General features: G+C 36.0%; 6 protein-coding genes across 11 annotated transcripts in view; 3 read left to right on the top strand and 3 right to left on the bottom strand.

Moving 5' to 3' along the window:
* Positions 1–6,364, bottom strand: part of LOC110691902 (E3 ubiquitin-protein ligase COP1-like) — a 9,462-nt gene extending 3,098 nt beyond the window's left edge. The window contains exons 1-10 of one of the 4 annotated variants that reach the window (XM_021868875.1): positions 5,835–6,364; positions 5,578–5,655; positions 4,373–4,528; positions 4,152–4,234; positions 3,884–4,049; positions 3,363–3,520; positions 3,162–3,227; positions 2,330–2,408; positions 1,156–1,311; positions 951–1,049 (exon numbers count right to left, since the gene is read on the bottom strand). In XM_021868875.1, the coding sequence (XP_021724567.1) occupies positions 951–1,049; positions 1,156–1,311; positions 2,330–2,408; positions 3,162–3,227; positions 3,363–3,520; positions 3,884–4,049; positions 4,152–4,234; positions 4,373–4,528; positions 5,578–5,655; positions 5,835–6,155 (1,362 nt within the window). In that variant the 5' untranslated portion in view covers positions 6,156–6,364. Of the gene's footprint in view, positions 1–950; positions 1,050–1,155; positions 1,312–2,329; positions 2,409–3,161; positions 3,228–3,362; positions 3,521–3,883; positions 4,235–4,372; positions 4,533–5,577; positions 5,696–5,834 lie in introns of all 4 variants that reach the window. The other 3 variants (XM_021868874.1, XM_021868876.1, XM_021868877.1) reach the window with 3 other exon arrangements.
* Positions 6,365–17,560: 11,196 nt separating this feature from the next.
* Positions 17,561–27,397, top strand: LOC110691900 (protein argonaute 16-like). Of its 2 annotated transcripts, XM_021868872.1 has the most exons (24): positions 17,561–18,022; positions 19,125–19,434; positions 19,520–19,725; positions 19,807–20,001; positions 20,118–20,254; positions 20,348–20,445; positions 20,529–20,626; positions 20,710–20,878; positions 21,045–21,161; positions 21,238–21,345; positions 21,445–21,507; positions 21,622–21,735; positions 21,823–21,988; positions 22,095–22,207; positions 22,287–22,394; positions 22,474–22,608; positions 22,802–22,932; positions 23,086–23,151; positions 23,539–23,602; positions 25,644–25,755; positions 25,868–25,941; positions 26,515–26,609; positions 26,702–26,733; positions 26,857–27,397. In XM_021868872.1, exons 2-24 carry the CDS (start codon positions 19,126–19,128, stop codon positions 27,030–27,032), a joined length of 2,886 nt encoding a protein of 961 aa, XP_021724564.1. In that variant the 5' UTR covers positions 17,561–18,022; position 19,125; the 3' UTR covers positions 27,033–27,397. The 2 variants fall into 2 exon arrangements, with proteins under 2 accessions (XP_021724564.1, XP_021724565.1); XM_021868873.1 differs by lacking the exon at positions 22,287–22,394.
* A 2,099-nt stretch (positions 27,398–29,496) lies between these two features.
* LOC110691899 lies at positions 29,497–34,507 on the top strand. The gene is made up of 5 exons (XM_021868871.1): positions 29,497–29,775; positions 29,883–29,955; positions 31,618–31,682; positions 32,413–32,522; positions 34,149–34,507. The coding sequence occupies exons 1-5, from the start codon at positions 29,650–29,652 to the stop codon at positions 34,399–34,401; spliced, it is 627 nt and encodes a 208-aa protein (XP_021724563.1). The 5' UTR covers positions 29,497–29,649; the 3' UTR covers positions 34,402–34,507.
* A 320-nt stretch (positions 34,508–34,827) lies between these two features.
* Positions 34,828–38,200, top strand: LOC110691898 (triacylglycerol lipase 2-like). Its single transcript, XM_021868870.1, has 9 exons — positions 34,828–35,491; positions 35,594–35,707; positions 36,248–36,388; positions 36,514–36,627; positions 36,740–36,883; positions 36,967–37,007; positions 37,276–37,355; positions 37,436–37,531; positions 37,749–38,200. The coding sequence occupies exons 1-9, from the start codon at positions 35,309–35,311 to the stop codon at positions 38,075–38,077; spliced, it is 1,242 nt and encodes a 413-aa protein (XP_021724562.1). The 5' UTR covers positions 34,828–35,308; the 3' UTR covers positions 38,078–38,200.
* A 4,064-nt stretch (positions 38,201–42,264) lies between these two features.
* LOC110691897 (uncharacterized protein ycf45-like) lies at positions 42,265–46,617 on the bottom strand. The gene is made up of 9 exons (XM_021868869.1): positions 46,000–46,617; positions 45,350–45,564; positions 44,875–45,025; positions 44,580–44,771; positions 44,320–44,482; positions 43,992–44,227; positions 43,435–43,611; positions 43,191–43,352; positions 42,265–42,712 (listed from the first exon to the last, which is right to left on the bottom strand). The coding sequence occupies exons 1-9, from the start codon at positions 46,513–46,515 to the stop codon at positions 42,410–42,412; spliced, it is 2,115 nt and encodes a 704-aa protein (XP_021724561.1). The 5' UTR covers positions 46,516–46,617; the 3' UTR covers positions 42,265–42,409.
* A 14,675-nt stretch (positions 46,618–61,292) lies between these two features.
* LOC110691895 (ribosome biogenesis protein BRX1 homolog 1-like) lies at positions 61,293–66,470 on the bottom strand. 2 transcript variants are annotated; one of them, XM_021868867.1, is made up of 8 exons: positions 66,117–66,467; positions 65,865–66,006; positions 64,696–64,774; positions 64,385–64,509; positions 63,365–63,466; positions 62,120–62,188; positions 61,941–62,039; positions 61,293–61,774 (listed from the first exon to the last, which is right to left on the bottom strand). In XM_021868867.1, exons 1-8 carry the CDS (start codon positions 66,350–66,352, stop codon positions 61,643–61,645), a joined length of 984 nt encoding a protein of 327 aa, XP_021724559.1. In that variant the 5' UTR covers positions 66,353–66,467; the 3' UTR covers positions 61,293–61,642. The 2 variants fall into 2 exon arrangements, with proteins under 2 accessions (XP_021724559.1, XP_021724560.1); XM_021868868.1 differs by lacking the exon at positions 63,365–63,466 and having other exon boundaries at positions 66,117–66,470.
* Between the last annotated feature and the right edge of the window lie 4,285 nt (positions 66,471–70,755).

Genomic DNA, 70,755 nt, shown 5'->3' with positions numbered 1-70,755 from the left:
CCAAATCCATCAACTCTCATGTGCAACTATATTATCTACAGGTGAATTCTATTTCCATAAGAATAACAAGAACAGATCCCAAAAAGATTCTAACAGGACCTTGTGAAAGAAAGGATGACTAACCAGATTCTGAAGCGTCAGTTATAGGTTTACAACTGATAAAACTAGGGTCCTTTAAGTGAAAATGCAGAAAAGGATAAAAACAAGCACACCAAAGAGTTAAACTCCAAAGTATAAGGAAATGGAATAGGACATACACCTTTAAATTCATCCATAAATCGCAGAAAAGTGAGGCAATCCCTTCACTAGACTAGCTTCATTTAAATATAATGTTCTGTCCTTACATTAGAGGTTTCAATCAGCCAAAAATTTTAGGAACTTAACTTTTCTAATAATGATTCTCAATAACAAATACAAGTAAGAATTACCGAAAGAACAGAGAACTGAAATCAAAAGGGAAGGCTGTATTAAAATATCAACAGGTCATAAATTTGAACTATTATCTATTCAATAAATTGCCTATTTGATTTTTATTATATGAGAGAGAAGGGGTCTTCCAAGAATATCATTATCAAGGCGAAAAAAACCTACAGCCTATCCAGTATTTTGAAAGCTACCAATGAAAAGAAAGGTTGACCTTCTGGGAACAATTATGTTGACCTTCTGGAAAGGTTGACCTTAACCAAAAAGCTCAAAAACTGGCTTGTTACTTGACCATATATTACTCAACAATAATGCCACTCCTAACCAGCCTGAAGGCAATGATCTCAGCCTTATACCACTATTCCATCCACAGTACCCATGCACTGATGCACACAACAGAACATCAACTGTAATTACCAAAGAAAATCAATTTTGCTGCCTTATTGTACAAAAATGCGAATATCTCTCTAATGATTTCGGATGCAATACAAAGTAAACATAAAAAAGTTAACAACAAACTCAAATACCTTACAGTCATCACTGCCAGACACGAGCATTGAAGGTTCTGTGAATGAAAAATCAACACTCCATGCCCGCTTTTCATGTTCTTCATACTCCATCACACTCTACAGGAACAGGTGCACAAAATGGTGACGTGGAGAAAGATGTGTAAAAGAAAAGTAGGACAAAGCAATTGATATTAAATTTGAGAAGATGACTAATGTTTGTTACCTGACGTGTCGTCACATCCCATACAGTAACTATTCCCTCATAATCACTACTAGCTATTTGGTTCTTGGTAAACTTGTTCCAGCTCAAACAACTAAGTTTGGACATAGTTGTCATCTCAACAACAGGGCAATGTGAATCTGCAGGTTCATTCACAACCTGGAATGCAAAGGAAAAAACAACCACCTGTCAACAGTCTCAACACTTAATCTAAAAAGAGACAAATTGCATTGTCTAGCCAATATTCAGATCCATACAACCCAGGTGACTAAATGTCTGCACCAATGACACACATACAAGATAAAAACTGAAATAATACAATTCAGAAGTGACTAATAACAAAAAAAATAGAGCTACAAGATCACTCCAGTTTATACTAAACAAAGTAAAAACCTGATCCATTCTCAAATGACCAATAACAAATCCTAAATTGACTTGTGCAGCTGAAAAGGAAGAACTATTCATAAGTTTTAACAATTTTGATGATGTCACCGTGCTCGGTATACCTTCCACACCCCACCCCACCCCTCCCCCCCACCCCCAGGTTCAAACCTCTGACACCCCAGGAGAACATGGAAGCAGCAACCAGTGTTCAATCTTCTAACTTTCATCATTAGTATAGTTACAGCCTTACATAAGATGAGAGCTTGGAAAGTATAGCTCCTCCTTTACACCTTCCCCCAGTCACTCTACCACACAGTAAACCCGACTAAATATGCTTACTTATGCTAAATTGGTTCAAATTAATGGTTAAAAAAGATGGAGCTCTATCAACTAGGGGAACCATGCAGTCATATGAAAGAAAGACAAGAAAGAGAGGTTTCTCCTAGTTCAGACTCCCAGCTAAGGTTGTAATTCAACCACAAGGGTTGAGACAGAACCCAATTATAATAACTGACCACAGACATGTAATTATCATTTCTGTATCATCTCTGGAACCCCTCTCTTCCAACAAAAAAATCCACCCACTTGCACATCTTTAAAGCTTCAAGAAAAAAGTGAAGGTGAACTTTACTGCTATACCACTAAAACGGTTGGACAGCATTTCATCATATGAGAGTCCATAGAACACCCCAATGTGAAGACAAGATCTCTGAAATTGCTTTCATGAATGTATATAGGTTTGCTTATTTCTAAGCACATTGAAAGGAAGCTATAAAATTTAGAATCAGCTCACCGAGGAGAAGTCAAAGACTTTAATTCTTCGGGAAACTCCGGCTGTAGCAAACAGCTCATCATCACGGTCAAATTCTATGCTGTAATAAGAGAAACATTTTTTTGGATATATCAGTCAAGATTTCAGTCATGGGCCAAATTATTTAAAGGGAAACATGCAAAAGCCACCTAATCACAATGCTTTCTTCCTCTTTCCTCTCTCTTTCAGAATAGTTTTTTTGCAAGAAACCTCTAGGCTCTAGCCAATTTTTATATTAGGTGGTGACTAGGGGTTAATGTCAAGTTGTCAACTATGCTACATGGAAAGTGAAAACTTCTTTTCGCATCAAACATTCATGTCAGATACCCAGTGAACAGATATGACCAGAGCCACTTCAATTTAGCCCAAAAACCCAAAAAAAATAGTTGAAAATGATCAAGTGCCAGACTTGGGACAAATACACATGTTAAATTAAGCAAATACATGCAATATAGGACCGTGAGTTCTATTTCATCACCAAAAGACGGTGGCCAGTCGCCCATTTGCTATTAACTTATTAAGAATTGTATTGATTAGCAAACGTGAAAAGTTGGGTTACCTTGTTGAATCAATGTAATAAAGTAATACCAACAAGGTACCCCAACATTAGTATGCATTTAGCAGTGGCATGATTCTCTTCTTCTCACCACGCTTCCTAATGGGCCCCGAAAGCCAAAAATTAAAGGTAATACAGTTTGCTACAAACTGTCTTACTAGCATGAATAAAGCTTCTTCCCAAACCTTCCCGCTCGCAGTGGATTCCAAACGCAACAATGATATCACATAAAGAAGAAAATAACGGTCAGGTGTGCACCTTGATACGATATTGGCAGAATGAAAAGGGTCCCCGTGTCTGAGTTCAGCAATAACTCTCAAACGACTGTTTCGCATAAAACCATAAGTTCAAAATTTATGTCAGAAAGCGCTATAGTACAACATCAGGTTAATTATCCGAGAAAGTGAAAAAATAAAATAAAAAAAGAAGAAAGAAAGGGAGGGAAAAAAAAAATCGAACCTGTAACGAGTGAAGGTAGACAGTACAGATTGAAACTCAGCAAGACCTGCACTATAGCCTTCTCTCTGCGTAAAATTTGGATCCCTCTCATCCTGTCTGATGGGCTGGCCAGCCAATTGGCGTCGTTTTTGCAAGTAACACTCTTGCAGGTCATTAAACTGTAACCATGAGAACAGAAGATTTGTAAAAGTTACTTAATGATAACACTTTGTTAAAGAATGTAAAGCTTTCAATAAGCACCAAATTGGGAGTTCACAAACGGGGGAAGCTTATAGTCTGGGTTTTCACATGAGTGTACAAGTGTGAATAAGCTCTAGCATAAATGATGATGATACATATTGTACAACAAAATTATTGAAAAGCCAACAAAATATAACACACATAAAAGTGCCCACACCCACAGGCAATAGAAAAACTTTCTTGCTAACAGGAAGTTCTTAATATGGAGACCATTAAAATTATACTTCCTATTCTACAGATCATATCTTATACATCGAAATTAGACATGAATGACAACCAACCTGCACATGTATCCTTTTTTTCCTCATCACAGCCAAACCTGACTGGCTTATGTACTGTGAGTCCAAACCACTCAGAGCATCCTTTCTCTGAGTCCCATGGGAGCCTTGAGCCCTTGCATCCATCTTCTTGTTCTGGAAACTTCCTGTAGCCAACCCTCCTAATGAGCTACGAGAACCAGAGGAAACAACCCCACTACTCCTATCAGCTGTTGAAGGCCACAATTTTGGTGTAGAATCATCACCAAGCATTCGCAGTTTTACAGAGTACCTGTCCCTTGCTCGATATAACTCCACTCTGTGCTTCTCCACAGCACTGATGTCCTCTTTAATGTACTGAAGGTCATTTTGAATCTGGAAAGCAAGAAAATTTATTATATGATATTCCATGAATATAAGATACAGCATTAGTTTCTGCCACTCTGCTAAAGGCTAAAATCAGATTACTATTCAGCCAATCAACAAGGTTAAATCTTGGAAAGCAAGCCACACCTCACTGAGCTCGTCAACTTTCTGCTTCCTCAAGCAATGCAGGAAATCCAGCAAAATTTGCATGTTTCTCTCAGCTTCTTCTTGCTCCATCTTTCTCTTCTTCTCTGCAAGAAGTGACATAAGGGTATCCACCTCCTTGACTGACACTTCACAACCCTGACTACGAAACATAACCACATTTAAGATTCAAGTGGAAGAAGAACTTTAAACATATATGCTGAAAGAGTGTCAAGAACAGGACAAGGTCAGAAGAAAACTTGTCCAATAACATGACATTTGACATACAACAATTTCCCATAATTTTTAAGTTAATTGTCCCATTCCAAAATACAATCTTTGTTCCATCAAGTAACATAAGGCATACATGTTACTCACATAAATGTACTATTTATAGCAAGGTCTTATGTACTGTCATTAACTTAATCCTACTATCAACAAGCAATTTTAAAACTGCAAAGACACTTCCAATTATCAAGTACTTCGAATTTCCATAAACTGAAAGGCAGTGAGCATATACGAATAATACAAACTTCAAGGAGCCTTCCTCCAAAAATTTTACAGTTTCTTCTTATATTTGCTCATTCTATTCCTTCATGAATCATTGTCTGCAATTGACTCCCAATCATCTTATTAATTCATACAACTACCAGTCTGCCACTATTTTTATCACTGCAACAACTATTTTCTACCTTATACAAACAAACTTTGTACACGTCAAGGATAGTCCTACCACATTTAATTCTTCAGAATGGTTCGGATTAGTCTTATTGCAACAACATCACACATAAGGTGGCAATTTATATAGAATCGACCACTGAAATGCACGGTCATTTGAACTTTGTACCATTATCACAAGCTTCTTATCAATTCATACCACTACCACTATTTCTATCACTGCAATACCAACAAAAAAAAAAACCACTTTATCCTTGTGGCTCTTATGCAAAGAACCTTTGTATATGTCAAGGATATTAATGCCACAATTTGTTCTTCACAATGACCGGATCACTCGTACCAAAACAACATCACACACATAAAATGGCAACTTATACAGCATTAACAACTTCAATGTACGGTCATTGGAAAATTTGTGCATACATTTGAATTGCTTGCAGAACTTATACACTATCAACACAGAGAAGTTTACGCCGTCCGAAAATTCCACCACAAACCAAAGTATTCAAATACGCATAACAATAACTGACCTGCAATAACGCACGGCGAAATTGCTCAACCGGCGATGCATATTTCGACACTTGACGAACCGAAGCCTTCTTCAATAGCTACAAATGCGGCAATAAATCGTACATACACAACAATAAGCTGCAAATTTTCAAGTAACCACAAATAAAAACTTGACAATTACACTGTCATCATCATCTTCTTTACTTTAAACACTTACAATTCATCATCAACAACATTCTTCACTCAAAAATCAATCAAATTAGGAAGAAAAACTGACCTTATCAAGCAGAAAATTAGGGTAAAGCTGATTATTCGTAAGATGACGAACACAACAAGGACAATCACTCTTATTCCGAAGATGAGTGATGATACACATGTAGCAGAAACTATGTCCGCAAGCTGTAAGAAAAGCGTCCTTAATCATTTGCATACAAATCGGACACATCAAATCTTTGTCCAATTCCGTCGGAGAAACCTCCCATTCTTCGCCGGCGATGGCGGATTCCGGCGCCGGAGCTACCACCGTTAACGGCTTGACCGCCGGAACCAAAGCACCAGCAACTCCGGCGCCTCCAATGGAGCTTTCTCTCTCCTCCATTGATGATGATTTTCTCTCTCCTCTGGTTGTGATTGTGGTTCTGAAGCGGTGAAAGGAGAGCAGGAAGAAGGAAAAGAGGAGAAAGAGGTCGATTATTGATTATAGTATTAAGAGTATTTTTGTTTTGATTTATTGAGGAATTTTATCTATTTATGAGAACTATATTGGCCCACGTTTCTATCTATGATATCTAGACTATGTGTCCTTGTTTTCCTTCTTATGCAACGCTTTTACTTGCTCTTCTTCATATATACCACATTGTACCTAACTCATGGAGTATGTTTGAATAGGAGGATGTACTACGGTCTACGGAGTTGGCGGTTTAACTTTATACGGATAAAATCTATGTTTTGACTTTGCGTTATTTGATTAAAATGGAAAAGGTTTAATTATTGATTCTGACGTGTGAATTATATTGAGTGAGGGTTTTAATGTAATTGTTTTAGAAAATAACCAACCCTCACGTCTTTTTGGGTCTAGTACATACATGTCAGGCATTTGAAAGTGAGGGGAATAGGAAGGGTGAGGAATTTTCACATCCAAGTACCGCTTGGAAGATTTGACCTTGTGACCTCAACGTTACAAAGTGAACTATACTCCTCACAAACTACATCAAACCTTGCTTAGTACAATGTAGAGCGTTGTTACTTTGTGAAACTATGTAGCTCCACAAAATTGTTCACGATTTATGAGGGACGAGTTGACAGTTGAAGTTATTGAAAATGGGTTACATGCTACGTTGATTTGTTGAATTTTTTGTTTTCCTTTTTGAATCAATGGAATGACACTATTGTATTTGTAGCTTGTCATTGCGGGGGAGGGGAGTTAAGTTATACCTTGAGGAAATCACTTGGATGTTGTAAACTACATAACTTTAAGGGGAGAAAATTGCGAATGTTGATTGAATAACGTTTAATTTTGCGAAATGGTGAGATTGATGGTTGTAGCTTTTTTTTTAGGGAACGATGGTTATAGCTTTTTGCATGAAGTACATACAATTTTAAAAAAATGCAAAGAAACAAGACTTGTTTGAATTTTGAACGTCTTTCCACTTGGTGTTGCTCTCGTAATTAGTAATGGAAGACATAGAACAGATCACTAGGGATGACAAAGAGGTTGGGTGGGTGCAGTCGTACGGACTCTCATGCCCATATATACCCAACTAAAAATTTTATATTCACTTATCATGGTGGTTACACATCCAACATCCACATTTGCTTCACCGCCCAAGTGGATATCCACTACCATATATTATCTGTTATACCCACTTGGAATTTTTTTTGTAACAAAATCTGTAATCTTATATAATCTATGATCTATCTATAATAATATTATTAAAATCCAAAGGATTAACATGTTAACGACATGTGTCATTCTTATATCATCATGATATTTATGACATAGCGCCACATAGATGATGATATGATAACACATATTAATATTTGGATAAGATTTGAATCATTATTATATCCCTTGGAATTTTCAACTTTTCATTACCCTTATTATATTAAGTAGACAATTATTTCACTTTGATTTATCATGGATAAAATTCATTTTTACTCTACTGTATTTGTTGATTCTATTCCTTAATTAATGTCACTTTATTATTAAACTACCATTCATGAATTGTAACTTTTCATTGAGGATTCTAAAAGTGTTTAAGCATTATATGCAATTCTCTACTTAATTGTAAAACAAATACTACTACATCTCTTTCTATCCCCAGCTAATTTTACCATTTCTATTTTATTATTTAAACTTAAGGTAATGGTTCCAAGATATTATTTAAACTCAAGGTAATTTTTTCATTTTGTATTTAAACATAATCGAGGCATCACCCGAGCTCCAAAGTAGCTATAAATTAATTGTGATACAGGATGGGGATGGGGCAAACTAGCGAATATGGGGTGAATGCGTGGATATATATGTGGTGGGGTATGATTTCATATTCACTACTTACCCATCTATGACGGGTATGGCTTATGAATTTTGATATCCACAAAAATCATATTCATACTCACTCCAACTAGGACAAATAAAGTGTGGAATTCGCAAATGTACCCACCTAGTAACCCCACAATCACCATTTAAACCCCACCAAAGCTACAAAGTGATTTGTGGCTTTTTATTTGAAAAGTCGTAGCCTAGAAATGATGTAGTTTGGGAATATTATGTTGCAAAATGGCAACCTTTTGTTGTTTGCCATTGTCCATGCTCTAACGATAATATATTGTATATTCATATCACAAGTTACTAGACAATACACTAATTAAGTTGGTCCCATAAACGCAAAAATTATTAGTTACCTAATGACACTTTCAAAATTATTAATAGTATTTGTGAATTAGTATAGAGAGCTAGGCATGCATCAAACATTAATATTGGCATATTGCCCAACCAAACATCAACCCAACTTCATTATTTAGGCAATCACATATTGAATGAAGTTGTCAAAATTCGAAAACTCTCTCTTTCTCTTTTGTACCTTTTTTCTTATAAATTTTTATTCACACAAAACTTCAAAAATAACCTTGATTTCACTCCAAAAAGCTTAACTTTTTTTTTTTTTTTTGAAACATCCAAAAGGTTTAACTTTAACAAATCTATACTTTATTTTAGTATTTAAAAACTTAAAACGAGAAAAACACATACATGTCCTCATCCTATTACACTTCTCTATCTTCTTTTCCAATCCACTGTGCCACATGTCTTCTTACATTTTAAATTTTGGGTATTTATCAATGGTACACCCAAGGTTCGGGCCTTTCTCAATGGTACACCTACTCATTTATTCTTTATCAGTGGTACACCCAAGGTTTCACACAGTTATCAGCGGTACACTTACCGTACCCTTTCCGGTTAAAAAAACGTTAGTTTTGGCTTTTTTCGATTTTTTAACTTAAAAACTGACACATGGTGGCCTATGATTGGTTCAAAATAATAAAAATAAAATAAATTTTTTTTAAAAAAAAGTTAGATTAATAAAATAAGAAATTAAAATGAAAAAATTAAACTTTTTTTTTTCATTTCCCCTTCCCCTTTCCCTTTCCCTTCTTCCCTCCATAACCACCAGAGCAGAAACCACCACCAACATGACCCCCACAACCAACCCCACCACCAACATGACCTCTATAAGACTATAACCCACCACAAGCAACCACCGTTCCTCAACCTACCACAACCCACCACAAGCAACCACCCTCCCTCAACCCACCACCAGTAACTCCCCTTAACCCACCAGCAGCGGCGCCCCCTTCAACACACCACTAACATGACTAATAACCCACCCTCTAAAGAACTCTCCACCACCGCAACTCACACCAACAAAACCCTCCACCAACAGCGACCCACACCAATAAAACCGACCACTCCACCCCCTTCCTCTCCCAAATCCAACCACCCCACCCCCTTTCCCTCTCAAATCCGACAACCTCACCTTCTTCCCCTCTGAAATTCGACCACCCACCCCCTTCCCCTCCCAAATCAGACAACCCCACCCCCTTCCCCTCTGAAATCCGACCACCCCACCCCTTTTCCCTCTGAAATCTGAGCAATCCACCCCCTCCCTGCCGCCGTCGTCCACCGCAACCCTAAACCTTGAAAAAAATCCAGCAACCCCCTTCTCTTTCTCTCTCCTTGAGAAGAAGAGATCGAAAATGGTTTCGACCTTCGATTTCCCCTTCGACCTTCATCCTTGATGGTTTCATCGGAAATGGCGGTGGATTGAGGAATGAGGGGAGAGAAGAAGAAGAGATCGAAAATGGGGATTGATTTTTCTGGGAATTTGCAGAGAGAGAAGAAGAGAGAGAATGAAGGAGAAGGGGCTGGGGGTTCGTGGTGGCTGGGTTCGGGGTGGGGGATTTAGGGTGGTGGTTATGGTGGGGATGGAGCTGGGTTTCGGATGGGGGTTTGGGGTGGTGGTAATGGTAGGGGTGGCTGGGTTCTGGGTGGGGGTTTATTTTTTTAATTTTATTTTTGTTTTATTTTATTTTATTTTTATTTTTTTGAACCAATCACAGGCCGCCACGTGTCAATTTTTAAGTTAAAAAATCGTAAAAAGCCAAAACTAACGTTTTTTAAATGGAAAGGAACGGTAGGTGTACCTCTGATAACCTTGGGTGTACCACTGATAAAGAATAAATGAGTAGGTATACCATTGAGAAAGGCTCGAACCTTGGGTGTACCATTGATAATTTCCCTTAAATTTTTTATTACTATATCTTAACTCTTTCTTAAACTTATATTTTCATCTCCAACACACACTTCATCTTCATCTCCCCTCTTCAATTCAACCTTTTCTTTTTCTCTCTTTAATTTTAGTCCCAACCTTTTTTTAAAACCTCATTTTGAATTAAAGTCCCAAAAATTAAATTTCTTTAATCACGTTTTCGGTTACACATTACACCCATAATGATTTATTGATATTTCCTCACTATCTCTTAATACAATTTTCTACGAACAACATGTGCATTGCACGAGCCAAAAGGCTAGTTAATTAACCTTTATTTATTTAGGTACGGAGAAAATATGATTTTACTAGTAATGACGGAGGAAGTCAGATTATTTCCAACTTTATTCAACATGTGATGATTTTATTATTATAACCTGTGTTTAATTCATACTTCAATTCATTTGTTTTTTTTACTTAACCTAATTTGAAACTTTTTTTTTTGTTTACTTAACCTAGCATAACTTTAAAATTATCTTTGATTTTATGTTAAAGGCTAAATACATTGACACAAACTATTGGGTGCGAGAGTCCGCACCCAATTATTTGTGCGACATCTAGGTTTCATTCACTTGCAACTGCAATATAATCACAGCCTCATCACACCTCAGCTTCTCTCTCCTCATTTCAACTTCAATGGCAGACCTCTGATTCATAGAGAATTGGATGTCGGAATTCAACCACAGTGAAGGAGTATATTTATTAGTGAAAATATCAATCTCTAACTCGCCATTGCCAGAATAAATCTCCGATTCAAGCTTGGAGAAGTTCATTGCCGACGAACTTCATAATCTCCGATGGGTCGTGAAGGTGGCGCGGGTGGTGGTGGTGGAGAGGGAAGTGCGGCGGAGGAGAGGGCGGCGAGTGGTGGTGAAGTGGGTGGTGGTGAAGAGTGGGCGGAGTTGTCTTCCACATCAATCTGCATAAGTTAGACTATTTTTATTAAGTGTCCTAGTTAAAACCTTACAAGACTTATTTCGAAGAAGCAATTGTGAATCGAGAAATGATGTTTCTTACGCTAGAGCGGTCCAGTTGCTCTATTGTTGTTGCGCAGAGGATTTCGATTTGGGGTTATTGAGTTTGATTGAGGGAGTGAGTTGGTGGGTGGGTGTGGAGTGTGGGATTTTATTTGTTTGTTGTTAATGAGCAATAAACCCCATTCTCATTTGAAACAAAGAGAAAGAAAGAGAGGAAGAGGGGGAAAGAGGAGAAAGAAGGAAATAAAAATATATTGTATGTTGTTAATCATATTAGCCAACAAATAATGCATATCAGCCAATAAAAGGAACATATTAGCCAATTGATGTCTGATATCATTCAACGTTAGGGACATATCAGACATTAATAAAAACGTATCAGTCAACACAAGGAGCATATCAGTCAACAAAAGATACATATTAGCCTACAAAAGGAATATATCAGCCAACAAAAGGTATTTATGAGCCAACAGAAGGAACATATCAGCCAACAAAAGGATCATATCAGCCAACAAAAGGATGAAATCAGCAAACAAAAGCAACGGGTAAGCCAACAAAATGAAAAATATAAAGCCAACAATTAAAATATACATATTAGCCAACAAAATAAAGATATCAACCAACTAAATAAACATATCAGTCAATTGATGTCTTATAGCAGCCAACAAAAAGAACATATTAAAAATTAAAAAAAAAAAAACCATATCAGCCAACAAAAGAAATATATCAGCCAACACAAAAACCATATCAGCCAACAAGTGAAACATATCAGCCAAGCATGTTGCACGCAATCCGCACCCAATACCTTCTCTTTTGGTAAAATTCAAATACACAAATAGATTTACGCTTACTCTTGGCACTTACCATGACAAATTATTGCTTGATTAGTAGCTGTCGTTTTAATGGACGGAGAATGTAGATATAATAAAATTTTCTTTAATGAGAAGAAATAATACATGTATTATTTAAGTATCTTAAAACTTACGAAGTATTTCATTTCAAATAAAAGATCATACCACTTTTTATCCATCTAAATATCTTTAATTCAGTAGTTAAAAAAAATAAAAATAAAATAAAAAAATAAAAAATTAGATGAAGCCCGTACGATACACGGTTTGTTTATATTTTTTCAAACAAAATATTTTACTAAATATATATTTATTTGATAAACTTTGTGATATTCGCTTGTTTACTACTTGAATTTTTTATTATAAAATGAATTATTAATTTTGGTTTTCATATTTAGATAAAAATCCTAATATAAAAAGATAATATTTTATTTCACAAAGTTTCGTATGTGACTGGTCACACCGTGTGGTCGGGATTACTTGGTCAGGGGTTACTCAGTTGGTCAAGGGTTACTTAATCGATCAGGGGTTACTCGGTTAGTATTTTGGTGTGTCTCAGTTGGCCACGATATGGCCAGCCATACAGAAAATGCGCTGATTTTATTTTTATAATTAAATAAAAAATTTAGATCTAAATTAAATTGTAATTTTTTTTTTCATTGGCTAAAATATAACATTTTCCTATGTGACGCTCTAAAATATCTTGAAAAAACACTCCTTTATGTAATTTTGTAATAATTTATCATAATGTTGGTTCCATTAATCACCCAAATAAATCATTTAATTTTATTCATGATAATTTTTTAAAAATAATAATCTTATGTGTCGCTCTGATAATTTATATTTATTATTATATGCCTACATAACGCTTTAAAAAAAAAAAAATCTTACGTGGCATAATCCTATTGTAGCGTTTTAAAAATATTAATCCTACGTGGTGTTTTTTTTAGTTTTTTATTTTTATTTATTATAATCCTACGTAGCACTTAAAAAAAAAAAACTAATCTTACGTGGCATAATCCGATTGCAGTTTTTTAAAAATATTAATTCTATGTGGCGCTCTAATAATTTTTTAAAAGTTTAATAATTTTTTAAAAGTGCTCGAGAAAAAACTCTCCTTTATATATATATACTAGATGAAAGCTCATGCAATGCACAATTTCTCATACATATATCTCAAGAAAAGATATTTTCCTATATACTCTAAGTTTTTTTTTTTTTTTTTTTTTATAATTATTTGATTTAACAATTTAATAATTTCAGACAAAAAAAAAAACAAATAATAATTTAATTAAAATGATATTGCCAAAAGTATAATTTTTTGCGACTTAATTTATTGTTGTTTTGTATTATATTCGTTGTTGTTAGTTATATGACAATAATATGATATCTTTCAAAAAAAAAAAGTTGTAAATATGATATTTCATTGATTACATATTAGGATAAGATCTTTAATATGAAAATATAGTAATTTTTTATTTTTAAAATAATTTGAATCCTAAATTATTATTCGTTGCCTTTTAAACTTGAAACTAAACTCCCAAATCTGTATATCATTTTGTATATTTCTTGTGATCTCTTGATCTCTAACAAATTATTTGTCTTTTAAATTTTTTAGACATAAAATGTTTGAAGAAAGTAAAGTTTTTTATTGCGTTATAAGTTTTAAATTTTTTTTATGAAAAAAACATCTTATTAATCGGGTATTTAGATAAAACCATTAATTTCATATAGATAATTTTTATTTTTTTTAATAATTTAAATCCTAATATCCCACGGTTTTTTACACATAAAATCTCATAAAAATAATTTTTGTAATTAGATCATACTCATAATATTTTTGATTACTTTGCTATTGTTTGTTAAGGATAATTTTTTTATAAATTTATGTAATTTATTCCCCTAATAAATATTTTAATAAGAACATTAAAAATAATAGTTATTAGATGTAATAATTCGATGTAAAAAAAATTTGTATTAAAAAAAGTTTTAGATAGGATCACCAACTTTGTTCACACCCATATCTCTTCCATCTAATAAAAGTGGATAAATTGAACATGTTAGCAAAAATAAAATTTATATAAAATTAGTCTTTGTAGTCTTATAAAATAAACTAAAATATTTACCAGAAAGTGAATAATTATTGTGAAATTAATCTAAAAATTGTAATTATACAAAATTAAATCTATGCATTGGAAATTTTTCATCTTCCCCAATCGCCCAAACAATAGTATTTTGGAAAATTGAATCAATATTTTGTTGTTGCTGACAATGCGTGCGGTATTGCTTCTTATTTGTAACGACTGAAAAGTATCTAATGGAGTAAACTTTTCCTTCAATCAATTTTGAACAAAATTGTAGAACAAAGTTGACTTTAATTGAGGCATGAACGTAATCACCCTGTAATTAAAAAAAATAATTAAGTTAATTTTATGACTTAATTAAGCTACCTAAATCACAAAAAATTTGTTTTAATCATAAAATTAATTGATAAGAACTAAAAGGTTCATTAAAAGATTTAATAAATGTAAACGATTTATAAAGATATAATACCTCCTCATCCAATAGGATCATCAAACGAGAAACTCGTACTTTGATATTCCAAAGATTTTTGCTCGAATATAATTCTTTGATTAAATTAGATCTGCATGTAAAAACAAAATTCAGTAAACAAAACATAAACATATAATCATTAAGTATCCCAAATAAACACAATTTAAGCAATAATCACAAATATACATTTAAACATGGGTTTTAAAAATTAGGCTAAGAATTACCCAACCATTGATGACCTAATAAAACTGGCACAAATTTAATGACACAAAATTTGCTTGGTTTGGTTTTGTATTGATACGAAATTTTGTTGGTGTCATATGATGCGTCAATTTATAATGGTAAATATCACAAATTTTAATTTAATTATAAATAAGGAATAATTTTTATTTCTTATCATAAACACTATCAAAATTTATCTTATAATAATAGGTATATAAATCCTATATCTAAAGATGATTATTTGAAAAGATAATTTTTAGTTTTTTAAATAAATTAAATCCTAATAAATCAATATTCGTTGTTTTTACTTACGTTGCAAAATTCTTAAATCTCATTCGTCACTTTTGTTTAGGTGGCAAACGAATTTTTTAATTCCAAAATAAAATAAAAATCTAATTTTTAATTGGTCGAAAATATACCTTTGCTTATGTAGCGCGGCGAATGCTCTTGAAAAATCCCTACTTTATTATATATACTAGCTTTGTGCCTAGACGATGCACGGATTGTTGATAAAATTTTAGGATAAACTTTTTGGCTTGAAGGTTAAATACGGTCATATAATCCCTTTTGAAATGAAAAAAATTAGGCATATGATATCATATCGCTTATTTATATTGTACTTTTTGTAGTTTTATTTGTAAATAGATATCTACTCATGTTATTATTAACTTGAAATTATTTTTATGAACTTAAATTATATTTACTGAACTAAAAGTAATTTTACCAAACAAAATTATTTTTATTGATTAAAACTTATTTTTATTGATTTTTTATTACTGCGTATTCGTATTTTATGATGGAAATAGAATCGAGTTATAGGATATTGATTAAAAGTTATGATTAATTTTGTATATATGAAAAATTAGAACTTTAGAAGTATATCAATAATAAAACTCTATACTATATATTTATCTTGAAAAATTCTATCCAAAATTCGCTTACTTATCATCATATATAAAGGGGAGTTTTTTCCCAAAGATTTTAAATAGCCAACTAGGATTTTTATTTTTAAAAAATTATTAGAGCACCATGTAGGATTAGTATTTTTAGAGCGTTACTTATAGGATTATGCCACGTACGATTGTTATTTTAAAGCACCACGTAAGATTAAAAATTAAAATTAAAATTTATTATAAGAATAAAATACTATCTTTTTGAATTGAAAATTTTATCTAAGAGAAAAGATGCAATTTATTTTATTTCGTATATATAAACAAATACTATTAAACTTAAAAAAATGAAATTCACGTTCAATTAATATTTTAAAAAAAATTGGATTAGATAAAAAAAATAATGAAAATATGACAAGTGATTATAATAAAATATTTTACAAAAATATACTAATAAAAAAAATGAAATCACGTTAAATTTTATAAAGGGGAGTTGTTGCAAAAAAAAAAAAAAAAAAAAGGGAGTTTTTTCCCAAGATTTTAGAGAGCCACCTAGAATTTTGATTTTTTAAAAAATTATTAGAGTGCTATGTAAGATTAGTATTTTTAGAACGTTACGTATAGGATTATGCCACGTAGAATTGTTATTTTAAAGCACCACGTAAGATTAAAATTAAAAATTTAAATTTATTATAAAAATAAAATACTATCTTTTTAAATTGGAAATTTTATCTAAGAGAAAAGAACAACTTATTTTATTTCGTATATATAAAAAAATACTATTAAACTTAAAAAAAAAATTGAAATTTACCTTCAATTGATATTTTAAAAAAATTGGTTTATATAAAAAAATAATGAAAATTTGACAAGTAATTATAATAAAATATTTTATAAAAATATACTGATAAAAAAAAAATCACGTTTAATTAAAAAATATATCAGTTTTCTCTCTAAAAAAAAAGTTATAAATTAAATACAAAAAATAAGAAAATTCCATTGAAATTAAAAATATATTCTTTCTCTTTTTCTAGCAAAAAAAATGTTCAGCATTTATCATTTATTCGTATTAAAGATTAAGTTCTACGTTAACAAAATAAAATTGGCGAATGAAATTTTAAAGTTTAAATTAATAAATTTAAAATATTATTTTTTGATATTAGGAATTTCATCTAAATATATATAACGAATGAGAGAAAATTCAATATTTATTTTAAAATAAATAAAATAAAAATATTAAATAATAATATGATACATTATATACAACGAATAAATAAAGTAACAAATTTTATCATAAACATAGGAAAAAAAATACAAACAAACCATGCATCGCACGGGCTTCATCTAGTAATATATATTTGTCGTCTACGTGACTTGACACTTGGCGAAAAACTGGAATGTCAAGTGTCACTGTCTCGTGGCCTGACTGCAAGATCAACTTTATTTATTGGTGATATGATATGATATGATATAATATATTAGATAGATTATGTAAATTAAATATTTGAAATATACTCATTCAATTGCATAATAATCGCAACACTTTGACTGTCAAATATGCCAATGCACAACTTTGACCATTAATATTTGTAATTATATATTATTAAGAAATAGATTATAAAAAGTTTATATAATAATAAAAATATAGTAGTACATAAAGACTAATCCAATTTTTTTTTTTATAGCAACATATATTTTTATATATTGGTAAAATGTACAGTAAAATAAACATATGAATAGAGAAAAAGTCAATCTATTACATTTATACGAAATAATAATACCCATTTGATATATACCTAAATACTACATAACCTAATTGAATAAAAAAAAAATAAGTTCACATCAGATTAACAAAAATACGGAGTAAATTAAACCAATACTGCGTTTCAAACGTTTTTCCAATGTTCTCTCTCTTTTTCTCTTCCCCCTCTCTCTCTCCCCAATGAAAGTGTGCAGAGTAATTTAGGCTCTCTTCATCTCTACATTTTTTCTTTATGCTATTATTTGGGAGTGTACTCAGTAGGAATATACAACACATGCATTAAAACCTACTAGTACAGTCCTACATTACTCTTCATTTCATCCATTTCAATTTTCGATCATATTCATTCCAACAATTTCTCAGAAATTGCTTGTTCTTGCCTCTTCTCAGGTGAATTTTCGTCTTAATTTTTGCTTCTAATCTTTGCTGTTTTCTATCTATGGTGCTCAATCTTTGAACTAGGGTTTTTAACCAAAAAAAATTCAAAATTGGGGGTTTAGATGAACCCTCATTTGCTTTAAATTCACATGCATGAATCCCTGCTATAAATGTACAAGTAATAATATTTTGTCTATGGTTTTGAATCCCATTTTTTTTTTTTTTTTTGGTATGTTGAGTGTGACAATTATTTAAATTCATTGTTTGATTTATTTTGTGTTCGTTGTAACGGGTTCATTTCTGTATGAATTTAGTTCAAAGGGTTGAAACATCAAATGTACAATTTTGTCTATGGTTTTGAATTTCGTTTTGTATGTTAAGTGTGACAGTTGGTTAAATTCATTATTTGATTTATTTCGTATTCGTTTTAGTGGGTTCATTTTTGATGAATTTAAGTCTAAGGGTTGAAAGACTGGAAACATCAAATGTATATGAAGTATATATGAATTTCTTGTATAGAGCACAATGCAAATGGAAATTGAAAGGGTTTCGCAGTGTTGGAAGTACGAACAAGGTGCTAAATGCACGATACTAGACTTTAGGAATAGAGAAGAGGGATATCATTGTTATAGCCCGGTGAACTCATAAACCTGGAAGCCATAATTTATTTATCTTAATAGCTTCAGTGACAGGAATGATTTATGCTTTACCTCAAGTTAACCTTAGTGTTTCCATTGTATTAACCTATGGTGTTGGAAAGTTTTTATTTTTTAGACTTTAGTCTTGTTGGAATGTTGAGCACATGGTTCAATTTGAAATCTTTTCTTACTGCTGTCCAATAACAAGACTCTAGTTTGATGGGAATGTCAAGACAGTTTGATCGGCGTAATATGTGAGGATGTTTACTTGCTGTTCATAATAAGACTTTGTCCATCTTTAGTTGTAGATGCATTTTACAGATTTGAGGAAAAAAAAGTTTTCAAAATCTTAGCAGCCTCTGAATCTGATAATGCCATTTTTTTTAATGAGCTCAGTATACTTGATTTCATTGGTCTATATTCTTAATCCTTTTTATAGTTGGTGTTTGGTACTGAAATATGCGTTGATTTACTAGCATGATTGAGGGACAGAATTTAGAGTCAGATCATTTGCAACTTTCACCTCCTTCACATCTTCCACCCTTTGTAAGCTTTGATGGGATGGAGATGGAGACAGAGATAGAGGCAGAGATAGAGGCAGAGATAGAGACCGAGACCGAGACAGAGACAGAGATAGAGATAGAGACGAAGACAGAGACGGACTCTCTGAAGCACCAGATTATGCGCAGGCCAGGTTTTGGGAGTGCTGGCCGTCACATATCCCTGCTCGTGAATCATTTGAAAGTTTCTATTGAATCTCCAGATGTGGCATTTTATCAGTATTCGGTAAACATGTTGCTTGGACTCTATTGTGCCATCATGGACTTTAAATGTGCATTGGAAAATTTACAGTCTCGTGCTGCCTTTGCAGGTTAAGATAACTTCTGAAGATTGTAAACCAATTGAAAGCAAGGCGATTTGTGTAAAAATTATCGATAAGCTTTTCCAGATACACTCATCTAAACTAGATGCCAAAAAATTTGCATTTGATGGAAAGGAGAATTTGTATACTGTTGGTCCTCTACCTCAGAAAACCTCTGACTTTACCTTGACTTATGAAGAGTCGATTGGACTGAGGTAATTACTTGTTTCTTTTCATTCACTCTGAAATACGGCTTGAAGAAAATGTCACTAACACGAATGTATGCTTATTTGTAGTGCTGATAACCCCATTGAACCTACAAAGAAATCTAAACATTCTTTGGCACCAAAGCTTTTTAAAGTGGAGCTCAACTATTGTCGTGAAATTTGTGTGCAACCAGTTGCTGTAAATAATGAAGAGCATAACCTATGTGAAACTGAGGATGCATTAAGGGTGATCAATACCATACTGAGGCAACGGGCTATCAATAAGTACTGTCTCTCTCTCTCATTTACTCTGTGTGTGTGTGTTTTTTTTTTTTTTTTTTTTTTTTTTGGTCATTGTTCAGTTAGCTACAGTTTTATTTTTTTTTGGCTATTATTTTCAGGGGTTGCCTTTTGGTTAGACAGTCGTTTTTCCATGATGACTCCAGGAACTTCTTTGAGATTGATGGAGGTTTAGTTGGTTTGCGTGGGCTTGATTCTAGTTTTCACATGACAAGTGCAGGATTGTCACTGAATTTAGGTACTAAAATTCTGTATGTTGCTCCTTTATTTCTTATGTTTCAGTTATTGTGCTTGTGTGTTTGTAACAGGCAGAAAAATAATTTGTATGCAGATGTTGCTATGACATTAATTCTGAAACCTGGACCTATTCTTGATTTTCTATTAACTAACCAAAATGTGCTAGAGCCTCGCTACATTGACTGGGAAAAGGTAACATTGCTTTTCATTCTCTGATTCATTTTGTTGTTTTTGATTTTGTGGTTTTTGTATTTTGATGGTATGGATCTTTGCAGGCCAAAAGAATGTTGAAAAACTTGAGAATCAAGACAAGTCATACCAACAAGATATACAAAATTATAGGGTTGAGTGATAAGCCATGCTACAAGCTAAGGTACACCCATATTTGATGGTTGTCATACTCCAATGTATATTTCCTGAATTTTGACCTCTAAATTTCCTTTATCTTTTGGTAAGTTTTCAACATAAAGCAAAAAAGGATAGTGGTTCCAATGAAGATCAATTCCAGGAGATGACTGTGTTCGAATATTTCCGGAATCATTGTGGTGTGGTGCTAACTTTTTCAAAATACACGCCTTGCCTTGATGTTGGCAAGCCAGATAAACCAATCTATCTACCAATTGAGGTGCGTTAAAGTGTTTTTTTTTTTCTCAAACAGTCACTTGTTTCTTTCTTCTCTCTCTCTCTCTCTCTTTTTTTTCCCCTTTGCCTATGTAAATTCTATGTTCAAATTGAAACAATTTAATTGATCAGCTTATTAATTTTATTGTGTTTTCTTTTAAATATTCCAGGTCTGTTCACTGATCTCTCTTCAACGCTATCGAAAATTGCTGTCTCCAACTCAGCGTATTACTTTATTGGAAAAAACCAAACTAAAGCCCCATGACCGAATGAAATCTCTGATAGATGTAAGTTTCATCTAGCTTGACCAAGGTAGCATCCATATTTTTCTAGTTTGTATCTGATTGTCACATAGATTAGCAGGCTGTGAAGAACAACCAGTATGAAAATGACCCATTGCTGGTTGCTTGTGGTATTTCGATTGAGAAGCAGTTTATGCAAATTGCTGGCCGTGTCCTTGAACCACCTAAGGTATTTGGTTCATGATTCCTTACTACAGGCTTGTAGACTTTGGACTCTCTAAATATCACTGGAGGCAGTTTTATCATTATTTTTCTGCATACTGTGCAGCTAAAGGTCGGCAGAGGTCAAGATTGCATGCCTGAAGATGGCCGATGGAACTTTAAGAATAAAGTAGGGCCTTTATTGATGATGCTTATTCTTGTTGTTTTTCTTAATGCTATTTTAGATTTATTTTTTTTTCATGTAGAAGGTCAATAGCTAATGTGGTTGTTGGCCATTTTGCAGCAATTTCTGGATCCTGTTAATATTAAGTGCTGGGCTATTGTAAACTTTTCTTCTAATTGTGATACAAGCTTTCTTTCTCGAGAACTCATCAATTGTGGACGGAGAAAGGGCATGGTAGGTTAATATCATTATGTTATTAAGCTTCTGGTTTTGTATATCTGGTAGTTTTCTCTCTCTGCCCTGATTTTACAAACATATCAGGATATTGAAAGACCATATGCATTGGTTGAAGAGAATCAGCAGATGAAGAAAGCCAGCCCTTTGGCAAGAGTTGATGCAATGTTTGAGAAATTACAGGATAAGCTCCCAGATCAACCAGAATTCATTCTGTGTGTATTGCCAGATCGTAAAGTTTCTAATTTATATGGTATGGTGTTGCTTTTCGTTAGATTCTTCTGAATATTTCTTTTATACCATTTTACTTCATGCATGATCTGGCTTGTAAATCCTTTGACACTTTCTGTTTAATGTAGGACCCTGGAAACTGAGAAGTTTGAGTAACTTTGGGCTTGTAACACAATGTGTTTGCCCTGTGAAAATAACTGAACGGTATCTCACAAATGTACTTATAAAAATCAATGCTAAGGTGAGTTTGTCATGAAATAATGGGCCAACATGTGTTTGCATATGTATAAGTCTCATTTTCCTTCCATGTCATTTTCTAGCTGGGAGGTATGAATTTGTGTAACTTTGGGCTTGTAACACAATGTGTTTGCCCTGTGAAAATAACTGAACGCTATCTCACAAATGTACTTATAAAAATCAATGCTAAGGTGAGTTTGTCATGAAATAATGGGCCAACATGCGTTTGCATATGTATAAGTCTCATTTTCCTTCCATGTCATTTTCTAGCTGGGAGGTATGAATTCTTTATTGGCTATAGAAGAGCCCTGTTATGTTCCCCATGTGAAGGATATTCCAACTATGATCGTTGGTATGGATGTCTCCCATGGCTCGCCAGGCAGTTCAGATCCTTCAATTGCTGCGGTATGTAACTGTTGGCTAAGAATAAATTATATGAGCATTCCAGTGCTATCCTTTCTCTGTGGCCATATCTGTTGCTGTATATCAAATTTGTTTTGTATCATGCTCTATCATGTCAAACATTTAAAAGTTTCTGGTAGACGTTAATCATGCTAGAGATTTTGATCCTTTATGCACACTTTCTGACAAATGACAGGTTGTTGGTTCTGTATCTTGGCCCCTTATATCAAGATATAGAGCAGCTGTAAGAGCTCAATCTCCAAGAACTGAGATAATAGATACACTGTTCAAACAACAAGATGGCGGAGAGGATACTGGTATCATGAGGTAACATTGTCACAATTCAGTGTCATTTCTATCTAGCAGTGTTTTGTGAGGAATTTTGGTTCTTTGGGACATTATTAGAAGAATAGTTCAATAATATCAGTTTCTGATGATGTTTATGTTGCATTGCTGAAGATCTTACCCATTGTGTTTCAGGGAGCTTTTAAAGGACTTCTTTGTTACAAGTGAGGGTCGAAAACCTAAACAGATCATAGTTTTCAGGTAGTGGTAATGTTGATGTAATAATTCCTTAATTCTCCTGTTGCTCCTTTATTTACCCTTGAGAAAGGATCTGGTCTTGAATATGTTTTCTTGGGACATCCAAAGTACTTATCTACTCTCTTACTTCTGATCAAATTAACAAAAACAACATGATACACCTCATATATCTGCTTTGGTCTTGTAAAATTTCAATTGTTTGGAAAAAAACAAAAAATTCCTTTGTTAATTTTAGTAAGGTGCTTATCTGCCTCGTGCACCTTTCTGCAAAGTTTGTCACCCACAGGCTTTTTGTATTTGGCAATATATCAGAATGTGCTATTAATTCCATTGAAGACCGTTAACTGTTACTGTTTTTAATGATTGCATGATTGTTTATTAACTTTGTAGGGATGGAGTAAGTGATTCACAATTCAGTCAAGTCCTTGACATTGAGCTGGAGCAGATTAAACAGGTTCCTTAACTTTGCAATAAATGTGTTGTTTTGTATTTATAAAATAGGTTGCACGTCTTTTAATTTGAGGCAATTTTAAGAAATGATTGTACTCTCTGACCCTGAATTTCATTTATGCTATTTTTTTTTTCTCTATCCACTTAAATTTTCTTTTACATTATAATTTTATTACTACTCTTAATCACCGTAGAGACAGATGGGATAACATGTAGTATAATATCTTAGAAATGAATGTTGCTGACATATTTCAAGAATATGCATGACAAGCTAGAAGCTGATAAAGTGTCGAGTGGATTTATCTTTATCCACATCATCTTCTAGAGTCTGAAAAGAAGATTGTAATATACTGCTCTATGTGCATTTGTTAGGTGCATTTCACTTGAACCATTGTGATTAGGCATATAAACAGTCAAGAGTAATACCAAGGGTTTCCAGCTTTATTAGAATCTTAATTAGTGGGTCACCTCTGACAATATGAAATAAACTTTTTTGCTGTTCCAAGTTCAGACTTCATCAAATTATTGAAGTTGATTGCAATCTTGATGCTCAAGGCAATTGAATGGAGCAATGGTGCACAAGTTTTCTATTTGTTTTGGGGAGTAGGGTGTTTGAGATTACTGAATATTATCTAAATCAATGTCTGATATGGGAGGAGAAATTTGGAATATTTATGATTTCATTTGTTATCTGCCTTTCAAGTTGTCAGATATATCAGAGGCAATTATTTGGGGTAATGATTAAGTAATGTTGTTTATACCAAATACTTGGAGTACAAACACCCATGCACTAGAAAACTCACAGTCTCACACAACTAGGATCAACGCATCTGGACTGACCTAGGAACTTAGGAAGTGCTATTGACCGAGGTTCATCATGTGGCAAGCCTACATTTTAATCTTCCGAATGTTCCAACTTTCTAGATGCTATCACATTAATTCTTACCTTTGTAGCTGTAACTGCTGCTGATGGCAATTTAGACTTAATTTGAAACTTAATTGATTTACTCTTAACAGATTTGTTTCTGAAGGGTATCTGGATCCTTGAACTGCTGTCAGAATCACAGCATTTAATTTTGACCCCACAGAATAGATTGATTCAAATTTACTGAATCTTATCACTCCCTCTCAATTGGTCTGAGACATTACAAATTCCCGCTGGCCATTGAACTTGTTGCTTCCAGCTCATGTAAAAATATTACTTTGTACTAGGTAGCTGTATGATCAGAATAACTGTTTCACATATGAAGAAAAACGCAAAGTTAAATGGTTAAAGGTTAAAAAAGCACTCTATAAATTTGGGCCTGTGTTGGCAATGAACCTTATTCATGAGGATCAAGAGTGTTGCTGAAGCTGCATTTCTAAATTATAATATTATTTTGTTTATGTTTGATCTAGTGATGCTCTAAATTTAAACATTTAGATGAAACTGTGATGTCTATAGTGCAAGAGAGAGATACTAAAATAAAAAACAAAAAAAACAAAAAAAAGTAAAAAAAAATCAACTTTCATTAAATAGTAAAACTGTAAAAGTTCACCACTAAAATGCCATCACATCACAAATCCCAGATTGCTATCATTTGCATAGTTAAAGGAAATCAATAATGTCAAAATTGGAAAAGAAAATCTAGCTGGTTACCTTCTTTCTCCTTTGGTAGCTGTTTCTTCATCCTCTAGGTTCCTTCCCACTGCTGACAGTCTGGCAATCTGCCATTGAAATCAGCTGAAATCTAGCCCTTTGAGTCACCTCTGTGCCAACTGGAAAAACACTAGCAAACCCCTATGCTTGTTTCTTTTCCTCGATCTAAAATCTAATTTGCATTCCAACCTAATGGCCCTTACCTTGTTGCTCAAAAGTTTTTAGATCATTAACAAAAAAACTCTTCACTTGTAATTCTTATTTGTGGCATTTTGAGATTGTTGGCTCCATTAGACAAGATAAGAGCATGTCGTTCTCTCAAGGACGAAAGTGATTGTTGACTCCATTGTTGATAGCTTTTAATTACCGATACCTCAGTAATTGGTGGTTTTTTTTTTCACTTCAGGCTTACCTGGGTCTTGGAGAGGCAGAAATTCCAAAATTCACAGTAATTGTTGCACAAAAGAGACACCGTACCCGACTATTCGAAGTGGGGGCTGCTGGCAATGTTACACCTGGTCTGATGTGTTTTGACATTTTGTTCTTTAAATATGCCTTATGCAACTGTGATGGATTTGTTATACTGTGCTAATAACATCACATTTTTCTATTACTGCTCTCCCTCCACAGGGACAGTTGTGGACACTGAAGTTGTGCATCCAAGGAAGTATGATTTCTACATGTGTGCTCATGGGGGGATGATTGTAAGCTCTTAGCTTTTCCTTTTCCTGTCATGTTATTCCATGGGGTGCCATTCCCATCAACCTAACATACAGCAGTTTTTTTTTCCTCCTTGTGTTTCCTTGTTTTGTGGATACATCAGGCTTAGGCAAGGTTTTTCTTTTTGAATAAATAAATAAAAACTCCAGTTTCATTATTGCCATCAACAATGACAAAAATAAATAATTTAGTAATTTGTGCATAACGTACAAATTCTTGTATGTTACTTCCCCATTTTTTCAAGAAGCAGCTCTACTTTAAAATGTAAACAATTATATAGATAACTATAAGAGGATTCATAATGATTACTTTGGGAAATTTAAAGTGTAAATTCATTTTTAAAGGGAATTTTTTCGTTTAGATTTGACGTTTGTTAGGGATTCCAAGTTAACACGTTCACAGTGAATGTGTGCACACACAGTTAACAAATTCTGTGTGCCACTTTGTTAACTGGTCAAGTGTGTGTTTTGGTACTTAGTAGGTTTCTGACCACTTTGTTTTCTTCTCCTTTATATGGTATAAAATTGAATGTTGGTTCCTCCTTGATTTCCATGAAGGGTACATTGCGGCCTGTTCACTATCATGTATTACTTGATGAGATCGGCTTCTCGCCAGATGAGCTTCAAAATTTCATTCACTCTTTATCCTATGTGTGAGTTACTAATACTGATTCATTTTCCTAATAATTTTAAACTTTATACATCAGTTTGGCTTCATATATACTGAAATTTTGTCCTCATTCAGGTATCAAAGGAGCTCTCATGCTACCTCAGTAGGTGAGTCAATGTTGTTTGTGTGTGTTCAGCTTTATCTTCTGCAGACCTGAAATCATGGCCTATTTCCCAACTATGCTAGCTTTTTATTTCATCCTTTTTTAATTTATTTTTTATTTTTTGTAGTGGCACCTATCTCTTACGCCCATCATGCCGCCCGACAAGTAGGACAGATTGTCAGATGTGATGAGCTTCCTGAGAACAGCACTGAGAACAATGGCTTCACATCCGCAGGAAGTATCCCTGTCCCAGAGCTGCCCAGATTACATGATAACGTCAAGGATACCATGTTTTTCTGCTAACTGGTCATGGTCTTCCTTAGTATATGAGGCAGACGTGTATATCCATTTGTGTATATATGCCCATGCATAGGGATTCTGTGACATTCTGATCTGATTGAGGAGGGTCTAACATGCTGGTGGCGTCGTGTAAATCTTGCAGGTTAAACTTTGGCTGTGTACAGATGGGTTAGGGATTTTTTTGCTTTGTAACGGTTCAAGTTATTAGGAAATTTTCTGATACATTGATGTGGGTAGAAAGTTTTGCCTTTAAAAACTATTTCAAACTGGTGCTTGTGTTATCTCCATGAGTTGCTGAAACTAGGAAAAACAAAAATTGCACTTTGTTCTCCCCCCTCTTGTTCAATTCTTCCCATTCTTACTTCTTAGCTCATGTATTATCTCTTTCGTCTAATTCCTGTTTGGGGGTCAAGATGTACTATCGGTTTTGGTCCGATGTAACTAAAAGTTCAATTACACTATTAAGGCCTAAAAACATTAACAAGCCTATGAGACTACTATAATTACCTCTTGGAAGCAAAAGTAGACGAGCCAATTCTCTTCCCCAAAGAGAAGATCTATTTTCAACACGGAATATGCGGCAAATGAGCCCCAAGACTTAAGTACTATGTGCAAATTAGTCCCCTTACTATTATTTGCAGCAAATTATACCCACTACTTTGAAAATTGTGCAATTTAATTACTGGTAATAGTTATTTAATCTAAATGAACAAATTCCACCGGAAAACAACCATCATTTTAATTAGCAATAAATAAATAATACACAAATAGATTATTATGTCTCTACATATCAAAGTAGACTTATTTTTGAGGGGAAACAACCATCATTTTAATTAGCAATAAATTTGCTTTGCTCTGCTCTGCCCTGTCCAGAAGCTCAAAAGAATAGGACCTAACTCTACATTTTTTTATTTTTTTATTTTTTAAAGATTTTGTAGAAGTATTAATTTGCCTAAGAACTTTATCATTTAATTATTTATTGTTAAAATGGATTTTTGAATTACATTTTTTAGATACTATATTTAAATTTCAATTACCATTAATTTTAAAAACTGAGCATGGCTCAGGAACTATCTAATATTGCTGTATGCTACTAGAAATAATCCATCTACTTCTTTAAAATAAAATATTCCATCAACCTTATGGTCTTCTCAATCTCACACCATTTAAAACAAGCTCAAATTAATGTTTAATAGAAGAATAAATCAAGTAGTAGACAGAGAGATTAAAGAAGAGGGGAAGAAACCCAATTGTGTTACTGTAATTATGAGGTATTCATCTTACACAAATTTAGAGGATGGAGATCTTAGACTATAATGATACTGCGACTGCTGCGTGGCTACTCTTGCAAATTTTTATTTTATGTCAATATAAATTGATTTGTATTCAATGATGTTCTTTTTATAATGAAGTTTACATGTATGTGCTAAGTATATAAATTCTTCGTAGTTCAAATGTATAAGAGTTGTATTGTATAGTGGTAAATATATAGTTGTATTCCGATAAAGTTGAAAACATATAATTGTAATCCGGTTGAATTAAAAATTACAGGTTAGATGTGGCCGGAAAAACGTCTATAGGTGTTGATTGGACATATTACAAAAGATATAAGTTTAATTTGCAATAATTAATAGTAAGGGAGTTAATTTGCACATGAGACTTAAATCTTGGGACTTATTTGCCACAAATGCCAAGACCTGGAATTACAACTTTCTAAGAATTTTTTTGATTACTATCTCTTCTTCTTTTTTATTTTTAATTTTTTAATTTTTTTTATTTTTAAATATATATATATATATATATATATATATATATATATATATATATATATATATATATATATATCCTAGGAATTAGGAAATGTTTTGATACCTTGTTTAGTAGACATGGAATTACAACTTTCTAAGATTTTTGAGTTCCCACATACCATGGGACATTAATTACCTATTTTTAGTCATTCACAATTCACAATTCACATGAAATGCATAAATCCTTATGTCTAAATAACTTAACCAAATTCTTAAAATGTACATAAATAGGAAGGTTCATTAAAACATAGCAAGACTAAGAATATTGGAAATTTTGACAATAAATAGGAAGTTACTTCATGTGAAATGTTACTTACCATCAAAAATTTGGAATTAAATTAGAAGCTAAAATTAGAAATAATGTAGAGTAAGAATTATTAAGCATTAGTACACCGATTTTGTCTTATATATGTTGAATAATTTATATCAAATAAATATGTTCAAACAAATTCAACAACTATGTCCAGTTGTCCACACACTATTCCTAAAACTCGACTCCCTCATATACTCATACCACACTCTCTATATTTAATTTTACACTATTCACATCATAATATGCTCGAGTTTGTGCTTTATACATAAGATTAAACATAGTTATATATTCCGAACAATAATTGCTCGTTACTTGTTAGAGTGAGTTAGAGTGGTGAAAAACAGAAGAATATGTGAGGATAGTTTCGTCCATTCATAACAAAACGGGTGTTACCCATGTTATTCAGGAGCTTCGTTGTTTTTGGAGGAGTAGTCTTCCATCCTTCGATTCCCTTCTCTTTTCTCTCTTCAAATTTCTGGTGTTGATCTTAAAAAGGTAAATGCAGAAATTGCAGAGACTTCGAACTTTAAAATCCTCAATTTGGAGGTCGGTTGGTATGCCGGAGTTAAAGAAACGAGCTTCAAATACTGTGTCTGCTGTTCAAGACACCTATTTTTCTACTAAGGTTTTTTTTTTTCATTCCCCATTAATTAATCATTAATTTTCAATTGGGTATTTCGATTTTGTTAATTTTATTTATATTTATTTATATTTTTTTTGATGGGTTTTTAGGATACATTTGAGAGGCACAAGGTGGTGTTTACAGTTGGTACTTCTATAGCATCAGTTGGTACTGCTTGGCTTGGTGAGTAACTTTTGCAATTGCAAATTTTCTTTAATTTTTAATTTTAATTTTAATTTTAATTTATTTGATATTTTTATGTCTGTAATAAGTTTTGAGGATTTCTGAGGAAAAAAAAATTAGGGAGGATGATTGCATAAATGACTGTAAATTGCTATAGTGTTTAGTTAATCACACAAATTTGTTTGTGGCATCATTTGGAACTGGGAAAAGGTTAAGAATTCTCTAGAACAATTCAAACACTTGAATTCTACAATGTTGATAAATGAGAAGTACATATCATCTTGACAGTACTCTTATAACGATTCGAGCATGTAGCTTCGAGTGGGTTTTGAGTATTCGTCGTCTTGTTTGTGCTTCATTGCTTATGTCTTTTTATTTAACCTGTTTCCACTGACTATTATATTCCAAATTAGCTATGCAGAAACATATCATGAATTCAAATATGCAGAACAAGAAGGAATGTTTACCTTAGATGATTGAGTTTCCTATTTTCAGCTTTCGAGTCTATATTTTTATTTGAATTGTTTCTAGATAATAGCTTTAAATAGGTTGCTATCCTTCTGATATCATTATCTATTAAGCTTGGATTCTCTATTGGGTAATCACTTATTTGAATCTTAGGCTAGAATGTGAGATACATAAATATCTCAGCCCTTAGGGTTATCTTATTCTTGTGGTAATTGGAGTAAAAGTTTAAATTCCTTAAGAGCTGGTTTAGTCTTGTTGTAAACAGTCTTGATGTTGCTATCCTATGGTTTTACACATCAATGATTCTGCTGCAAGATATAGGCGAAGTCCTCTAAGTGTTGACCTAGAGGTCATGTAAGCTGATTCGCTGAAATAGCGCCCTGCCATAGTAGTCTTTCATATGTGAAGGATAGAAGATCCTTAAGCTCTATGGAACTTTTTTTTGGATATAATATCTTGCTTGTCAGTTTGTTTTGTCAGATACTTTACATCACGAAGGTACTGGTTCAGCCTCTTAGTCGAGAATGGTAACTTGGCCTTCTTGTGTATGCATTAGGGAGTTCTCTTCTTTGATTACTCTCTGTCACACTCTTAGAATATGTTGTCCTTTACCCGTGTAGATGGTTAGTTGTGAGGATGTTTTACATCTATTCTTGTGCTGTTGTGCTATGAAATGGAATAATTATTTCGGAAGCATCTCTATGGTGTTTGGGGTGAGAGCTTATTGTGAAGTGCTGGTTGTGTCAATAGAGGTTATGGAGAACTTACAAAGAATTTATGTGGCCCTGAGGCGAAATAAGGAGAAGAGACATTAAGATTATGTGCTATTTTGGCTGTAATTTGTTGCCTTCGGCTGAAATGAAATTTCCATGTTTGTATAAGATGACAGGAGCAGGGTGGGGGTTGGGGGGGGGGGGGGTGGGGGGAGGGGTCGTTTTTCTTTCATATACAAGCTACATTATTGGCGTTCTATGGGTAAATGACGTAAATCTGTAAATGCCACAAGGACTTTTTGGGTCTTATTGTGATCTTGCTAAGTTGCTGGTGTAATTTGTAGCTAGTTTTTCTTAGAAATTATTTAACCTATTAATATTTCATATATTATTTCAATCATCACAAAAAAATTAAAAATTCTTTTTCGTTCTTTGAGGCATACGAAGTGTTTTTACCTGGAATTCTGTTGTGATGGTGCAGGATACACTTTTCGTCATGTTCATGATACAAGAGTTGATAGAAGACTTGATTCAATTGAACAAGCGGTATGTAATTTTATTTGTAGTTGACTTCAAAGAAAACATCATGCACCTAGAAAATTTATGAAAGATGATGATGTGTTCTATTGTCAATATGTCCATATATCGAACTTCAAATGAAATATTCATTGTAGTTAAAAGGCTCTGTTATGCTGTGTGCATCATTTTGACTCTGTCTTTCAAAAAGTATGGCAAACGGCAAATTATACCGAGAATAATTGTTTGAGCACTTTATAGGTTTTATCTTTTTTTATGTTTCGTAAAGAGAAAGACATCATTTTGCTCTTTAATTTAGGTGAGTTGACATGGATCTTTACAAGCTTCACTGGAGATATTGTTTTGTTGATATTGTCCTTCCTTTTCCTTGTATTATTGAGGCTGTTTTAGATTTTACTCTGTCTTCTAATGAACAATTACTTAAATAGTCTTTTGGACAAATATACTATAATAAATCTTAATGTACACGAATTGATAACCCCCGTCCCCCCCTTCTCTTTGCTAAAATCTAATGAAGCTCCTGAAAAGGTGTGAATTGTGTTTTGTCTCAATCAGTAAACTCCAAGAACAAAAGGTATCAAAACTAAAAGAAAAAAGGGTTTCCTGTTTGTTAGCAATAGAAATTTGTCGGCTGAACAACTCTATGATACTACTTGTGCTATATATGATGTGGAGTATATCCTACTCGTACGCTACATTTTTTGTCTAATAGTAAGACTATTCGATGTCCTTGTGGCAGATGAAAAGCACCTACCAATTTGAACGAGAAGAAATTAAGAAGATTGTAGGTTCAGGAAGTTATAGCACTGTGACTTGTGCTGCCACTGCTGGGACAACTCTAGTTATTGGGTACATTCTCTTATGCCTTCATTGGTGCAGTAGTCAGTAGTTATTTATTTTAAATCATTGTTTTGGTAATAATTTGGAAATATTGCTGCGGTTTTTGTTCCGTTATTTCTTATTGTCTTTTATTCTGTTGCTCATACTGACATGTATGCATATGCACACCAATAGCCCCGTGCCCCCAAAGAATTCATACTTAGAGAGTTGGTGACACAAATGTGGAAGGAGTGAGGGCTTGTAGTTTAGTAGGTAAAATGAGGGTTCATGGAAGATTCTGTTATATCTTAAAAGTTTATAATACAAACGGAGGCTTCTTCACTTCCGAGTTTGAAACCATTTCATGAAAATTATAATTCTTTGCAAGAGATGTTTTATTTTTTGGCCTTTGAGAGAAATTAGGACATTTCTAGTCTCCAGTGGTTAAGAAATTAAAACACCATTCATACATCTTTAAGCTGTAGTCCTTGACTGAAATATTGTTCTTATCTCCTAATTATTCCCCAATTCCCTCAAATCAAATATCTTTTAGGATATTCTACTATATTGCACTTGCCTTCTAAGTTCTCGGTGTTTGAAGCTGTGAATTATGGCTTCTTTAAGCTGCATATAAACAATCTGGATGAAACCTACTTCCTTACCACTGCGTATTTATTATCACTGCCACAAATTGCGTACATGCTCTCAAGATCTCCATCACATATACATGAAAAGCAGAATAACATGTAGATGCTTTAATGACAAAATTTTAAATCTATGAATAGACAAGCTGAAATGTGGGACTATGAACAGAAATATGATTCAGCAACTGTTCCGTCTACTTATATTCAATGATGAGATCACCAGAACCCAAAGTATATTTGAAAATTGCAACAATATAAGCACCTATCAACGTCTATTCAGTATAATATAACTGTCTAGTAGAATCTCCCTGGACCAGTCCCCACGCTTCCCTCCAGTTATAAGCTCCAGCCTCACATATATTTTTTGGAGTAGCGTTGCACATATCATAGATGTTTAGGCCATAACATTATCCTGTCATTCCGTGATTACTGTGTTGATATCCATGGGGAAGCCTCTGTGAAAGGAAAGACTCAGGTGAGATAGTAGCAATGACTGCTGTCTGCATTGCTGGCCTAACTGCTTATGATATGCTCAAGGCTGCTTTAATATATCATATGTGAGGTTGGAGCATACCTGGGGGGAAAGAGTGGGGACAGGTCGAGAGACAAGTGATGATATTCAACTAGGCCCTCAATTGTCTTTTAATTTGTACGCTAGCCTCTTTAAGGAGATGTGTGGCTTTTGAGCCTTGTAGGTCTATCCAATTAGAATTACTTTGATATTTCCCTTCAAAAAGTCAATAATGCTAAAGATTTTACGGTTGAGGTTTTTATTTATTATTTTTTTAATTTTTATTTATTTATCATTTAAGTATTTTGTTAGTCCCTTTAGAAGCTCCAACCTGCAGTATGCTTACTGCTTCCTCATCTCTCCCACATCAATTCATGTGTAGATATTTATATTTTGTATATTTCAACCGTCATTTTTGTATGTTTATAGTCAAATTATTAGTGTAAATTAGCTTTTCTTATTATCTATTGCAGGTTTCTTATGATTCTTTTGTTGATGCAGTTATGCCTTGGGATGGAGAGGTGGGAGATGGTACACAACTAGGAAATTCCGGAGGGAACAGATGAAGATGCTAGGACATGTCAAACCCAGAAGATGGAAATTGCATTTCTTAAAAAAGCCAAATCTCCAGTCCATTAGAATACCATTACTTAGAAACAAACCATCCAAAAGTTCAGTCAAAAGTTCGGAAGCATCACAAAAAGAATCAAAAGACAGAGCAGCTCCTAGTATAGAAGTACCAAACTCATGCTAAGAATTGTACGTAAACGTAGGTATCAATTACATGGGAGTTCATGTTGCCTATACAAAATTTGTAATCTCATTAACAAATAATGCATATATCAATATTTTTGTACCTATCTTTGCTCTTTGTTTCCACATCTTCATCTTGTTTTTTTATTCCCGCAGCCCCATTTTGGCCTTTAAGTTGCGTGTGTGTTGAGATTTTTTGGGAGTTTTTCCATTTACTAGTAGTAACTTTTCATAAATACTCTAGTAAAGTCAAGTCATCTTCACAAGTGAGTTCAAAGGTTTTGTAACATTATGAAATCAATTATTCATTTTTTCATTGATTTTGGAACCTCTCTCTTGAAGGATGTTGTGACGAGGATATCGGTCATGATTGTTAGGTTAATTATTCATGTAGATGTCTAGTAGGTTGGGGTGTTCACTGTACAAAAATGGACTAAGCCCTTGAAATGGTAGCTTAGTCAGGTAAAATAGGACATGATACAGGTAACTTTTCTGTCAAACCATTTTCCTATTATTTTTTCCGGGTTTCAGATGAAGAACGTTCGACACCTAAATTTCAGCCGTCTTCTGTTCAAGTTTGTGTTGGTGTTGGGCAACACTTTCTGGAGTTAGTATAATTGTATTTTTCATTATTTATCAGCAAACTTTATGTGAAACATGTATCAGTAAGAGAATAAAGTGGCGGGAGTGAAGTCCAAACTTCTCTTATACTGTGTGCTTTTATTTGGTTAAGAAACTTGGTCCACCATTTCACTTACAGACAAAAGTCTTTATTGTTTTATGTATCACATGCTGGATTCTCTTGATATACAGTTTTTATCTTTCTTACCAGCAGAAATACAAGAATATATGTTGGTTCTTTCAGAAGTGAACGAAATTAATGGTAATGTTCATTACATTTTAATAAAATGACTGGCATTCTAAGCTCACTAGCCTTAGTATTCTTCTTCTTTCAACAAATAATCGGAGTTAGAACAAGGCTAATTTCCAACGAGACTCATGGTCGACTTCTAGCGTTTGCACCATCTTCTGATGAGGGCATCTGTAAATTGCTGGTGGAGTCACGGGGCTATATCTGCGAGGAGCACACAGTTAATATGCATACTCTTTGTTCGTGGATTAAACTGTTTTCTTTTTTCCTTTATGCTTTTCATTGATCTTAGATCATTAATAATGTTGTTGGAGTGATTTAGGTGACAACAAAAGATGGTTATATTCTCAGCTTGCAAAGAATTCCAACCGGCTTGACTAATTACACAACTAGAGGCAACAGGCCACCAGTGCTTTTGCAGCATGGAGTTTTGATGGTTAGTGAAATAAGCCCCATGTCTGATGTTAATACTCAAATTATTTTCAAAAATCCGGAAAATATCACATTTCTCAATATGATGGTTTATAATTACATATCCCAGTATGCCAACACTACTTAAACAAATAAATCAACCATTATGATGAATTTTCTCATGAAATATCCTAAATAAAAAAAGTTTGGGATAATGTGACGACTTATTTTGGATAGAGGGGGCAGCTATCTCTTCTGCATTCAATATCTTCTGCATTCAATTCCTCCTGCCATTCTTGTGATTGTGTTTGTTGATTGCATTAGTTAGCTTGAATTTTCTGTGGTTAGTGAACTAATGCGTTCAACAGAAGTTTGAATATGGTTTACAATTATAATTACATATCCCAGTATGCTTGTAGTCTTTTCACTAAAATATGGTTAGTGAAAAGACCACATGCATTTTCGCCTGCTCAGACTTCTTTAACAGCAGGGTTTATGTTCTGCTTTTGTTCTTTCTGTGGCCTTATTTATTACTTTCAGAAATAACTTTATCATTTGGATTTAGGATGGAATCACATGGCTACTTAACCCTCCAGACCAATCCTTAGCATTCATTTTAGCAGATAATGATTTTGATGTTTGGGTTGCAAACTCTCGTGGCACCAAATATAGCCTCGGTCATATGACATTAAGCTCTAGTGACTCGGTAATCTCTTCTTCCTATTGACAAAAATATACAATCTTTCCGTCTCATATATGTATGGTTAACATTCAACCCTCCTCCCCTGGCTCTAATTTTTTAATGGTAGAAATCGTAGAAACCTTATGTAGGCATATTGGGATTGGTCATGGGATGAGCTGATGGCATATGATCTTCCAGCAATGGTCCAATATGTATATGATCATTCTGGTAAACAGAAGCTGCATTATGTTGGGCATTCACAGGTAAAAATACTGAATTGTACTGCTCTACTGTTGATCGCAATTCCTTCTTCCCAGTTTCCTTAGAGCTCTCAGGAGTATTACGAGTACTTAAGTAGTTTGAGTGTGGTTGCAGGGAACATTGATAGCCCTGACTGCCTTTTCCCAGCAGAAGTTGCTGAACATGGTGAAATCAGCCGGCTTGCTATGTCCAATTGCTTATCTAAGTCGAATGACTTCCCCACTTGCTAAAGATGCTGCTGAAAACTTCGTTACTGAAGTGAAGACATATATCCTTTACTTTTCCTTTTGTCTCAGTTATATACCAATACTTTACTGATAATTATTTTTCCTTGGCCACAGTTAATGTACTGGTCTGGACTACATGAATTCGTACCACGTGGGTGAGAATGCCATTTCTTCTCTGCTGTACTGAGCTTCAGATTAGCTCTGAATTTTCTCAATTCCCTATTTTTGGCACTCTGAATTACATTCCATATTGTTAGGTGTTATGTTAGCTAGCATGTAGCAACTAGAAATATCGACATATTCTGTAACTTTGTAAACCTCCTCATGACTTCATTGTGTAGGATAATTTAACACACATCGTCTAATCATCCTCGTGTTTTAAATATTATTGAAGTATTTTCTATTCTGCTTCTGATTGAGCAGACAGGCAGTAAAGAAGCTTCTAACAGATATATGCAGGAAGCAGGGAATTGACTGCACTGACTTTTTGACGTCTTTTACTGGTATTAAGCATGCAATTTATTCATGAGCTAATCGGTTTTCAAAGCATGATAAGCACTAACACAAATTTTGGATGATGTAGGTGTAAACTGTTGCCTGAGCACATCAACGGTTTCTACATTCCTGCAGCATGAACCTCAGCCGACAGCCACCAAAAACATGATCCATTTTTCCCAGAGTATGTGCTTATTGATAAACTTTATTGCATTCATTATACGACAGGGTAATATGACCAAGCTGAAGTTGTTCTTAGGCTAGTTTGCTTGACAGTTGACACAAAACTTGAACTTAACTTGAGTTTCAGACGAGTTTATACTGATTTGACCTGTAATCTCAGAGCTTTGTCGATCAATCTAGGATAAGATAGTAATCCTTGTCTATGAATATGCTAACAGTGGCAAGGGACGGAACAATAGCAAGATATGACTATCTAGACCCAGGTAAGAACATGGAACACTACGGGCAGACTAAGCCTCCGGAATATGACCTGACAAACATTTCCAACAACCTCCCAATGTTCATAGCTCACGGAGGAAGGGACGAGCTTGCTGATGTTGACGATGTTAAGTTCCTGCTGGATAAACTCAAAAATCATGAAAAAGACAAGCTGTTCCTTCAGTTTATTGAAGACTACGCGCATGCTGATTATGTCCTGGCTATGAATGCTAAGGAAATCGTTTATGATCTTCTCATTGATTTCTTCAAGAAACACAGTGAATCTTAGCTAGGAAAATGAATGTTATAGTGGATGTATTTGATCATTCTATACATTTTCTGGTTTGGTAATTTTCTTAGTACGAGATTGGTGGCATTTGGCATAGTGCCATAGTGGTTTTCTTACAAAACATGTGATATTCCCAATTGTAACTTGATGTTTAGTCATTAAATTTGTAGGAAAGCTGAAAATTTGACCTTAAATGGTGTTTAATGCTGGTAGAATTCCCTTAAATTGTGTTTACATAGGTTATTTTCAATAATTTTTAACGGTGTGCAACTTCGATATATATACTGTATGAAGCTTTGGGGACTACCAGGCTTAGAGTCACGGTTAGAGTGTTTTGACACCGGATCTGTGAAATAAGAAGAAAATAGACCCTGTTGATCTGATAAGCGGATAGCAAATGCCTTTTTTGTAATAAGTGGTGGGTTTGTGGAAGGAAAGGAACCATTTAATTAGGCGAACTTGAATAGTGAATACCAAAGTCATAAATGCACTTACTATGGTGTTCTATACTTTTTAGTGTACTGTGGTTTATATCAGATCAAATCTAGTGTATCATTTGCACGTCTTGGGTTGTGGTGGTAAATATTGCTTATTTCGTACTCCCTCCGTATCTATTTAAGTGCATTTCAAAGTTGTGTACAAAGTTTCATACAAATGAAATCGAGTGAATAGTTTAATATGTGAGTGGGTGAAGTTGGGGATTGAATATGAAGTATGTAGAGATGAGTGGGAGAATACTTTATTAGTATACTAGATTAATTTCGTGCGATAGCACGATTTGATCAAATACTTGTAAAATTTTCGAAATTTGTTTATTTTTTCATACCAAAACTAAAAATAAAAATATTCCCAAAACAAATAAAACATCAATTATTTATTTATTTATTTTTTTTATAAAAAAAATAGAGCTCATAGAAAAATTGAATGATGAAAAGGGTACTTGAGGAAGAAAAATTGAATTATTATTGTTAGAGAGAATATACCTTTTTTATAGTAATAATAATGTAGCTGACCAAAATTTTAATAAAATAAAATAAAATCACAAAATGATGATATCATTTATAGTTTTGGAGGGAAAATTTTTCATCACAACATGACATGTGTCTAATTTTAAAATAGAATGATGTTAACGGTTGCTACTTTAGTATTAGTTATAAATTCTTAAGAAATGATAAAAGAAATAACAACTGGGGTTAGTGGGAGGAAAGAGAAATAATAAAATATTGAGAGATATTTCATTATAAGAAAGTGATACACTTATCCAAATACGATTTTTTGTAAACTATACTATTTTTTTTGGTGTTCCACCCAATTCACCCTTTAGGTTAATCCGGATTTGGGGCTCAGTTTTGGGTGGTTAGGTTCCAATCCCCTCCCAATTGTTGTTGCGGGGAATCGAACACGCAGTTCTCCAAATGCAGTCCCAATCACCACTGCACCAACAATCAATTAGTTTTAAACTATACTATGAATTATATAACTACAATGACGCATTTTTAATATGGAAAGATTTTGAAGGGGTTAAGGAAAAGTCACATCCTCTAACCAAAATTGAATCCATTCTGCACCAATCAAACTAAACATACATAAATTGAAATATATAAGTATATCTACAACTAATTCCTTAGACCTATTAAAAGCATAATCAATAATAAGAATTATACTTCTAGTTTAGCATGTACAAAAATAGAGTATATCAACAAAATCCATTATTTAATGTAAAAAGCTTTAAAATATTACCTCAAAGATGTGTAGCAAATCAATTTTTAATCACAAACCCCCAATTTCGTAGAAATTCCCAAAACTAAACTCTATTCTCCAATTATAAAAAATATTCAAACCCAGCAAGCCTGGTAACATCTAGACTAAGAAATTATTCAGAGAAGATGAACAGTCATTTCTAATCATCAATGCCCCGATATTCATATGGCTGATGGAAGGGTTTTAAGTCACCGTTTGATGAAATAGGAGGGAACGAATTAATTAGAGGGTAGGTTAGCAGTATCACATTTTAGAGTTAATAAGTTAGCCATAATACTGAACTTAGCCCGATTTAAGTTATATTAGTGCATTAAATAGAGTTTTGCTTTTGCAGAAGTTTAGTGCCACTAGATATATGACCATGTAGGATTTCCCAATATAATATATATGTACGTAATTTCACGTAATTTGTTAATTTATCAATAACTTTTATATAATCTGTTCCATGTTGATTTAATTTGAATCACTTATAAATATGGATAGATTCACTTCTTTAATATCAACAAATTTCGGAAACAAGTAACATTCTTGAAACACCATAATGATCAGTAATTAACAAGTCATTTATTATCTCTTTCACCCTAATTTGTCAAGTTGGATTTAGAGTATGAAATCAATTATGTTTACGATTTTTGTGTTTTTATTTAATGTAAGAGTGTCTAGTATCAATGTAAGATTGTGGTAAATCCTTATGCACGCCCTATTCTACTTTCAAACTGCTAGGGATGTTTATTATTTCTCCTCTCTAAGGTTAGACTTTACAGGTGACAAGTTTTCAACTCTAAAAGCCTTGTGTGCCTTGTACACAATATACCGAATGAGCCTTTGGGAGAGTACCAGGCTTAGTGTCACGGTCCTAGTATTTTGACACCGAAACTGCAAAGTAAGAAGAAAATGGATTTTGTTGATAAGAAGATAGCATATATCTTATTTAAGAAGTAGTGGGTTTGTGGAAGGAAAGGAAACGTTTGGTTAGGCGGAACCTATATACCAAAGTCATAAATGCGGCGCTTAAATTACGGCGGTGTTCTATACACTATAGTGTAGTTTATATCAGATCAAATCTAGTGTATCATTTGTACGTCTTATGTGAATGTTGCTTACTTCATACTCCATTCCTATCTATTTAAGTGCATTATTAGGTTGTGTACAAAGTTTTATCCAAATGAAATAAATGGAGTATTTTAATGTGTGAGTGGATGAAGTTGAGAATTAAATACTTTGTATATAGATAAAAGATGAGTTGGAGAATACTTTATTATTAAAACAAATAATGATGAGAGTATGTGTAGGGACCATGAAAGAGAGAGAAATGATTAAAAAAAATAAAGTAGGGTTAGTGGGAGGAAAGAAAAATAAAATATAGAGAGATATTTCTATATAAAGAAGCGGAGCAATTTCCGTAGATAATGCTTAAAATGATAACAATTCCACAATTACGCCATATTTTCACAAAATTCCCTACATACCGTCCATATCAGCTAAATAAGTCGTTTTTTTTTTTTAACTTGAAAAGAATAAAACCATTAATTCAATTAGCGGTTAAAGTCTTCCACCTAAATCCTCCTATCATCTTGTTCCTATGTTATACAAATCTGCTAATTCAGTTAGCGGTTTACATAAACTGCTAATTCAATTAGCGGTTTTGTTTTGAATTGAGCAAAAAAAATTTATTTCATAATTACAAATGCTGGGAATTTGGTAAAAATAGGACGCATTTTACGGAATTATGGTCTTTATTAGCATTTTTTTATGGAAATCACTCTAAAATAAGTGATATATTTATTCGAATATGACCTTTTTAAGTAAATGTTGCACTTAATTAGCTAGATATGAAGGGGATATTAAACTGCATTACGAAGTATAGAACCACAACGGGCGCATTATTTTTAAGACCCGGGGATGATCATGCAATATGAAAAGATTTTGAAGAGGTTAAGGAAAATTTGCACCCCTTTAGCCTCCAAAAAAATTTTAAAACATATACGAGTACTTCGTTATTACAAAGGACTGTCTCTTAATTTTCTTTTATTGATGTACATCGTATATTATTTGAACTTGGTCACCAGCTAACCCAAATGTTACCCCGAGTCCCCGACAACCAATATGTAGTTTAATGGAGCCTCAATTCCTCAAAATCATGTAGCCTACTGATATAGCAATCGTAATAGTGATAGATCAATCAATTAAGATTATCAGAGTGGTTATTTTGCCCATTCCCTGTCGGCCTGTCCTTAAAAGTTCTCAATGGAAGTACAACAGATTTACAGATTAATGCTTGATAGTGCCATGTCTGAAGATACATGCGCGATGAAAAGAAACTGCTGTGTGAAATATATTAAATGCAGGGAACAGGCGATTGGTGGTGCAAGGATCACAAGTTTCTGCGGGTGGTTCTGGTCCTTCTTGACAAGACAGTATACACATTCACAACAATAGTTTATGGATAAAATAATTACAATTTTACTGATAATGAACTAATATGGAAAGATACAAGAGTGATTATTCATATTTACACTGTACAGGATACATAATAATACAGGTATTGTCCTACAGGAGTGTAAATATTTTCTATTCAGGCAGGAGGGGCAACCGCGCAACTGGGGTACCTACTTTGCCACCCTTTAGTGATACAGAGGTTATTTCATCATCAATTGATGAACCATGTTTGGCATGTTTTGAGGAAGTTGTCTTCTTTGATTTAATCGGAAGAATTTGTAATCGAGGGTTCTGTTCTGTACCTGAGTTCTCTGCAGCCAGCTGGTAACTTTCCACAAGCTTAAGTTGCCGGGCAATTATATCTGAACGCCGAGGAAGAAGTTCTACTGCCTCCCCACCCGGAATCACAATATATTCAATCGCAAGTCGAACTTCCTATTGACAAAATCAAAGGTTAGTAAAGTCGATTAGAAATGCCTAGAACTCGAAGCATTAAATGCCACAGTCATGCATATACCGGGGCAAAAACATTGATGAAATATGCAAATGAAATGACCCAACTACTTAAAGCATCCTCGAATCGATTCAATCAAAAGGTTAAAAAAACCTACTTTGGTAGGAAGTTCAATCAAAACAGAAGTCATTTGAGTAATAATTGGTCTATAACAAGGGGGTTTCATGACTTTCAGCATATCCCAGTACTATTACTTTGTCCTGATACTGATAGGTGAAGATACTGAAAACTATTTTCTGGAAAGATTGAATTCTTGAACATACTAGTACTGCCAAAGTACAAAACTACCACATCGGCACATCCTCCTCCTCCGAGACTCATTTGTTGCACTATCAAGTTGAAGTCCACATTCATCACCAGCTAACAATTGAGAAATGAATTTGAATGGAATGTCGTTACCTCTAAAGCATCAAGCTCTTCTAACGAAGGTTTCCGTTCAGGTGCATCATCTTCGATTTCAATGTCAAGCACATCTTTTGAAGGAAGCTTTGACATTGGGCCAAAAGCTTCCATCCCAAGAATCATGCGAATTGCCTTTACCATTTGTGCCATGGTATTTGACTGCAGTGTCATGATGAGAAGTTAAGAGATAATTGTTGTAGCACAACTTTTAAGATATTTATTGGTCAAATCAGAAAATTACCTTGATAACAAAGATAGGAACTTGGTGAAATTTAGCAACACCGCGGATCCATGGATTTTGCTTCATCTCTGAACTAGAGGCTAAGATTGCATGCGCTATTCCAATATCATCTGTAGCATCAATTACCTCCTCAAGCCCCATTACTTCTGCTACTTGTAGTAAATCAGCTTCCAATATCTAAAGCACATAAATTGATGCAAGTAGGGTGACTTAACATATTTTCCCTCTAAAATATACAGGCAATAATGGCATCTTCGCCATCATACTCAGATAGATATCATGATTATGGTCAAAAGACTCAGAACCCACATTTACTTCAATTGCTATCTTAAATTTTGCCAGATTTGTCCATCAAACATTATTTGTGACATGTTGATCAATTCTTTGGTAGCTAATGTAAATAAATTTGCATGAACAAAAAGCATGTTGTGGAACAGGATATTCTCATTTCCTTTCCTGAATGATAATCCCACTGAAATACTAATGCATTTGTTCAGTTTGCCAAAGGAATCCATAGTGCAAAGCAGATTGGCATATAAATATTCCATTCATCTTACCTTATAAGTGTACACAAAAATCGGTAAGCTGTTCTTTCTTGGACTTTTGGTGTTTCTCCTCTTGGAAAGATGAGGTACAGCCATGTCTTCATTTTCAGACTCTATTTCAGCGCTTCTCTTAGCAGGCTTAATGAACTCAGATTCTTCTTGCTGCTGCTTTTCAGGAACCTTGGCCAAATTATCAGAGCTTTTCACCTCAGGTTCCATGTGACGGATTTCAAATAGAGGGGATTTTCCTGTTACATCAAGAATAAACATAGGTAAGCACCTCAACTCCTGAAGCAAAGACTTTGATGTTAACCTATTTTAATAAATTTATATATGATACCAGCAAGTATAGCATCGACTGTTGCATCTAATCTGTGATGGACACGACATTCAGTTCTAGAAATCATTTCAACAGCACATGTAAATGTGGGAGGTCCCTTTCTCTCAAGAACTGTCTTCTGCACTTTTCTTCGCCTTGCTTCTTCATCACCCAAGGTAACACTCTACCAAATTCAAAAGCAACCAAACATCAGTTATTGTTCATTAAAATTTACGACCATGAAATGCAAAGCAATAGGGTTAAGAATTTTAGTGATGCACCTCTATACCACCAACCAGCAGCTGAAGAGAAGGATTTTTCATTATATTATCTATGGTCATGCCGTGAGCAGTCCCAACAAGTTGAACTCCCCTTTGAGCAATGGTACTGGCAGCCAAAGCTTCAAGCTCTGTTCCGATTTCGTCAATTATTATTGTCTCAGGCATGTGATTTTCAACAGCCTCAATCATCACCTACGTGATTTTATTAAGAGAGGAAATTAGAGACTAAGATTAAAAGTTACATCGATAAACTCTTGTTTATTAACTTTACAGTGAAGCAATGTGTAATACTCACGTTATGCTGCATATCGACATTAGGAACTTGCATCCTCCTTGCACGACCAATACCTGAATGTGGAACATCACCATCACCTCCAATTTCATTCGATGTGTCCACAATTACCACTCGTTTATTGTGCTCATCTGCTAGCATTCTTGCAATTTCTCTGGAAGAAAATCAACTTAATTTTCATTTCTTCTGGGTTTATTTTTTTACAGGAAGTAATTTGATGACTATAATGCAGTCAACCATTTTATTTGCAAATAAGTAAATTTTACATTTTCCTTTTCCTCACTTTATTTAGGCATAGAAAATGCATTCACATGACTACACATAGCAGGAAGGTATAATACTGACCACCCAAGAAAAGCAAAGCAGAGAAAGCCTTTAAAGTTTCTGAGCTTTTATGTCAAAAAAATGATGCTTGTATTGAACAATGGGTAATTTTGATAACAAGCTACTAAACATAGAAACATTTTAAAGGATCTACCTGATCAAGGTGGTTTTGCCAACTCCAGGCGGTCCTATAACCAAAATAGATCCTCCCCCCTCAATCAAATCATGGATGATCTCTGCACTCCCAGAAACCGCTCTACCCACCCGACAAGTAAGCCCAATTATTTGCATCTTACGATTCCGAATGGCACTTATACGATGCAGTGAACGATCAATTCCTGATCGATTGTCATCCGAAAAATCACCCACCTGAACAATGCAGCTAATTCATATAAAAAACAATCTAAATTCCACCACTTTCCACCACACCAAACACCCTGAGAAATTAAAAGCTTTAAAATCTAGCTGTTATCACAGAAAGACATACCAATAACAGCAAAGTTTCAAACACATTAATAGAACATAACCATACATCCTTGGTGGAATCATATTCCATAAAATTCCTTCTTCAAGTTCAATATACGAGTAGAATACCTTAATAATCTAACATTTAACTTCAACCGATTTGTTCGGATGAGTCGCACCTCATGTAAAGATCATTTGGAAGAAGCTCTTCTTTCATCATTTTATCAACAAACAGATCAAACACTCACTTCATGCTAACCAATAAGACAATCACATTTTACAGAATTGGAAATTAACCAACTACAAAACTATATGCATAAAATTCAATCAAACTACTACCTTAGAAATAGCATGCTGCAAATCCTCGAGCTTGACAGGATCCTGAGAAATGACCCAATCACCAGAAGGAAACCGCGCCAAAGGTTTCCTTCCAAAATCAAGAACAATTTCAATCAAATCCCCAATCTCATCATGACAAGACAAGAAGTTTCTCATCCTAAAAGGAACCAATTCAAGAAACAACTCCAGCTCTGAAGCTGATTCTTCCACTCTATGATTACTAAAATTAGAATTTGTTGTTGTTGGAGTTAGAACAAGGGAATTTGGGGTTAACAAATTTCCGGGAAACAGCCTGTCTGCCGGCCGTCGGATCTCCGGCGACCGGCTGGATGATACGGCGGATCTAGACGGAGCAATTCCTTTACGCCCACCACCTGTTCGACGAAATGCCGAAGAGACAGGGGATAGAAAGTTAGCATTGTTTAAGTAAGAAAAAGTTGATTTCTGGGTTTGATTTACTGATTGCCATGAAGTTTGAAGATCAACCAGCTCAAACCCATAATTTAATGCTTTCATATCTTTCTGGTTTTTTTTTTTTTTCAAAAAAAATTTGTTAGAAAATATTGAAAAAAAATTTGTTCTTTACTTGAGTTTTATGGTTTTTTTGGCAACCTAGAAATGAAATTTTGAGGAGAGAGAAAAAAAAAAAAAAAAAAAACTGGAAGATTCGTAAGAATCTCCTCTGTGATTGGAGAAGAAGTGGGGTCAACTGAAGTTGTCATCCAGAAGATAGTGAAGAACACTCTAAAGAGAAGACACGTGGAGGTTTGTTCCACACAAGCTCAAAAGTAGAAACTTAGTAATCCAAAAGACTAAAATCGGTATTTTCCTTAACTACCTGCCTAATTTGAAAAATATGAAAAGTTATTACGTACACTTAACTAATTTAATTATGTGAGTGTGATTCTCTTTACACTCAAACCTTTTGGATTCAAACATGAAGTTTTCATTCTCTTTCAAAAAAAAACATGAAGTTTTGGAGCACATATTGATGTTTTTGAAGAAGGCTCATTTTGATTAGGACAATTTAATCCGATAAGGTAAATTATCAATAGTGTTATATGTTTCGGAATTTTCTGTGTCCCTCGGGAGAGTTACGTCACTAAGTCTGGACTACGGGCGCCTATACCTGCAAAACAACGGAGACTCCAGTTGGGTGGAGTTCCGCCTCCGACGATCAAGTTAGAACGTGTACGGAAAATGTAAAAAGGTGCGGAAAGTAAAGTGAGATCTTCTCGGATTCCGAGATCAGATGTTTTTCTCTATTTTCAAGAGAATTCACTGTTTTCAATCATTGAATGTTTTTCCCAAAGTGGGGTAAATCTCCTTATTTATAGGGTCATTGGAATTTGTGCCTATGTCCTAGGTTGCGAAAACATAGGACTGATGAGTTACGCCGTTTTTGGGCTATCTTGGGGATTGGGCCTTGAAGGTCGCCAATTCCATATGGAGTATCTACCTGCCACGTGTCTAGCCCTGGTTGGTCCACGTGGCGGGGTAAAAAATACCCAAATCATTTGCCCCTCACAGGGGTGATGTGGCGTGCCACGTGACGCCTGTGACAAGTGTCACACATGCATGGGTGAACATAATTTTTACTGTTTACCTTCTAGAGTAAATGTCAGGGTTGCCCCTGAGATTTTTACCCCTTTATATATTTGTTTTTATCCCCTCATTTTCGCACATTCACGAGAAATTTTCAGACATAGAATCTTTGACTTTTGTGAGAATTTGTTTATTGCCGCTTGAGTTCGATCCGCCTGCATTACAGACATCCCAAGAGGTTCCTTCAGTACCTTCAATACAAGGTAACCGCCTGCTCCATCTCTTTCTTGTTCTTTAATTTTCCATATGTGTTTGTTATTCCTTGTTTTTCAAAATGGTTTCACAAACACACACGACACGACCTTGGGTAGCTATCAGCCGGTCACCAAGGACGGCTAAATCTAAGACTAGGAGTGCCGCCTGCACCCACTTGGACTCCCCTCTTCAAATATCCCCGAATCCGACCGTCTCTGTGTCTGTGCAGGACACTATGGTCAGATCTAAAAAGACGGCCCAGGGCCCCATAGATGATGAGGAAGGTGGCGACGCTATTAGGGTGCCAAGAGATGAGGTTTTTGATCACCCACCTGACACTCCAAGCACGCTGAATGACTCCATTCTGAACGAGTCAGATGATGGGGCTGATGACAGTGCATCCGGCTCTGAACAAGGATTATCCCAGTCGAATGTTGTTTCAGGCGGTTCCGAAGATAGAACTGAGTTGCCTGTATCTCACGAGGAGATAGAAAGCTTAGAGTCTCTGAGGAGGAAGCCGCCTCTCCTGAAAGAGGACAAGGGGAAGATTCTTCCTCTGCTCAAAAAGAATTCACCCCCTATTTCACCCATGTCTGGCTTATTCAAGGTTTCCACCAAAACCTTAGAGGGAGGGAATGAAAGGGAGATAATTCCCCATAGTTACATCCATAGGTTCGAGTGGCTTAGGGACCCCTTTTATTTAGCTGCCTGTGGTCTTAGCACAGAAGAAACAAAAGGTAGCTGGCCGGATGATACCGCCTATATATATATATATATATATATATATATATATATATATATATATATATATATATATATATATATATATATATATATATATATATATATATATAAAATTCCTTTTGTTATTTCTTACTGACGCTCATCCGGCCTTTTTTGCAGAAGAATCAATGTCGTAGCTATCTCCGAGTAAGAAACCCGCAAGCTCTGCTACCGCCTATCGCTAAATGATCCGACAGAAAAACCAGATCTTCAAAAAAGATCAGCTAGAACATGTAAGTATTCTACAATTGTCACAGTCAGGCGAACCTTATTGTCTTGAATTTGACAGCTTATCTTGATTTTCAGGAGGGATCAACGAGGCCGCATGCCTTTGGCGACAAGCCACTGAAGCGTCTATTTACAGAGGAGGATCAGATGCCCTCTAAATCGAGGAAATCTGTGGCGTAGAATAATCCATCTGCTGCCAAGACTGGGGATGATTCTCACCCCTCCACTGCCGGCAAGTCACTTGCTTCTCTTGGAGCCCTTAAAAAACCAGACGCCCCTCGGGCGTCAAAGAGTGGCAAGCCACTCGCCGCTACTGTTGGCTCAGCAGCAACAGGCGAGCCTGTCGAAGGCGGACGCAAAGACAGGCGTCCCAAGGACTTGAAGGTTGAGCTCCCAGGTATCAATGCCTTCAACCCATTACCTTACCCTACTAGGGTGAAGTCTTATCAGCAGCAGCCCAACAGCTCTGAAGACACCCGGTCTATAGGCCGAGCTTATGTCAACTTCTCACCAAGTGTTGAATGTGCAGATGCTACTCAAAGGCCGGATATACAGTAGTTCGCTAAGAACATGCTGAAGGCCGTCTCTACTGAGGAGTGGGATTCTGTGAGGGGGGTTGGCACCCTCAACTTTGATGCCATCTTGGCGCTGCTAGCTGAGGTAACCTGTTTTTAAGTTAGAAAATATTTCAACCCCTCTCATGTCGTCTGTATAGATGATCTTCTTTGCCGGATGCAGGCCATGCTACGTGTGAATGGGCTCAAGAAGCCATTCTCAGACAAATAGAAAGAGGTAAAGAGTGCCAAAGAAAGGGTCGCCTCTGCTTTAGATCAAGCCATGTTAGACATATGTAAAAATTAAGCACTGACTCATGATATCCTGCATTCTTAGGCGGAGGTCAACCTACCGGTAGGGGTGTTCAGGTCTAGGTACCTGAAAATCCGGGTACCCGGATCTTTGAGTAGTTGATAAGTCGGCCCGTGTCCCGTCCCGAATAATTCGGGTACCCGAATTATGCGGGACGGGACACGGGTACCCGGATTGAAATTAGTAGATCAATAATACTAGATAATACTACGTAATTTTTTTTTATAATACTAGATAATGCTATCAAATTAACCTGCCAAATTACAGATACGAGTAGCTTATTTTTTTACTCGTAAGTTTGTACTCGAGTTTACCCAGATCCACCACCGAAACCCCAAAACCATAACGAACCGACAACCCAACACCACCGATAGCCCTAACCCACAACCAATAATCGAAACCAACCCAACCAAACCCCACCCACACCAAACCGAAACCACCACCACCAGAATTTAACCAAAAATAATCAAATTTACCAAAACTAGCATGAAAATTACCAGAAATCATATCATATAAATGGATTTATTAAAAATTCAATATTTAAAAAAATAAAAGAAAATAAAAACAAGAAAGCATACCCTTTAAACCGAAAATGGCCTTGAATTTCTCCTCAAATTTGGTTTAAAACGGTCAAATTCGAGATCTAGAGTTTTCATGGTCAAATTTGACCATTAAAACCTTCGTTTTGACCAAATTTTGCGAATTTTAAAACTACAACCTTCGTTTTGACCATGAGAAAGAAAGAGGCGTGAGAAGAACAGAGGAAAGAGAAAGAAGGGAGGAGAGGAGAGAAAGAGGAACGAGAAAGAGGAGAGGAGACTAGGAGAGCGTGAGAAGGTTAGAAATGAGAAGGAGAGAGAAAGAGAGTAAGAAGGGGAAGAGAATGAGGATAAGAAAAGAAGATAGGGTGGGTAATGGGTATACTATCCGGGAAAGTTGAATTCTCCAAATTTCCTTTTTTTATTTTTTAAACGGGTATCCGGGTACCCAATAGTAGCAAAGTTTGTCCCATGTCTCGGCCCACGAAAATGCTATTTTAGCGGGACGGGTACCCGACTCGAAAAAAACAGAAAAATTTGTCAATTTCCCATCGGGTTTTTTGCGGGTCATCGGGAAATCGGGACGAGACAATCGGGTCGGGTTTTTTTAAACACCCCTACCTGCAGGTCAACAAGCATGAGGATTTCATTAGGGAAACAGACAGCCTCCGCCGCCAAACGAGAATTTGTAAAGAAAACTCGCCAACCAGGAGGAGCAGCTGAGGAAGAAGTTCTAAGCCAGGGTCGAGGAGGAAAAAAGGCAGCTGGTCGAGGAGAACAAAGCCAACTGTGCCATCCGGATGAGAATGGCTTCGAAGGCTTTGCATCTTGACGATGATTACTTCGTCTGGGAATATTGTTTTGAGCAAGCCACTGAAGAGCTTGAGGAGGAGCGGCTGTAGACGGAAAAAAAGGGCGGAGCTGATGATGATGAAGACATGGCTGAGAATGAGGACTTCGAGCATGATGAAGATCATCTGGCTGATGTTGGTGAAAAGCCGGATGAGAATGTAAAAGAGTCCTCCCCTCCAGATCAAATCTAAATCTTTTCTTTGGCCGAATGGCTTGATAATTACTTTTCTGGCCTACGTGCCGAGTATATATGTATCTTTACCGACTGAGGAGTCGGGTTTGATTAACAATTTTTCTCTTTATCACCGATTGTAAAATCGGTTAACAATTTCTTTTGGCCGACCACGGGGTCGATGTTATATGAAACAGCCGGCCATTGGTTCGGTTTTCCTTGCACACACACACACACACACAAACATATATATATATATATATATATATATATATATATATATATATATATTTCATCAACTCCGCTAAGTGCATAGATCATGCGGTATACCAGATGTACTTGCCCCTAGACGGATGTGCGCTTGATTTCAAAAGTGGGTTGAATATCCCAAATCAAGTGGACAGTTGTCCATTAAGCATCTGGATAGACTATCAGACGGTCATTGACCGTATCAATATTGCCAAAGGGCTTTTAATTTTTGAATCAATCACTCCTTACTAGGTTGAACAGGCGGACCAAACAATAGGGGACACTGATCTTGGACCATCTATATTGGAACAAGCGGCCGAAAGTGCTTTTGCCCTGTTGGGGGAATTTTCTTAGGTTACTCAATTATCATGAGATATTAATCTAAGTTGGAATGATGGCATGTTACTGGATGGTGTCAATGAGATATGCGGTTTTGGTTATGCCGTTTAGGTTCCATTTTAAATTATTTAGGTCAAATGGCTGTGAATTATCCCTTATTGGGTTAATCAGTCTTTGCCACTTGTATTTGAGTTTATAGAGCAATATACCACCCAGATGGGAGATGCTCCCTGCTACGATTCACCCGGATGGACGTCGCCAAATCTCTTGCTCTTGTTGGAGCAGACGGGTAAACGTTTAGTAGTAGACGACCATTGGCCATATCAAATCGTTTTAAACGAGCAATGTTTAGCTGCTAAGTTTTGGACTTAGCTTATATTTTCAAATTTAGCCGTCTGTATTTCCCCTGACCAATAACAAGCTACCGGTGTTATAGAACAGGCGGTAATCTCTAGCTATATAGGTCTCATTAGATAGTTCAATTCAAACAGCTGAGAGCTTATCTTAATCCAGAGAGTCGGTAAGGTCGTTTGCTTTTTAAATTTATAAAGCAATGTACCACCCGAATGGGAGATTTTCTCTGCGACGAATTCACCCGGATAGGTGTCGCCGGATGTCTACTCATGTTGGAGCAGACGGTTGGTTTAGATTTAGCCGTCTGCACATTGCACAGGCGGTGTTCCTATTGGGAGACATATCTAGTAAAGCATAAATAATCAAAATTGAAAACAAAAGGCAAATTTTCAATGATAGGCTTTTCGTTTACAAAAAATTACAATGTCTCAGAAGTAGTACTTTTTGAGGTTGTCTACATTCCAAGTTCTAGTTAGCTGCCTGCCGTCTGGAGTTTCAAGGCGGAAGGTGCCGCCGCTCACTTCTTCATAGATCCGGCAGGGGCCTTCCCAATTAGGAGTCAATTTTCCTTGCTTTTTGGCCCTACCGGTTGCCTCCATCTTTCGTAACACAAAGTCCTTTACTTTCAAGGGCCGTTTGTGCACTCTTTCGTTCTAGGCTCTTGTCATTCTCAGACGGTAAATCTCGTGACGCAAGGGGGAATTTCCCCTGCGCTCCGGGAGTGAGTCCAATGCTGGCCGTATGGCCTCCTAGTTAGCCTCTTCGTCATACAGCATGACTCGAAGAGTTGACTCATAGTGTTCAATGGGCAAGACGACTTCTGTGCCGTATGCCATGAGAAATAGGATGTCACTAGTTGCCCCTTTTGCTGTTGTTTTGATAGCCCATAGGACATGAGGCAACTCATCTGCCCATAGACCGCCAGCTCTTTCAATTTTCTTTTTAATGCCGTCTGAGATTAGTTTATTGAAGGCTTTAATCTGGCCGTTTGCTTGGGGACGGCCGACTGATGCAAAGCAATGAGAGATCCCTTGGTCTCCCAACCAATTTTTGAGGGTAGGCGTCTCAAACTGAAGGCCATTGTCAAAGACCATAGACATAGGAATCCCAAACCGGGTGATGATATTCTTCCAAATGAAAGAGACACATCCTTTTTCTTAATGCCCTTGACCGTCTCTGCTTTTACCCATTTGGTGAAGTAGTCCACAGCGACTAGAATATAGCGCCGTCTGCCTGGTGCAGGCGTATATGGACCCAGAATGTCCATTCCCATTTGGCGAATGGTACTGGGCTATGGATGGCCGTCTAATCAGTGGTCGTACGGTGTATGAGTTTGCCGAATCTTTGACACTTGTCACACTTCTTTACCATTTCTATGGCGTTTTCCTCAAGAGTGGGCCAAAAGTAGCCTTGCCGCCTAGCCCTACCCTCTAGTGCCCTGCCGCCTATGTGAGAGGCGCAGTAGCTTGAATGCAATTCCTCCAGAACTTCTTGCCCCTTTTCAGGGGTGATGCATTTGAAAAGAGGTTGCAGAAAACCCTTCTTGAAAAGCTCTCCATTATAAACCTCAAAGTTGGCCGCACGTTTTTTCATTGCAGCCATTTCTAGATATGTAGGCAAAGTGCCGTCTAGCAGGTAGACCCGGATGTCATCCATCCGGGTTGAACTCTGGTATAGTATTCCAATGGGATCTTCTTCAATATTTCGCTTTTCCATTACCTCCCAAAAGACCGACCGAGGTGTATCACAGGAGGCGGATTATGCCAGCTTAGAAAGAGCATCCGCATGATTGTTCTCTGATCTGGGCACTTGACTTTGATTAAATTCATCAAGTGTCCCAGCTTCAGCTTTAACCGACTGCAAATATTTGATCATAGTCGGATGGGTGGCCTCATAGTCACCATGATATTGGCTAACGATCAGTTGTGAATCAAAGCAGACGTCAATCTTTCTTGCCCCTACCGCCTTGCACATGCGGATGCTGACTAGCAGGGCTTCATATTCCGCCTCATTATTTGAGGCCTGAAACTTGAACCGTAGTGCATATTGGTACTTGTCCCCTTCAGAAGACTGACATATAATTCCTGCACCATAGTCGTTCATAGTAGAGCTCCCGTCTACATACACTTTCCAAACCTGGTCAAGATTCTTCTGCTCGGCTAGCCTTGTCATTTCGACAATGAAGTCAGCAAACGCCTGACCTTTCACTGCCTTCCTTGGTTAGAAAGAGATTTCAAGGCTTTGCATTTCAATAGCACATTTGAGCATCCTACCGGATGACTCCAAGGTTGTCATTAGCCGCCTGAGGGGTTGGTCTGTGTAAACCACAACCGGATGTGCCAAGAAGTAAGACTTCAACTTCTTGACTGCCATGTAAAGAGCAAGGCCAAATATTTCAACTGTTGGATAGTGTAGTTCAGCATTTCAAAGAACATGGCCGATGAAATAGACCGAGAGCTGGATACCGTCTCTCTCAGCAAAGAGAACAACACTGAGAGCATGGTCTGAGATGGCTAGTACATGTAAAGCGCCTCCTTTGGCAAAGGGCTAACAAGCCTTGGCAAAGAGTGCAAGTGTTCTTTTAATTTCTGAAAGGCCGCCTCAGCATCATCCCCCCATTCAAATCTAGTCTTCTTTTTGATAGCTTGGAAGAAATAGAGGCACTTGTCACCTGACCGGCTGAGGAATCTCCCCAATGTCGCTAGACAACCTGTTAACTTCAGAACATCTTTGACAGTGCCGGGTGACTTCATGTCAATGACCGCCTGTATCTTCTCTAGGTTGGCCTCTATCCCCCTTTGATTAATTAAAAATCCGAGAAACTTCCCAAACTCAACACCAAAGACACACTTCTTGGGATTGAGCATGCCCTTGTGCAGCCTGAGTGTGGTGAAGGTTTCTCGGAGGTCAGCAAGATGATCCATTTGTACGCCTCTACATTCCTCCAAATTTGATTAATGAGGACTATATTAATCATTCGTTGGAAAGTAGCAGGCGCATTTTTAAAACTAAACGGCATCACAGTATAGAAGAATAACCCCTGATCAGTGACGAATGTCATCTTCTCTTGATCTTTTTTCAACAAGGGTATCTGGTGAAAGCCTGAATAGGCGTCCATAAAGCTCATCAAAGCATGTCCGGCTGTAGAGTCAATGGCAGGCTAATGTTGTATCACCTAATCAAAAGAATTACCTAAGTCCTCTGACTAAAGTAGATAGGGAAGTAGGGTCGAATCCACAGGGAAACAAGTCTTTCTATTCCTAACTAATTAATATAATCTAAACTACTAAGTAGAAAATTATTTTTGTGAGAATTAAACTAAGGAAAATAAATAAACTAAAGCAAATTAAACTAAGGAGAAATCAATAAATCAAAGCCTAGGGTATAGGTTCACCAATAAATAATATTTCAGGGTAAAACACAATAATCAATCATCAATGCATCAATTAATCAGATCATAAAGGGCTCTACGTATTACAATCACAGAATTAATCTACGGGTATTAAATCGCATCTCTCGAATCTTGACTTAACCATTTATAAATTAACCTGCCTATTGAAACTAAGCCAAAACATCAATTATCATCTCTCGAATCCCGAATCAATATTGCATAACTCATACGATTAAACCAGGCCAAATCTAATTGCATAGCATTAAATCAATCAATAGAAAATCAATCAAGCATTGATAATCAACAATAATGAATTACCCCTTCATATTATTTATGGATCCCCACAATCCTAGAAATAAAACTACTCACACATATTTAAATCTAAACTAAGCAAAGCAAATAAACAAGACATAATTAATAAAAGCAATTAATTTCTGAAAATAAAAGGGGAAGAAATCGTTACCAAAATAAACAGAAATAATGAATTGCATAAACTAAAAGTGTAGATAGAGAACAATAGTAATAATCCAAAGCTTAAAGCTAGATCTGAGAAATTAACTGATGGAAGACGTAATCGTCACTTGCTTATAAAAGCGTATTTATACTTAAGCTAGAAATCCTAAACTTAAACGAAGATTAAAAGTCGCAAAACACCCCTCAAAAACACGCGCCCGATCAGGCGGATGCTCGCCCGGCCGTGCCCGCCTCCAGCTGACATCTTCCTCTTCTCGCACCCGGTCGGGCGTGCTTCAGGGCGAAGTGCTAATACATCCTATCTGCCTCGCCCGGCCGGGCGCGCCTTTGGGCAAGGCACTCCCCGGTTGGGCGAACAATCGGGCAACATGGACTTTCGATTTGGGATATTTTCTTTGCCCAAATTTGAATTTCCTCTTTGGTTCTTTAATACTCAGTCCAATGCCTCAAACTCTTCTTCTTCACCAAGCCCTTAATCACCGGTTTGATTGCTCCAACGTGACCTTGGGCTTCGGAATGTGGTCATATGAATGCGATCCTACTCCAATGCTCGTAGTGGCTTAAATAAGTCCGGGAAAATTCTCAAAATCCGCAATTTCCTATAAAACAATACCATAACTATGAAACACTAGAAAACGCATATTAGTAATAAAAGTGGCTCCAAAGAGTCAAAAATAGTTCTAAATATGACCAAGGGATGGGGGTAAACCACTATATAAAATGAACATATCAGTCGACCAGATTGTCGATCTTTGGGAGTAGATAACTATCCTTCGGACATGCCTTGTTCAAGTCAGTGTAATCAACACATGCGCCAGGTACCATTCGGCTTCTTTACAAGCACAACATTCGCAACCCATTCTGGGAAGTAACACTGCTGAATGAACCCGACGTCTAACAACTTTTTTACTTCGACGGCTGCCGCCTGAATTCTCTCCTCGCCATGGTTTCTTTTCTTTTGCCTAACCGGCTTGTTTTTGGGATCCACGGCGAGCTTGTGGACAACTAGATCCGGGCTGATTCCTGGAATCTCTTCCACTTCAAAGGCAAAGATACCTTTGAATTCCCTTAACGTATTGTGCAAGTCTGCACCCAATTTCGCAAAAGCAACCGTCCCCACATTAACAGTACGCTATGGACGTGTGTCGTCCAGAGCAATATCAACGTGTTCACCAGCCGGCTAGGGACGTAGTTCATCCGACCGTTCTCCAGTCAGTGATTGCTATTGCTTTTCCTTCTTCAAGGCCACTAGCTGGTCGGCCTTTCTCTTCTTGCCGGCTGTTGTTGGAGCAGGCTTGGTTTCCTTAACATCATCAAGGTCTATTGGCTCCTCACCCTGGCCAGATGCGGCCACTGTGGGCTTGACGTTTGAGAGGTAGCACTCTCTAGGCGTCTTCTGATCCCTGTTTAGGGAACCAACGAATCCATTATCCTTCTTAAATTTCAATAGCATGAGGGATGAAATAATGACGACCATGGATTCGTTTAGAGTCAGATGGCCCAATTTCAGATTATAGGCAGTCAGCTTCTCTACAATCAAGAACTGGACTACCATGTGGCGTCCCTCTCCTTTCTCCCCTAGCCAGATGGGTAGGTCAATCCGTCCGACTAGGTGCACAACCCCACCCCCAAAACCAAGCAAGGGGTGATAAACCTTGTGCATGCTGTCGGGCTTGTATTTCAGTTTGGACAAGCACTTGTGGCTGATGATGTCAGACGAGCTTATGGTGTCAATGAGGGTCCGACCGACCTACTAGTTGGCCACTTTGCACTCAATGACGATGGGATCATCATGCGGTCAGCGGACCTTGCCCTGTCCTTTTCAGTGACAATGACCTCAGGAAAGGTGTTTGTAGACGCCTGGCCCTCATCAACTGAAGTGACGTCCAGTCGTCTGACATGGTCCTTCGTGCCCTTGATGGTTGGGCCCTCTCCAGCAAAGCTGCCTGCTATTGTGTAGATCAGCTCTTTGTTAGTGTCTAAACTACTAGCAGGTTGGGCATCCTTTTTGGACGACTGCCCAGGGTTTGTCCTCAGAGTCATCTTAGACTTTAGGATGTAAAACTTTAACACCCCCTTATCACGGTCCAACAGCCGCTGGTGTCGTGGCAACTACCCAGATCTCTTTTCTCTTCTTACTCTATTCAACTTTCTTAGCCGGCTTAGCTTGCCGACTTTCTTTTTTGTCAGACTTCTTGGAGTCCGACTGCTTGCTGATGGAGCAGAGCTCGGTCACCTGTATATAGGCTTCCGCCTCCATCAGCGCCTCCTGGAGGGTGGAAACCCTCTTTCTGAGGAGGTCAAACTTAAAAGTCGACCTGTCCTTCAGTCCCTTAAAGAAGTCTGTATAAGCCACATCGTCAGACAACCCTTGAATCTGGATTTTCACCAGATTGAACCACCTGACGTATGATCGAAGTCCTTCTATATCCCCCTGCTGCACTGCACCCAAGTCAAGACTTGTTTTCTTAATAGGGATATTCATAGAGAATTTAGAAGCAAACAAGAACGCAAGCGTCTTGAAGCTGTTGATGCAGCTGGCTGGCAAGTTGCCGAACCATTGTTGGGCGATGCCCTTCAATGTAGCCGGGAAGCATCGGCACCAGGTGGCCTCATCCAACCTCTAAAAGTACATGAGGTTGGTGTAGGCCATGAGGTGGTCTTCAGGGTTGGAGGTACCATCATAAGTACGCACCATGACATTTTTAACCTTGGCTGGTTGTGTCGCCTCGGTTATCTCCTTGGAAAACGCAGAAGGTTATTCCCCAAATTTTAGCAGACGAAGCTGTCAGTCCAAAGGTTGGACGTTTTGTGCCGCCTGACCCCCAAAGAGGGCCGATTGCATGTAGGGTTGTCCATACGACATGTATGGTTGTTGAGGCACATACGGGACCGAATGGATCATCTTAGGGCCAGTGTGGACGGACAAGCCACCTGACTGACTCTCTTGTAGAGATTGAGAATTCCTCATTGAGGTATTCTAGAAGTTGTCTGGGTAGGTCGACGTTGAAGCCGACTCCCTGGTTTCTCTTCTGTTCGATTAGGAACTGGGCATCAGAGTATGTCTTCTTTTAGCCATCCGGCTGGACATGCCGGATGGCCTTCCTTTTCCTTGTCTCAGGAAATCGAATCTTGGTAAGATCAATCAAGGGCTGCTTCCCCTCATTTGATTTAGGATGCGGAATGGGCTCTCGGTCCCTGAACGGTTTGTTCTTCTCAAAGGGAGAAGGTTTCTTAGCCGACTGACCCCTGTTGGAGCCAGTCGTCCTCTTGTTGATCAGGTCCTTTATCTCCCCCTTAAAACTTGTCATGAAATTCATGAGTTCGTCTCGAGTTACTGGGGTTGTGCCTTCCGCCGCCTTGTTTTGTCCAGACGGCTGCCCGGGTGATTTACTAGGACCAGCTTGATCATCGCCCCGTTTCTTTCTTTCCTTGGGACAGGTGTGTTTGGATTTGAGTGACCCATCAGCGGCCACATACGTTTCGACTTCAAAGTCGTCATCACTATCATGGTCCGAATAGACCTCAACTTCGGCTGTAGGCCGTTTCTCATTAGGAGACGGATCAAACTCTCCCCCATAGACGGCGCCAAATGTTTCGGGGTTTTCTGTCTCCTTCAGGAGAGTTACGTCACTAAGTCTGGATTCCAGGCGCTTGTACTTGCAAAACAACGGAGACTCCGATTGGGTAGAGTTCCGCCTCCGACGATCAAGTTAGAACGTGTATGGAGAATGTAAAAAGGTGCGGAAAGTAAAGTGACATCTTCTCGAATTCCGAGATCAGGTGTTTTTCTCTATTTTCGAGAGAATTCAGTGTTTTCAATCATTGAATGTTGTTCCCAAAGTGGGGTAAATCTCCCTATTTATTGGGTCATTGGAATTTGTGCCTATGTCCTAGGTTACGGAAACCTAAGACTGATGAGTTGCGCTGTTTTTTGGCTATCTAGGGAATTGGGCCTTGAAGGCCGCCAATTCCATATGGAGTATCTGCCTGTCACGTGTCTAGCCCTGATTGATCCACTTTGGGCTCTCCATAGGGTGACACGTGTCACGCTCTGATTGGTCCACGTGGCGGGGTAAAAAATACCCAAATCATTATACGTTCTCCATTTTCATTTATTTGATCCATAACTTTAGGCACAATATTTAAGGAGATAAGAGAGGAATTGTAGTCGGTGCACATGGTTTACCTTATTCCCTCAAAATTGTCTCACAATGCACTTTATGAGGATAATTTAAGGAATTTGTTTATCATAATCTTATCAAATACAATATGGGTAAGGAAATATGATTATACCATAATGGAAATTGAATTGATTCAAATAGTGTATGTTGGTTCACATGAGAGGTTATTAACCATGAAGAAAAAAAACCGTTTAAATTACGGAGTGTACTTTTATCTTATAAAGATTACATGTGGAATATGATGAATTCTAGTTTAAACTGTATAAAGATATACGAAGTACAAGCAAAGCAAGCATTCTATGATGGCTTCCTTAAAAATCAAAACCCACTCAACTCACAATATTCAGAAAGAGTAAATTTTTCAAATACCTTTCATAATTTGATCAAAGACCTTTCAGAATTTGATCAAAGACCTTTCAGAATTCATACAGAGATATTCGGCCTGTACCAGAAATGCTTCTGGGCAACCATATGAGCAGCTATAAGTGAAATGGCATCTGCTTCAGTATCATTATATTTTACCATACTTTCGAAGAGATCATCACATCGAACAAAATCACTCGTGGACAGCACAACTGCTGGAGTTGCTTGATCATCAGATGATACTGGAGTTGCTCAAGTCATCATTTTTGTAAGCCTCTTCCTCACTTCATTAAATTTCACAACCATCTTCACTTCTTCATTGGGCTTCTGCACTATGCTCATACTTCATACTCGGTAGGACACAATGAACTGATGCTCATTCACTATTGGTACTCTCTTGGCAAAAGTGTTAACTAACACATTTTGAACAGAGCCTTCGCCCAATGCGAGTTCAGCTACCTTCCACACTATTTGTGACAGAGATAGAGAAAGAGGCCCAGATATCATGGGCTGTGTCACGACAAAGGTAAAGAGCTCGATAACTAACATATGAAGAACATCTAAATTATGCCTTCACTTGCTACTTGAAAAGTCGAAAACTATTTACGTGTGAAAATGAAGGAAGCCCAAATAGGGCGGAAGCCCAAATAAGGCAGATAACGGGATTTGTCATGATATTGGCAGTTTTGGCACAGATAGGATAGAAAAACTCTGAACATATATCAAACGAAAATATAATCTCACTTGCTAGAGTTGCTACACAAAAATTGAAATATTGTTACAAAACTGTAGTGATTTTGGTACACAGATGGCAGAAGCTAACTCAACAGCACGGCTCTGCGTTCTTTCCTCATTGATGTATCTGAAAAAACTCTCCCCATTCATCCTTCTAGAGGCAGTACAACACAATAAGGTTATGAGCTACCAACTATGTCAACATGCTCCAATGTCCCAGTAAAACGATGACAAGGGAAGAATTGCCATTTGCCTGTATTTAAGATGATTTTTGCTATCTAAGACCACATCAAAACTTATCTGCAGCAGATCGTCACTCTTTCCACATATCTGCCAGCTCATCACGCTCCATTGGGTTTGACAACTCATGCATTTTCCTCCTAGTCTTTGCTTTAACCTTCTTAACGTATTTGCCAGCCGTCTTTTTCTTCTGCAGAGACCGTATCTACAAGCACAAAAAACATCATCAAATCTCAGGAAAAACATGTGTAAATGGGAAGCACCCAAGAGTCTATTTATTTGCTTGATTTTGTAATGAATTGCAAGTATGGTTTACAAGAATAAATAAAAGATATCAAGGTCAAAAGAAATAGTGGCAATAAATCACCTACCTGATTCGGTGAAATATAGAAGGGATTCTCATACAAAGTTGGACCGCCAAAACTTCCACCAAATATTTTGATGGGATTCAAACAGAACCTTGGGCCAACCTACCAATTGACCAACCACAAATTAATCAGATAAACACGAAAAGAGAGTATCTAATAATAATGTAGTTCAGAATTTGAACCTCTGTAAGGGTCATCTTGTCCAAGCCACCTCTGTCCATTTTTGTTGGTTCATTATGTGGAACAGTAATCTGTTGAGAAAGAGGAAAATTTTGACAAAAAAAAAAAACATAGTTAAACCATCAATCCAAGACCAAAATTCTACAGTGGACTCTTGCACCAAATGACATTGAAAGCATACTTGGAGTTATTCAAGTGATTATCAAGGTAGAAATCAAATGTTAAGAATATCCGTCACCAGAAAGTATAGTCAAATTTTTCATTAAACTAAATTAGTCTAAAGATATTAATATATCCCAGTGCTTCATGATTTTATACCCTAGTCTTTTAGGCAGGCTGAAGGATATCACATCAGAAAAAACTATTCAGGGAAGGAAAAACAGCAAACAGTGAGCAATTTTTTTACTGGGAAAAGTTCTAAGGAACAGAGAGGAAAGTAAAATTGACAAAGATACGCTTCACATCATCCAGCCATAGAAGTTCACTAGAAAAACATTGACAGAGTATGCTATAAATTGATGCTTCACCCCTGGACCAAAGTCCTATTGTCTTGAGACTTAATTTTGCATGATATATTTCAACTAACAAATATAGGGTTCTCTTAAAGAGCAGTGTTGGAAGGTTGATCTCCTTCCTCACAGGTGTAAAACGTGTGACATTATGACATGTACTTTGCCTATATATCTTGTGTCAGATTCTGTTGAGATGAGATGCTTATTGGACGTATCTGGCTAATTGCTATCATAGATGCAGCCCATCAAAGGTGTTTATGGTATAGCATCTCCAGCTCTCTAAGTCAATGATGTCATCTAATAATGTGGGGGTGGGGGTGGGGGTGGGGGGGATCAGCATTTTATACAATTAGCTTTGACAACCCAAGTTTTCATCAATGAGATAACTAAATAGTAAACACTACTGGAAAACTAATCTTAACAAGACAAGCAATAGAGCTTTTGATGACCTGAAAGATTAGAGGGGGGCCCAAAAGCAAAATACCGATTAAAAAAAAGGAAAAATAAATAAGCACAAAAAATAACCATCCCTCAAGAAATGATCATCAATGCAGTAGAAGAGAAAGAACCCTATCGTTTTACTAAGTCACACAGATGCACCAGCTACAAATTCACAATAACTGTCACAATTGCTGGACCAAGTGACGAAGGTATCATTTGTGCTCTCATTATGATGATCCGTATCAAAGCATAAGATGTATGATAGTCATTCACAGATAATTATGTTATACGAACCTGGTAGTTTCTAAACCAGATATGGTCATCAACAATTGAAAAGGCAAAGACATGATCATGAAAAGGCTTTGATTTCCTGTGATCCTTTGGGATCTGGAATATCTGAAATGAAGGAAGAAATCATGCAAGTATGATTAACAAAGGCAATATAGTGATGAAGTACCCAAGGGTATACAAATGTAAGCACGCACATCATCATTAAACAGCAATTGCACAACAAACCAGCAGTAATATACAAGTATTGATTACTTCGCATTAGATTAGCAGACCAAAAGAATGCAAGAGACTAACGGTTTGTTAGGATAGCAAAGTGGAAGAGAAAAGGAAGGGAGGGAAGAAGAAGGAAGGGGGAGGAGTGGAAGGGGAGGGAGAAGGTAAGGTTACATTTTCCCTCCAAATCTTTCCAACATTGGAAGGATTTGGTTTATTAAAGAGGGAAGGAAAAATGAATCCTTCCATTTCCCTTACCTTCTTTCCTATCAAAAGGTATCCAAATCTCTTCCTTTTCCTCCAATTCTCTCAATCCAAACAATGTGTAATTGAACTAGATGTAGCATCCCTCTAGCTACAGAGACAGATACAAAATCACACACACATACATTAATACAATCACACCCTAGACTACAAGTCAAAGCAAGCACACAAATGATTTTTTATTAAAGAACGGTTTTCTGCCTTGTCTGTCTCAATTTAAGCATGCTAACAAAGGTCATATAGCCCATCTTAGAGCATGCTATAAACGGTCACATAACCACCTTTACAATTAGTAAAGCGACCCTACAAGACATTTTATTTGATAGAAATGAAAAGTAAAATCAAAGTGTTACTGGGGAGAATATCTGATACAAGGATGTCCTCATGAAATTAAGGACAAAAAATATCAAAGTATGTAGATAATATGAAACCAATAGTTCAAGTAAATATTCATAAATTTAACATTAATGTAAGACCTTTTTATAGCATCTTTACGGTACACACATTTACTAGAACCATATATATGGGAGGAACAAATCAAGGTACCTGCAACATCAACTCCTTCAAAAGCATCCAGTGTGGTTCCTTGTCAAAATTAGCCGAGAATGTCAATAAAGGACGTGAACCTTTCAAATGGTTACCAGTGAGCTTTAATTCTTCCATTGTATGCACTGAACAGGAAAATGAACTAAATTCATTAGGATAATTCCAAACATAAGCACACATGTTCTCTACTAACATAACAAGGATAGCAAATAGAACCAACATGTGGACTTGGGATTGACAGCATACTGCATTAACTATAGCATATAATACGAATCTTACAAGCACATTGAAAACTTTTCAATAAAAATTACCTGCATTAACCAAAAATTTAACTGATGGACCATCTGGACTCTTGGCCATCCACAAGTAAAGATCTTTATGTTTCCTGCACTGGCAGATATAACAGAGAACCACCAATCAGTAAAGGAACCAGAAGAAAAAATGAAATATAAAATAACTTTGAATAACTTTCTGTAGTAAATTGACTTAAATTTCATGGTAGCAAGGCCAGATGAGCATCAAACCAACATTTTTACAACAATTGGTAAATAGCTTTATAATATCAAAATGTGCATGATCTTACAAATTACTCATTTTTAAATGAATTATTACAGGTGAAAAGAGAAATCAGAAGCATAATGAGACATATTCTAAATCCCTAATGGAATCAATTCAAAGCCAAAAAAAGAAACAGATGATTTCAAAATATGATACACAGATGAACTAAGAAGATAGTAGTTCATATAATAACAGATTTTTTTTAATTATATTTTTGTTACAGTTTAAATTACCATAATTACTTGAGTGATGGAACATTAGAAGTTTGCAGCTTTTTAAATACTCCCTCCATTCCAATATGTTTTCCCCATTGTATTCCTTGGGGACAAACATTAAAATCTTAGACCACAAAGTCTCACTAATTTATAAGAAATAATATAGTCATGTGACATCTTGTTAGATTCATTAGAATGTTTATTTTTAAAATATCATATCTTTATAATTTTTACAACTACAAAATTGGAGACATTCATGTTTAAAGACGTGTCTTGAAGATTGTGAACAGCCAAATGGGGCAACAAATAGAGACAGAGGGAGTGACATTATGGTCTCTTAATCCCTAATGAACAAGACTTTAGATGAACAGAAAGAAATATAATTATACAAAAAAAAAACCCAAAGTTTCATATTAAGTGCAACAATTGAAGTTGGTAAATCAGCAGAGTCATATAGGCCAAACCGTGAATCTTGGGATTATAATTGGCTTTATAATGACAGTATTGAAATCAAATTATGCCTCAAAAACATACTACTACATTCAACAAGAAGCCTAAGCAATAAGGAAGCTCTTTCAATATGATAATGCACCACACAAATTATACCTTCCACACGAATTTCAATCAAATGATTTACATTACCAATTTCAATTAGGCAACATATGCAGTATACTAATGTACACTCACATACTGATAGGTAATAATACCTCAAAAAACATGCACGAAGAGCAGTTCTTGAGCTCAACAAGCTCATTCAAAGTGGAACCTTTGCTCTCCTTCGATTCGACCTTACTATCCCTCTTCGAATGCGGCAAAAGCGACGCCACATTCAACATCAAATGTCGATACCTAATAATTCAACAATCAAACGACTTAACAAACAAGTTCCTCCAAAAATCAAACAAATTTCAACAACAAAACAAAAACCTAATTCCTTTCAGAAAATTTCAATCAAATACCTGAAATTAATCCGACGAGAACAAGTAATAAGAACCTTCTCTTTGTTACGGAAAACGGGAGCATGAACAGCGTCGCAATTTTCTTTCTCCTCACCATCTTCCTCCTGAGGTTTGGTCTTCCACCCTAACAAAGTCCTCTTCGGCCGCTCTGGTGCGACGTCGTTCTTCTTCGCTTCTGCCTCTGCTGCTGCTGCGGCAGCAGCTTGGGTTTCAGAATGCTTTCTCTTCTTACCCATCAGCAATTTCTTAGAGCTTTTTCTCTCTCCTTTAATGGAGTTTTGGTGGTATAGTTAGGGTTTTGCTAAAACCCTAATTTTGATTGCAGAATTTGGTGACGAGGGTTTTACGAAGTAAGATGAAAGAGATATGGAATTGGGTTGTGGTGGGCTATTGTAAGAAACTAAGGGCTAATGGGCTTTTTAGCTTGTAATTATTATTATTACTTATTTTATTTTTATTTTTTTGGAAACTAGCTACAGTACTAGGAGTATTTTTTAAAATTTGTTATTTTTTTCGTTCGTAATAATAGGCTATGTACAAAGTATAGGAAAATCACGGTGTACACCAAAAATGGGATTTCCTCCCTTACAGTTGACCGTTATTAAAGAACAATCCAAGCAAAAAGGACTAGTTTTCGTGTAATTCTTACTAATTACGGTTATCATAGGAGAATTCTTACTAATAATGGACATACAAAATGAATAAATGGTCCTCAAAAAAAAAAACAATGGTTAATATGTCAGTGACAAGTAGGCCTGGTTATTGGGTAGGGCTACCCAATGGCAAAAGGGTCGGGCCTAATACTAAAGGGTTTTGACCCTTTAATTTTTTAATGGACAGGGCTTTTATAGGGTCTTATTTTATAGGGTTTTTATAGGGTTTTATTTTATAGCCCAATAATTTAATAATTAAACTAAAGAGCCCAATAATAATTGTAAGGGTCAGCAGTCAGCTACTACCTCTCTTCCATTTTCTCTCTCCTCCATTTTCTCTCTCCTCCATTGAAGCCACTCAGAGTTCTCCATTGAAGCGCAACTTCAGAGTTTTCCATTAAAGCACTCAGAGTTCTCCATTGAAGCGCAACTTCAGAGTTCTCCATTGAAGCGCAACTTCATAGTTCTCCATTAAAGCGCACTCAGAGTTCTCCATTGAAGCGCACTCAGAGTTCTCCATTGAAGCCGCGCACTCAGAGTCTCAGGTAACATCATTTTCTCTCTCTTAATCTGTTATTCAATTTTAATATCTGATTGAAGATCCGGTTTAGGTTATATGATGTGATCGAAAATCAATTCAAATTGGATTTTCTTCTGGGTGATTTTGCTTCTTACTTGAGCTTGGAGAGTGATAAAAGGATTGTGGGTAATTTTGCTACTTATGAGTCTGTTGTTCTTGGTGTTGCTAATGCTGATTTATTTTGGTGTTTTTAATTATAATTTGGGAGTTTTTTTTTGCTTGATTATAATTGTGTTTGATCTGAACTCATGGATGAATGATTATAACCCTTAATTTTGTGTGCTAATCATGTCACATATTTTCTGCACTTGTGCCATTGAATGTTTTCATTTCTATATTAGCTACAATTTGAAAATACTTGAATTAAATCAAACCAATAAAGGCTTGATAAAGTATACTATTAATCCATCTATATATTCATACAAAGCCCATATTATCTACTAATATATGTAGTACTTTGAATGAATATAATGTGACTAAGCTGATGATTTAATTATAATTTGGGAGTTTTGCTTGATTTGATTATAGTAGTATAAGAATTGACTAAACTAGCATGATTATAGAACGAGAAAGCAAATGTGGTACTTGTGTGTTGACTGTTAAGGTTAGTGTAGTTGTGATACTACTACTACTACACTGAATTGGAGGCTGGACACTTATAAAATTTAACTATGTAGTACAAGTAGTATTTGTTTTATTACCTTAGCAAAGCACAACAGACCATATAAGATTCTGTTTTCGGATTTTGCTATTCTCCTGATCGAACTCCTAAATGTGCTGGCAGGGCAAAACAATTAATATGGATGATGATACTACTACTACTACTACTTCTACGGCACGTGATGATGGATATAATGAATACATTACTCCGCAACGAAAGAGAAAGAAGAGGTCTAAAGTTTGGAGAGAGCTTATTGAAGGGAAGAATGTTCAAGGTGAGAGAATTGCTACATGTGTACATTGTAATTCTATTTTATCTGCAAATCGTGATAGTGGTACATCTCATTTGAAGCGTCATTTAGAGAGGTGTGCAAATAGGCCTCTAGGACTTACATTTGAGGAAGATAGTGATGAAGAAAATTTTGTTTTTGACATGAATGAACTTCGAAAAGAGATTCTTAATTTCATTGTTGAGGGAGATCATTCATTCACTATGGTTGAAGAACAAGGATTTAGGAGAATGATGAAAAGAGCTACCCCTAAGTTTAAACCATTTGGTCGTGCAACCACAAAGAGAGATTTATTGAAGGCTTATGTATTGGAGAGGGATAAATTGAAAGATTTCTTGTCTAATGTTTCGGGTAGAATTTGTTTAACAACCGATAATTGGAAATCAAATCATACTAGACAACATTTCATTTGTGTCACTTCTCACTTTGCTGATGATTCTTGGAAACTCCGTAAAAAAATTCTTAGGTTTAGGGCCTTAGCTCCTCCATATGATGGGATAAGTATTGCTAATGAGATTTGTATGTTCCTTTGCCAATGGAAATTAGATGATAGGATACTCTCTATCACCGTTGATAATGCAACTTATTAGATTTGAATATTTTGGCGTGCTGGTTTTCTCTACACAGGCTCTACTTCTGGTTTTATTTTGATGTGAAAGATTTTTATGAGAAAACCAGCACGCCAAAATATTCAAATCTAATAAGTTGCATTATCAATGGTGATAGAGAGTATCCTATCATCTAATTTCCATTGGCAAAGGAACATACAAATCTCATTAGCAATACTTATCCCATCATATGGAGGAGCTAAGGCCCTAAACCTAAGAATTTTTTTACGGAGTTTCCAAGAATCATCAGCAAAGTGAGAAGTGACACAAATGAAATGTTGTCTAGTATGATTTGATTTCCAATTATCGGTTGTTAAACAAATTCTACCCGAAACATTAGACAAGAAATCTTTCAATTTATCCCTCTCCAATACATAAGCCTTCAATAAATCTCTCTTTGTGGTTGCACGACCAAATGGTTTAAACTTAGGGGTAGCTCTTTTCATCATTCTCCTAAATCCTTGTTCTTCAACCATAGTGAATGAATGATCTCCCTCAACAATGAAATTAAGAATCTCTTTTCGAAGTTCATTCATGTCAAAAACAAAATTTTCTTCATCACTATCTTCCTCAAATGTAAGTCCTAGAGGCCTATTTGCACACCTCTCTAAATGACGCTTCAAATGAGATGTACCACTATCACGATTTGCAGATAAAATAGAATTACAATGTACACATGTAGCAATTCTCTCACCTTGAACATTCTTCCCTTCAATAAGCTCTCTCCAAACTTTAGACCTCTTCTTTCTCTTTCGTTGCGGAGTAATGTATTCATTATATCCATCATCACGTGCCGTAGAAGTAGTAGTAGTAGTAGTATCATCATCCATATTAATTGTTTTGCCCTGCCAGCACATTTAGGAGTTCGATCAGGAGAATAGCAAAATCCGAAAACAGAATCTTATATGGTCTGTTGTGCTTTGCTAAGGTAATAAAACAAATACTACTTGTACTACATAGTTAAATTTTATAAGTGTCCAGCCTCCAATTCAGTGTAGTAGTAGTAGTATCACAACTACACTAACCTTAACAGTCAACACACAAGTACCACATTTGCTTTCTCGTTCTATAATCATGCTAGTTTAGTCAATTCTTATACTACTATAATCAAATCAAGCAAAACTCCCAAATTATAATTAAATCATCAGCTTAGTCACATTATATTCATTCAAAGTACTACATATATTAGTAGATAATATGGGCTTTGTATGAATATATAGATGGATTAATAGTATACTTTATCAAGCCTTTATTGGTTTGATTTAATTCAAGTATTTTCAAATTGTAGCTAATATAGAAATGAAAACATTCAATGGCACAAGTGCAGAAAATATGTGACATGATTAGCACACAAAATTAAGGGTTATAATCATTCATCCATGAGTTCAGATCAAACACAATTATAATCAAGCAAAAAAAAACTCCCAAATTATAATTAAAAACACCAAAATAAATCAGCATTAGCAACACCAAGAACAACAGACTCATAAGTAGCAAAATTACCCACAATCCTTTTATCACTCTCCAAGCTCAAGTAAGAAGCAAAATCACCCAGAAGAAAATCCAATTTGAATTGATTTTCGATCACATCATATAACCTAAACCGGATCTTCAATCAGATATTAAAATTGAATAACAGATTAAGAGAGAGAAAATGATGTTACCTGAGACTCTGAGTGCGCGGCTTCAATGGAGAACTCTGAGTGCGCTTCAATGGAGAACTCTGAGTGCGCTTTAATGGAGAACTATGAAGTTGCGCTTCAATGGAGAACTCTGAAGTTGCGCTTCAATGGAGAACTCTGAGTGCTTTAATGGAAAACTCTGAAGTTGCGCTTCAATGGAGAACTC

Source organism: Chenopodium quinoa, unplaced genomic scaffold (assembly GCF_001683475.1).
Source record: "Chenopodium quinoa cultivar QQ74 unplaced genomic scaffold, ASM168347v1, whole genome shotgun sequence".
Taxonomy (NCBI): Eukaryota; Viridiplantae; Streptophyta; class Magnoliopsida; order Caryophyllales; family Amaranthaceae; genus Chenopodium; species Chenopodium quinoa.
The sequence above is the reverse complement of the archived record's forward strand: the minus strand, read 5'-3'. Positions and strand labels throughout refer to the sequence as shown.

Coding starts and splice junctions, on each gene's coding strand:
- LOC110691900 (XM_021868872.1), top strand. CDS start 19,126: ATGATTGAGGGACAGAATTTAGAGTCAGATCATTTGCAACTTTCACCT. Junction 20,002..20,117: donor AGGCAACGGGCTATCAATAA/GTACTGTCTCTC, acceptor TATTATTTTCAG/GGGTTGCCTTTTGGTTAGAC. Junction 20,879..21,044: donor CAATCTATCTACCAATTGAG/GTGCGTTAAAGT, acceptor TAAATATTCCAG/GTCTGTTCACTGATCTCTCT.
- LOC110691899 (XM_021868871.1), top strand. CDS start 29,650: ATGCAGAAATTGCAGAGACTTCGAACTTTAAAATCCTCAATTTGGAGG. Junction 29,776..29,882: donor ACACCTATTTTTCTACTAAG/GTTTTTTTTTTT, acceptor ATGGGTTTTTAG/GATACATTTGAGAGGCACAA. Junction 29,956..31,617: donor AGTTGGTACTGCTTGGCTTG/GTGAGTAACTTT, acceptor GTGATGGTGCAG/GATACACTTTTCGTCATGTT.
- LOC110691898 (XM_021868870.1), top strand. CDS start 35,309: ATGACTGGCATTCTAAGCTCACTAGCCTTAGTATTCTTCTTCTTTCAA. Junction 36,884..36,966: donor CTGAAAACTTCGTTACTGAA/GTGAAGACATAT, acceptor CCTTGGCCACAG/TTAATGTACTGGTCTGGACT. Junction 37,532..37,748: donor CATGATCCATTTTTCCCAGA/GTATGTGCTTAT, acceptor ATATGCTAACAG/TGGCAAGGGACGGAACAATA.
- LOC110691897 (XM_021868869.1), bottom strand. CDS start 46,515: ATGAAAGCATTAAATTATGGGTTTGAGCTGGTTGATCTTCAAACTTCA. Junction 45,565..45,999: donor TGCAGCATGCTATTTCTAAG/GTAGTAGTTTGA, acceptor TGCATTGTTCAG/GTGGGTGATTTTTCGGATGA. Junction 44,483..44,579: donor TGCTGGTTGGTGGTATAGAG/GTGCATCACTAA, acceptor TGAATTTGGTAG/AGTGTTACCTTGGGTGATGA.
- LOC110691895 (XM_021868867.1), bottom strand. CDS start 66,352: ATGGGTAAGAAGAGAAAGCATTCTGAAACCCAAGCTGCTGCCGCAGCA. Junction 64,510..64,695: donor TAAATTTTTGGTTAATGCAG/GTAATTTTTATT, acceptor TTTCCTGTTCAG/TGCATACAATGGAAGAATTA. Junction 63,467..64,384: donor TGAAGGAGTTGATGTTGCAG/GTACCTTGATTT, acceptor CCTTCATTTCAG/ATATTCCAGATCCCAAAGGA.